This window comes from Cryptomeria japonica, chromosome 4, assembly GCF_030272615.1.
Source record: "Cryptomeria japonica chromosome 4, Sugi_1.0, whole genome shotgun sequence".
In the NCBI taxonomy this organism is placed as follows: domain Eukaryota; kingdom Viridiplantae; phylum Streptophyta; class Pinopsida; order Cupressales; family Cupressaceae; genus Cryptomeria; species Cryptomeria japonica.
In genome coordinates this window covers 222,380,386-222,452,474 of record NC_081408.1, presented here as the reverse complement: position 1 = coordinate 222,452,474, position 72,089 = coordinate 222,380,386, and the positions used below count along the sequence as shown (strand labels likewise).

Sequence of the window (72,089 nt, the reverse complement as noted above, 5' to 3'; positions counted from 1 at the left end):
TTGTGGTTTCCACAACCGTGGAAAACCACGGACTGTGACTACCACAGCTGTGGAGAAGCACAAATTGTGGCCTCCACAACCATGGAGAACCACGGTCTGTGGTTGCCACAACCGTGGTGCCACAGGCTATGGTCACCACAGTGGGTCGTGGGTTGAGCCATGGCTCCCCGTGCCCAATTCAAAATGCAAATTTAAAAGATAAAAAAAAAACAATCCCCACAGATTTTTGGGTAGTCACAAACTTAGAATTTTCTCAGAAAGTTCTAAGAGAATACATTTCCAAAATATATAATGATTTAAATACATATATAAAAAAAAATTACTATAAACTCCAAACACAAATACACTTAGAAAATCTCTGAGAAAAACAACAACAAAGAGGATGCCAAAATCTTTTGGAAATTACTAGTATGCCAAAATACCCAAATTGGCAAAAATTTGCCAGTAAAATTCCAAGCATTTTCCACTCCCATTAAACGAAACACAAACGAATTTCTCGGTTTAAAACCCATACCCAATTTCAATTAAGAAATCAATTTGAGCAAACTAGAAGTTGATTTGGAAATGGAAATGAAATCAAGGAGGGATAAGCTCAAAAACTCATTGCTACTCTTCTTTATTTCACAAATCTAAGAGATTTATCAACAAACAAACACAAATTTCTTCCAAAACAAATCAGTAATTTTCTTTAAAACAAAGGAAATTAACCAGAATCCTACCTCTATATGCAACCCTGGAAGTGATTTGATGAAGAGCCCCAACCTGCAAGCTCAAGAATTTCTTCCAACCAAGAATGCCCAACCATTTTCCATTCCAAAAACAACTCTCCCAAATTATTTTTGAAAACCTAGGTTAAAAGGAAATTTTTTTGACCAAAAATCTATTTTTAGGTTGAAATTATTTTCAACCAAATAAAAATCATTTTCCAACAATTTAATATGCAAAAAATGTGTTTCTTCCCAAAATTGATTTTCTCAAATAAATTAAAACTAACATTTCTATTTCCAAAATGCCAAAGAGGGTAAAATATTAATTTTCCAATTTCTAATTAACCTTTTTTTTCAAAATGCATATACTTAATTAATTCATCATTTAAAAGTAACCATTTAACCAAACTTGCTACAAATATGAATTAAGCAATATGATTTATTGATTAATCACACAAAGGAGTCCTATTTAATTTAGTCTCTTTAATTTATGAATGCATGAAAACACATTTAATCTAATTAAATGCTTAAAATTTAACAATTAATTTTACCAAACGCACAATGCATAACTTAAGAACAGTGCTTTAGACTAACCCATTGGGTTGGACAGTGCTTGTCTTGAATTTGGTAGTATGACATGTGATTGTATTATGATTATGATCTAGCTTAGTGTTGTGGACTTGAAAGACTTGTATGGTAGATGTTGAGTGCCTATGATGTAGTGAATTGAATGTATATTATCCTCTCTCCTCTTTCTCTCTAGAAATTAAATGTTTGTTATATGTGTATTTATCACTTGTGTAAGTTTTATCATTGCGAGAGAACAGTTGTGAATTCTTGTACCCTTGTGGGAGCCTAATGATTCTATTGTGCATTTAGATAATAAGAGGGTTATGGGTTTAAAAGATCATGATGGATATTGGGAGGAAATTATATGTTTCATTGCCATTTACAAATTAATCATAGGTCAATACCAAGTTATGTGATGACACTTGTCCCGTATGTTCACTAGTGTGCAGTTTGTGGTGTCTTTTCTAAGAGCACTGTTGTGGAGTCATATCTGGTTGTTTATGCCTTTGAGAGTACCTGATATTCATGTTAGACCTTGGGATACTTATGATGGGTTGTGAGGACTTAGTTTCATTGGTGCTCCAGTTGTTCTTTTGTAGTGTGCTCCATATCATGTTTCAGATGGATCCTCTTCTTCTCCTTGGATCATTTATGTATCTTTTGGACCGATGTGGTCATATGTATCATTTGTTTATGTACGCCTTTTGGCCGGATGTTATTGATGTGAACCTTATGTATTCTTCACCCTATTATTTATTAGAGGGGTCTTGCAGTTGAGAAAACCCGAAGATGTAGCCCATTAAGGGTGAACTCCGATATCAATTTGGTGTTATGTGGTGTTTGTGTCCATCTGGTTCCTTTTTATTTGGATGTATGAATGACATTGTGGTTAAAATGTATAATGTAGATTAGATGATATCAATCTTAAATGCATGTATGAAGTTACAAATTAATCATAGGTCAATACTCGAGATCAAGGACATAACCAGTTACAAATTAACCACATGACAATATCGAACACTCGCAATCAAGGACTTGCCATTTTTGAAATCAAATGCGAATACAGAAAATTAAACACGCATTAACATTAATATATAATGACAGTCATTTTTCCATATCGCTAAAAAATACAAATCGATCAACGTTTTCTAATTGATCAAAATTTCAAAATACAATATTTGAACAAAATCACCATTACATAATAATTTCAATACCAAAATGGCATATATATGATCTTGCCTATTTTCCAATACATAAAAAAAAAAAGAACATTAATAAATGTACTTTCTCATCTAATATCTGTATTTCATTAAGAGAAAAAGCCATTAAATCTCTAACTATATCTATCCATCTTCAAATTTTCCCAAATAATATATTATCAAATTCCAAATAAAATATTAATTAACTTTTTTAAAATTAACAAATAATATAATATTTCATTTTCCAATTCTCAAATACTATATTATTTCCTTTCTAAAATTTCCAAATAACATATATATTTCATTTCAAAAAAATTCCAAATAACATATATATTATTTTTTTTCAAAAAATTTCCAAATAACATATATATTATTTCTTTTCAAAAAAATTCCAAATAACATATATATTATTTCTTTCTGCGAGCATATATTTAAAAAAAATATACAACTTTATATAAATTTAAATATATTTTAAATTTTTTGTGTCGTTTAGATATGTAGGGTCGAAGCACTGGGATATGTGGATATTGTGACTCACCCAATTTTGACAGATGCGGGTGATGTATATGTTTGTAATATTCCAGAAAATTAATAAAGGGCGCTATCCCCATACTTGATAGTCCTTAATATATATATATATATATATATATATATATATATATATATATATATATATATATATATATATATATATATATATATATATATAAAATTAAATATTAAAAAAACAAACTTTAACTTAACCTTTTTTTTTCCTATTAAAGAAAAAGGGGCAGGTGGACCCCACATCCGAGGTTACGACAATCGTGGAAAACCACGAACTGTGGCTACCACAAGTGTGGAGAACCACAGTGGGCCATGGGTTGAACCATGGCTCCCCACGCCCAATTCAAAATTCAATTTTTTGATTATAAATTTAAAAAAAAAAGAAAAACAATCTCCAAAGATTTTTGGGTAGTCACAAACTCAGAATTTTCTCAAAAAGTTATGAGAGAATACATTTTCCAAAATATATAATGATTTAAATACATATATAAAAAGAAATTACTATAAACTCCAAACACAAATACACTCAAAAAATCTCTGAGAAAAACAACAACAAAGAGGATGCCAAAATCTTTTGGAAATTACCAGTATGCCAAAATACCCAAATTGGCAAAATTTTGCAAGTAAAATTCCAAGCATTTTCCACTCCCATTAAACCAAACACAAACGAATTTCTCAGTTTAAAATCCATACCCAATTTCAATTAAGAAATCAATTTGAGCAAACTAGAAGTTGATTTGGAAATGGAAATGAAATCAAGGAGGGATAAACTCAAAAACTCATTGCTACTCTTCTTTATTTCACAAATCTAAGAGATTTTTCAACAAACAAACACAAATTTCTTCTAGAACAAATAAGTAATTTTCTTTAAAACAAAGGAAATTAACCAGAATCCTACCTCCATATGCAATCCTAGAAGTGATTTGATGAAGAGCCCCAACCTGCAAGCTCAAGAATTTCTTCCAACCAAGAATGCCCAACCATTTTCCATTCCAAAAACAACTCTCCCAAATTATTTTTGAAAACCTAGGTTAAAAGGAAATTTTTTTGACCAAAAATCTATTTTTAGGTTGAAATTATTTTCAACCAAATAAAAATCATTTCCCAACAAATTAATATGCAAAAATTGCTTTTCTTCCCAAAATTGATTTTCTCAAATAAATTAAAACTAACATTTCTGTTTCCAAAATGCCAAAGAGGGTAAAATATTAATTTTCCAATTTCTAATTAACCTTTTTTTTCAAAATGCATATACTTAATTAATTCATCATTTAAAAATAACCATTTAACCAAACTTGCTACAAATATGAATTAAGCAATATGATTTATTGATTAATCACACAAAGGAGTCCTATTTAATTTAGTCTCTTTAATTTATGAATGTGTGAAAACACATTTAATCTAATTAAATGCTTAAGATTTAATAATTAATTTTACCAAACGCACAACGCATAACTCAAGAACACCAAACAAATTCACGACCCACATACTCAATAAATGGGAAAAACTGATGAACGATTAATGACACCCACTTGAGCACGACTAGGGTAAAACGTAGGGTCTTACGACTACCTAATCCACTTTCATCAGACCAATAAGGCACGCTCCGACCTGTGAAGCCATGTAGAGACGATACCCTGTACCTACACGGTACTTGTACCTGCAATCTCCTGCAACAACAAACCACACACACACATAGACACACAGATATATATATATATATATATTCAATGAAAGTGTTAGTCCGGTTGACTTTTTAAGTGGCTTTCTTGGATGGTTGATTTACCATGTTGTGATGTTATAGTCAGGTATTATGCTTAATTTGTGTACCAGTAAATATTGATTTCACATCGATTCTTATGTATGATTAGTTGTTCTTTTGATTCAATGAAAGTGTTAGCCCAGGATTAATAACACGAATCAAAAGAACAACTAATCATACATAAGAATCGATGCGAAATCAGTATTTACTGGTACACATGTCACAACCCTCCTTTATCACTTTTTTTTGATTTAAAATACAAAACTTTATTTATACTCTTTGGATGAATTATTGAATGAATATTGTAAGGGAATAAAATTAATGAACCACACACACATGGAAAATGCATATATATTTTAATTAGTTATTTTCCTCACCCAAATTAAGGCACATGTTGTAGGAGGAATAAGAAGCTTCTAGAGGCTTCTCCACCTCCTTGCATGTAACTCCTCCCACTAAGCCCAATTAATTTGCATGGAGGCCAAATTGGGAGAGAATCTCTTTTTTTCAATTAATAATTAGGTAGTGGGAATTTGAAATTTGCTTTATAAAATAGGTACAAGTTTCAAAAGAAAAGTTAGCTATTCCATAAGAAATTCTGCAATTTCTCCTTTGTAGTCCATTTTTCATTGCAGCCAAGGTTTTGTTGGGAGGTTTTCTCTTCAATTTGGAGGATCAAGGAAGACTCTACACCATTTTGCAAGCATCCAGGTTCCTTCAAGCTTAGTTTTGTGCATCTTATTCTTGTTGTAGATTAGATTAGATTAAATTATTTTATGAAAAATGAAATTCATTTGTGAAATTAGTTTTCAGACTTTTACAAGAATTAGATTAAAATGTTTGATAAAAAAAAAATAGATTCATTGTTTAGATTCTTGATTTTTGGAGTAGATTAAAATGTTGATAAAAAGTAAAATAAATTGTTGATTCATTGTTTCAGATTTGATAAAATTTAGTTTTAGATTTTGGAGTAGATTAAAATGTTTGATAAAATAAATTGTTGATTCATTGTTTCAAATTTTTGATAAAATTTAGTTTCAGATTTTGGAATAGAATAAAATGTTTGAAAAGAAAAAGTAGAACAAATTGTTGATTATTAATTTCAGATTCTTGATAAAAAGGAAGTAGATTAAATTTGCTTGATAAGAATTAGATTCACTGTTTTTAAAAATTTAGATCCAGATTTAAATTGTTCCTCTTATTAAATTTTAGATTGATTCTTGCTAATTGTTATCTAAATCTCATTTTCATTGTGATTATCTCCTCTGTATCTGATTATATAAATCTTCTGAAGAACATAAAAGAAATTATTTGAGAAACAAGGATAAACTTCACTACAATTTTTCTCTCTGTAATCATTTAATGTGTATTCTTATTATTATTTTCTTTTTGAAAACTCTCTGTGGATTGAACAAAGAGCCCATTGAAAATGCCTGTTGAATAAATCCTCCTGAACTCTGAGAATAAATCCTGGAAACAAACAAATTTCCTGAGAAGACTGAGAATAACTCCCTTCCTGTAATGGCTAGATAAATCTCTCTCTCTCTGTGAATAAGATAAATATATAATAAAAGTCTGGATTCTGTAAAGAGACAAAATCAAGAATAACTCAATTATTTACCTGATCTTACCTTCTTAAATAAATTATCCTTTGTAAAGAAATTTGAAACCATTTATATATATATATATATATATATATATATATGTATACATATATATATATGTATACATATATATATATATATGTATACATATATATATATATGTATACATATATATATATATGTATACATATATATATATATGTATACATATATATATATATGTATACATATATATATATATGTATACATATATATATAAATTCCAATGTTAATTCACAAACATTAATGTCATAACGTCAATTATCGCATTCACTACCGCGTTCAGCACAGACCCCGAGAATAACCATATGAACGCAGAATGGCGTTACCGTAAACCGGCAGGGTTAGTGGTACCCCCCACTACCCTGCGGTCACTGCAAGTGGCCGCAGGGGAGTGGAGGGGACCACGTGGCCCCGTCAACCCCTACGGGCCTGCACATGCAGGACCGCAGGGAGTGACGGGACCCGTGGTCCCCACCCCCGGTTCTATATATAAACAGTTAAAACAAGGTTCGGCCATGGGGAAATTTCAATGGAAGGTTTAAATGTTGGTTTAAAATTTAAGTTATTTTGTGTATCATTTTAAATTAAAGTTAAATTAACTTTTTGTTATGTACATTTGTTTAGTTAAATTTAATTTCCTTAAAATTAACAAGAGTTGAATTCAATGTATTATTTCAATTTCCTTAGAGAAATGAATGGATTATTTGACCCATGATTTTGGAGATAAGTAAAAACATTCTTACATTTTGTATGTAAATGACGTTACTTTTGCATGGCATTATGATTATTTCGTATCCCTTATTTTCATGCAATTACTCACAATTATCATTACCATGCCAATATATGTAGAATAATGATATTCTTTTTTTTTAAATAGTATTTAAGGTTTAAATTAGGTACATCCATTTCTTAATTATATTCAAGCATGATGTTAGTTTAGAAAACTAAACAAATGGAGTTGGAAAACCAAAACTAGCAGCGTTCGGTATATACGGTGCCTCTGGGTCATGCTTACGGGTAATGCCGTCGTGTTGAACTACTGCACTTAACGCCTAATAAAGCTGCATTAACGATGTCTGTGGCATCGTCCCTATAAATCGTCGGGGAGTAATAAGGGACATTTGGAAGTTAAAAATCCAAGGGGCGAGTAATCCCTCTTGGATCGATAATTTAATAAGATAACTTGTAATTGAATTCCACATCCGTTGAGATAAACCATAGTAAACCCCTCTTAGGGATGGTCAAGTTAAGAGCTCTCGTGAAATTTACTTTATTTATTTATTTATTTATTCACCTCAAAGGGATATTGGTGATTGAAATTGGGTGACGCTCATGATAATAATTAGGTTCTAGTTATTTTGTTTAGGCCACAAGCAATAGGCCATCTTGAGCCTTCGCTTAAGTGCTACCTTCGTGGGTAGCAACCGCAGAGAAACTGTCTGGGACACTGACCCTAGAAAGGGTTGCGTACCCACAAAATCAGTTTACATCAAACCATAGATTAGAAAATAGAACTACATACTTTACGCCTTGATCCCGTGCCGAAGCGGGTATGTAGGCAGTCTTGGGACGGAGTTGTCCCTCGTACTCAGGCGTTCGTGGGTGGGGTCTAGGCTTGGTTGAGTAAGAATCCTAATTGAAAGATAAGATAATCAAACTTAATTCAATGCATACTCGGAAGGAATCCCGTATGGATTCGCTTGACTTCCCGAGGCTTTAAGCCAAATTCTGAGAAGGAATTCAAGCTTGTATTATTTTCTTATTACTCCTAAGGACGGCGACCTCGGTGCATTCTTGTTAGAAGAATGTAGTACTTAGTGAGTGGCTCAGGACCCGAATGGTCCCGATGAGTCTAAGTCTCTGGCCAGAGCATCTCCTATCCCGTTTGGATGGATGCCTACCCCGTATGGGTAGATGCCTATCCCGTATTGGATAGATGGAATTTACGTCCCGTATGGACAATTGCCTAACCCGTATGGTTAGAAGCTCATCCCGAATGGATGAATGCCCAATCCTATTTGGATGGATGCCCAGAGTATGCAATTGAATAAAACATAGTAAAATATAATGAAAAAAAAAAATATACTCAATTTTTGTTGGATCAATTTTGGTGAGTTATTACAACACACATTAAGCATAATACCTGACTATAACATCACAACATGGTAAATCAACCATCCAAGAAAGCCACTTAAAAATTCAACCATGGTCAAACCGGGTTTTAAAAATCTGATTAGGGCAGGGGTACTACAAGATCTAGCCTTAGAGTTGTTGATAGGAACGCAGCTAAATCCTTAGGGTTTAGGGATCTCTTAATTTGGGAACCAACACTTACCATCAAATGGATCATTTGGTGATCAAGTCTCCATTAGGTTTTAGTTAACAAGATATATATATTCAAATTTTGTTATTATAATAAAATTTTAAAAACAGTTATTAAAAATCTTAAAAATAATTTATTTTTACAATGTCTAGATTACCATCTTTTATGAATTGAATTGCAATCTTCAACCTAATATAAATCTTAAATAATAGATACCAAAAGTAAATACTATGTACCAATCATAACTTTGGAGGAGGAAAAACAAAATAAAGACAAAGAAAGCAACAAAATAGTCTAGGATAAATCCCCAACAACCAAAGAGAGGAACAAGATTAACTAAACATAAAAAAATGTGTTTGTATTTTATTATTTAGAAATATTACATTTTTAAATTATTTCATTTTATTTTCTTTTAATTTTATTAATTATTATAATACTATATTGTTGATTAATTATATTATTATTTTAATTACTAAAATATTTTTATTTTGAATATTATATTATTCTAATCACTATATTATTAATATTTTAAATTGTATTTGAAACCAAAATGTCATTAGAAAAAGAAATCGCAGACCTAAATGAAAAAGTGTTTAGACTAGGAATGGATCAGGATAGCTTCCTCAAAGAAAAGGAGCTTCTCGGGAAATATGAGGATACGTTAACAAAAGAAGAAATATTTTGGAAACAGAAATCTAGAGAGAATTGGCTTCAAAATGGGGATAGGAATACTAAGTTCTTCCACAACAGTACAAAAATTAGGAGGAACACTAATAGTATTTACAAGATCATGAGTAATAATGGTATACTACTGGAAGATCAAAAGGACATAACTACAGAAGCGGTGAACCATTTTAAAACCCTGTTCAGTTCGGAATCTTCCCTTAAAGATGCCAATTTAACTTTGCTTAGGAATATTCCTAAGATCATAACTGAAAACCAAAACAAAGCGCTTAGCAACAAATTTACAGAATCAGAAGTAAAATTAGCATTGGGGCAGCTTAACCCTGATAAAGCACCCGGCCCCGATGGTTTTCCTGCTTGCTTTTTTCGAAAATGCTGGCACATTATTGGTAAGGAGGTTGTGGAAGCATTGGAAGCTGTTAGAAACTCTGGGAGTATTTTAAGGGAGATCAACAACACTTTCATTACCTTGATTCCAAAGAAGGAGGAATCAAGAAATTTTGAAGACTTTCGACCTATCTCCTTATGTAACACAATTTACAAAATTTTTACTAAAATTTTAGCAAATAGATTGAAAGGCATCCTTCCGTGCATAATTTCTGAGGAACAGACCGGTTTCGTACCAGATAGATCTATCTTTGATGGTATTATTATTGCTCAAGAAGTCATGCACTCGTTACAACAGAATCGATCAGCTGCTATGATGATCAAATTAGACATTAAGAAGGCATATGATAAAGTCGATTGGAGATTTCTGTGTAAATGTTTAGAATCCTTTGGTTTTTCTAAACAATGGATCAATTTAATCTTCGAATGCATCTCATCTCCCAGGATATCATTACTTATAAATGGCTCCCCAGCGGGCTTCTTCCAGATATCTAGAGGGATTAGACAAGGAGATCCTTTATCCCCTTTCTTATTTATCATAATGGCAGAGGGCCTTGGGAGAATCATTTCATGTGCTCGAATGAATCAGATTATCAAAGGAATTAAAATTACTAATGGAATGGAGGCCATAACCCACCAGCAGTTTGCTGATGACACAATGCTGATGGGATGTGCGAATAGGTCTGAAGCCATGGCTTTCAAAAGGATTCTTGACATTTATGCATTAGCTTCTGGTCAGGAAGTGAACAAGAATAAATCGGAAATCTTCTTCTTTAACACTTCGCAAAACATAGAGACAGATATTTGTAATATCTTCGGGTTTGATAAAGGGAAACTTCCTTGTAAATATTTAGGGATTCCGATGGATAAGGGAAACAATATAAATTCATTATGGAAAGGAATCCTTGAAAAGATGGATCTCAGGCTGGATTCTTGGAAGAACAAATGCCTATCTTCGGTTGGGAGGATTACATTACTAAAAGCTGTTATGGCGGCTATTCTGATATATCAAATGTCCTTCCAGCAATTACCTAAAGGTGCTCGACTAGAAATGGTAAAAAAGATGAGGAAGTTCTTTTGGAATATGAATTCAGACAAAAAGAAATTTGCTTTAATTTCTTGGGATAAAATTAGCCAGCCTATCAGTATAGGGGGAGTTGGCATCAAAGATTTGGGGGTACAAAACATGGCTCTGGGGGCGAAGTTAGTCTAGAAAATGTACTCGGAACCAGATCTTAAATGGGTAAGGATCCTCAAAGCTAAATATCTCACTAATTCCAACCCTGATAGTATACTGAGGACGGAAATACTACCAAAGGGATCCAAAGTCTGGAATTTTATGCTGGAATGTAGAGAGGTGATCAGAGATTATCTAACTTGGGATATTGCGGAAGGATCTGAGGCATTGTTCTGGGAAGACTCGTGGGGGGGTTATTCAGCCCTAGACAAAATAGGAATAAGCGAAGAAGGTATAGAACATTGCAAATCAATCAGGGGCAGGTTTGTTAAGGATTATATCAAGCTTATCTCCAATGACCCCGCTTTGGGTTGGGAGTGGAAACCCCTTGATGAGATGAACTTGACAAATGCAGACAAGGAGATCCTCTGGAATAATTTGAGGCATAGGCATTTTTCATTACATAGTGGGAAAGACAGGATAATATGGGCAGGTAGTTCTTCGGGCATTTATAAAGCCAAAGAAGGTTACTCACTTTTAAAACTCAGACGAGCTGCAACCAATCCTAATATTCCGATTAGCCTATGCTGGAATAACGTGGGTCTACCCAAAGCTGGTATCTTCTCATGGGTAGCTTCCCAAAAAAGGATTCTTACCTCAGATTGGTTCTCAAAATTAGGATTCATGGGACCATCGAGATGCCCTCTATGCGAATCTGAGGAAGAAAATGTGGATCACCTGCTTCTCAATTGTAGTTTCAGTCAGAGATGTTGGGATTGGCTTTGCTCAAGCCTTGGTTGGCCGACTCCGAGACCTAGGGACATTTCAGAATGGCTGATTAGTTGGCAACCTCCCCACACAAAGGATATATATCACTTAGTGTGGAAAATAGCGCCGGCAATCCTCATATGGGAAATATGGAAGGAGAGAAATAGGCGGATCTTTAAAGAATCAAAATTGAGGGTAGAATCCCTTCTAAATAAGATCGAGGTAACAATTGTGGAAAAAGTCAATAATAGACTAAGACATACACAGGAAAAGTCTATTAATTTAACCAGATGGGATGAGGTACTTCGATCTAAGTGGATGGGTTTGATAATCCCCCCGTTTATTGGGAGTGGAGGTAAACAGGCTGAGATAGATAGGAAGCTAACAAAATGGGCTCCCCCCCGAAAGGGCTGGGCTAAGCTAAACTTCGATGGTGCTTCCCGTGGGAATCCTGGTATAGCAGGTATAGGGTGTGCTATTCACCAAGATAACGGAGTACTAATAGCTAGCATTAATAAGCCTATAGGTGTGGCTTCGAATAACATGGCTGAGTTTTCAGCGTTGCGGGAGGGATTGATTATAGCTAAATCACTCAAGATTAAATATCTTGAAATAGAGGGGGATTCGTCGTTAACTATAAATGCAGTCAGGACTAGGGAAGTGTCAAACTGGAAATTGAAAGCGGAATTAAAAAGAATTCTGGATTTGATCAAATACTTTGAGGAAACTTCGGTTAAACATATTTATAGGGAAGGCAATTCTATAGCAGACAAGTTAGCCAATTTAGGGGCAGATGGTAATTCGTATGTCTTTAGGAAGGGTATACCCATGGATTAATTTTAGGTGATGGCCATGTCACCCCTTCATATCACTCCTCTCCTAGTCCTCTCCAAGTTCCTCAGCTCTAGGAAGTGTGGCCACAGTCTCCTTATATCAGCATTTTGGTATACTAAGATTCAGATATATATATATATATATATATATTTATAGACAATCCCATATTCATCGGATTGATTCATGTTATATGATGTATTCATATATATATAAATATATACATATATATAAATATATACATATATATATATTCATATATATAGATATGTGTATATATATACAATCATATATATATATACATATATACATATTCTCATATATATATATGTGTGTGTGTGTGTGTGGGTGTAAATAGAAACATACACAATTACACACACGCATATATACATATATATATACAGAATCTATATATATATGAGTATGTATATATATAAATAAATATATATTTATATATATCCATATTTGAACCTTCATTTATGCTTGCATACTTTCTCCTAAACGATCCCTAGACAACCAATTCTGTGTGTGGGTGACAGGGGTGTTTCAGTCGTGTAGAGAGGAGATTGGTAGAAGTCTGGTTTTTCTGTTCTGGCTCTTGCAGGTTATCCCTCCAATGCATGTAGTCTGAGTTAAGATTGTCCTGGGCAGCGAGGGTATAGACTTCAATAAGGAATAAATCATATCTTATAATGGCATTTAGGGACTGCCAGGCTATGTGTCTTCGAGCTAAGGTTACTGGTTTTTTTGATATTTGGTATTCAAGATTCTATGTATCGGTTAGAGTTGGTAATAATTCTAACATAGGATATAAGCCTTGTGTTAAAATTGGGACAGATATTTCTGGTTTCTGTCTCGATGGTTGTATGACAGTAGAGGATTTTACAGAATAGCATAGCATTTGACTTAACTTGGATTTTGAGATACCCTTTCTCTATCGTGTGGGGTTCATTCGGTTTCTTTCAAACGACTGAGGAGTGGGTGGCATGTTTTTTTGTTGAGGTTTTGAGGAGGGTAGTAGGGGTAAGCCCAGACTTAGTCATGGATTCAGATATTTAGAAGGTTCTATTTATGATAAGTCTCTGGACAGTCCCTCTGCTCTTTTGTTGTTTCACTCCTTTCTCCAGGCATATTTATTTCTGTGTGCATCTGTATATACTCATGATCCTGGCAGACTCAATGAAAGATTATTTCGCATATTGGCATATAAATACACATACATATGCATATGAAAATATTTATGTTTTGGAGAATCTGATGTCTGCAGAGTTAAAAGTAATTAAGAATCTGATAGAAATTGATCCTTTCCATTAGTGTAGGCAGAATTGTAGCCTGGATAATCTCTTAAATTGAAACCCAAAAGGTTAAGATGGTTTCAAGCTAAGGGATATCCAGGCTATAATCCTCTTACATAAATAGAAAAGATGTAATTATTCATTGAATGATTGTTGCAAATTATTATGTTTACTATGCTTCTAACAGTCTGGCAAAGTTAGTTGCAATAAGGTTTTGCAGATTCGGGAAACAGGACAAAAGTTAAAGCTCGAAGCATTAGTGGATTCGCCAAATTTGGGAAGATGGATCCAACCGGAAAAGTGCTGCAAGATTTTATGTACAGAAAGAATCTAAAATGTCTTAATAAGTCAGCCTCCATCCTCAGATGAGGATTTGTAAAAATTACAGTTGTTTATAATATCTGATCCCATAAGGGATCTGGGCTAGACCGGAGGTTTTCTTATCTCCATTCTTTCCTACCGGTGCCCACACTGAATGGAGATGTAATATTTTTATAAAAGAAATAAATTTTGGCTTCGGCCTTTTATCGATCAAAAAAAAATATTTTAAATTGTATTGTTTTATTATTCTATTATTGTTTTAATCTTGTTATATTATTAAAATTTAATATTACTAAATTAAACAAGCATAATGTTAACCTAACCAAGATTTATTTATAAATTATTCAAAAAAAGATTTTTCTATGTCAAAAATAAAACAAATTAAATTTGTGCAATTTATTTAATAATTTTTTTCAATGATGCTGGGAATTCAAAATTTTTGCATAATTTTAAAGACCTGGGCTCAAAATTTTTTATATTGCATTCAAAATTGCCTTTTTGAGCAAGCTTGAGTAGCTCATTTTGCGAGCTTGTATTTTTGCACCAGAGCATTGTCAAGAGAAATCCCTTTGGGGGATAGTTATACATCTTATAGAAATACCATTTGTCCATTTCCACCTTCCTCATATCAGTTACGATGTGTTTGTGAAGTCTCCTTTAGAGGTCCTGAGGTCAGGTCTGCATTTTACACATGTTTGCACTTTTCTAAGTAGCCATGTTTGAGGCATCATAACTTTGTGCCAGATGATTCTCAAGCTAAACAAAGAGTTTCCCATGTTTATTTACTATTTCTTGAAGCTCATGCCCATTGCCTTAGTCCCATCAATCCATCTGCTAAGTTTTCAAAGCTAAATCCATTTGCAAAAAGTTCCAGTTTTGCTGCTGAATAGTGTCAAACAGCAGTTGGAAGACCACTTTGAAATTTTAAATTTTGAGCCCATTTGACCTGCACTTCAAATCAGTTGTACACTATGATTCCCTGTAAAATTTTCTACCATACCCCAAGTTTGTAGCCCCTAGTTCCACATTTGATCAGTTTTTGAAGCCCATTCCAAACATACTTTTTCAGGGTTTCAGCATCAACAATGTCCAGATTATCAAAGAAGCCAACTTTGAGAGTGAATAATTTCACATGTGACCTAATCAGGACAAACCCTCTTATACACGTGTTTAGGGTATGTTCACCTACTAGTGTGCCAAGTGGTGGTTCCCGAAGTGATGATTTTATATTTTTTCAAATCAGGGTTTTGAAGGCTACTCAAGTTGTTTAAACAGATCCAAATTCACAAAAGCTTGAGTAGGCAACTTTGACAGTTAATATCTTTTTCCTCGAATGTCATATTGATGATCTGTCAGATGCCTCGAATTCTACATATTGTAGTCTTTTAGCGTGCCAGCCCCAAGGATTTGATGAGGTGTTTTGCTCAATTTTTAAAGCTCATTTCAGAAGCTGCTCAAGTATTTTGGGAAAAAGTCAAAGTTGCAAAAAATGATCAAATTGAAGATTTCAAACTCAATTTCTTAGATCCCAGGCATTTTAGGTCAGCGTATCAATGCATGTCGAGTAGTTCAATTATTTGAAAATGATTTTTTTTTTAGTCGAGCCCACTTTGGGGGCCCGACTAAGGCTGGCGCGTAATGTGAATATTAGGGCTTAAAGGATTAAATATATATATTTTTTTAATCATGTTGATTAAAATATTATTTTATTTTTATTAAAGGGGATGATGTGGTTTTATTTAAATCATTCTTTTGATTTAAATAAAATTTATTGGACAAAGAAAGATTAAAAATATAAAATCATTTGCAAGGGGATTTCTTTTGTTAAATCCTTGTCCTACGTGATTCTCAAGATACACATGTATGCACGCGGGCTGAGGAGAAGCATTGGCAGAGAGGAAAAGTTCTTATCCCGCGCTATGTAGGAAGGCACAAGCACAACCTGCGGGGGAAGGTTTGAGTGTGAGTAAAGGGGGATTTTCGTATCCCATGGGATAAGTGGCAAGGCTAAGTGAAGGATCGTTATCCCGCGAGTTGACGGAGGTTGCGCAAATACTGTGCGTGCCAAGTAAAGAACAAAGAAGGCACGACAGGTGGATGACTTGTTATCCCATGTAGGATAAAGGGATCACAAAAAATGACAAAGGATAAGCTTGGTTCAATAGAAAAAAGAAAAGACATACTGCACGGGCATAGTAAGAAGTTAGGGAAAACAATCAACATCGGTAAAAAATCGTTCTAATGATAATGGCTGCAAGAATGCAACTATGGAGCATTCAGTTGCTTACAACATGAAATGCAAGCAAGTGGAGTACAATGTTGAAGATGCACAATGGGCCCGGTGACTGTGAGTGGTGGTAAAATATGGGTATACACATTTGTATATTGTTGTGGCATACAATAGATGCTTTGAGGCAGTATTGTCTTCTAAGGAAGCGACAAATATGGTTGTAAAGGATTGATGTAGTGTGTCATTAGTGCGATGGAAAATTAAATCTGTGTTTACTGTGTGTTCGAGGCTCCAATGATTCATGTTGGGAAGTGAGATTCAATGCAAAGGACCTCTGTAAAATCTAACACAATACACCCTAGCAAAGATGAATGCAACAAATCATGGGGTATGTTGGAGGGGGCTAGTATTTCACCAATGTGATTTGATGGATGCTTAAATACATAGGTATATTGGGCTTGCTAAGAAGCTCGGTCTCCAATATCTGCCATGGAACAAGGATAGATTAAAGACTTTGGAAACCTTTAGCGAAGGCACAAACAGAGGCTACGTATTATTTGGAAAATCAATTTGAAGCCTTGATATCACACGCAGTTGCTTGGCATTCGATCTATGAGCATATTTACTTAGCATATGATGGGAGCACTCAACATAATGTTTTTATTAGAAAGATAAATAACCCTTGCCCTTGGGACTTTCTTTTTTCACTTAGGAGGTGAAATACAAGTGAAGATGTTTTCAAATCTTCAGAATTTACTATGAGTGGGAAAGGAATGTAGATTTCTCAGCCGAAGGCGATTATTTTTTTTTTCACTCAGGAGGTAAATCATTTGCAAATTGTTAAAAATGTTTTTCTTTAAGGGTGAATACATTCTTCAAGGGAAAAAATGAGGAGGATTTCACTCAAGAAGTTAAAAACTTTCAACAAAGGAGGTGATTTTCATTTTAGAATATAAAATGGAACAATGTGCCATGAAAAGGAGAGATTTTTAATCAGATGAATGATTTTCACAAAAGATGTATGACATAGCTTTTCAACCAAGGGGTATTTTTTATTTCTAAAATCCGAGAGTTACAAGTTATGCAAAATATAAAACAGAGGTGTCATTATCAACAAGATGACTTTTTTGCTATTTTTGAGCAGTTTGAAAATGCAGTTGAAAATTAATTTTCTGATTTTCACAAAATGAGAATTTTTCTCAGTTTTCAAGCAAAGAATGCATTTTTTAGTTTTTTAGATCAAAGAGAAAAGGTAGGCCTTTTTCAGTCAGCTTTGGGATAGGGGATAAATATGGTAATTTTTGGACAAAGTGCTATGAATTGACAATTGTAGCATAAGAGGAAATTTTCAGATTTTCAACTTTTTCCAACAATGGCTAAATATGGCAAATTTTGATCAAGGTGCAAATTTTGAACTGAGCAAGCAACCCGAGGAATATTTTTTCAGATTTTAAGTGGGCTTTAGCAGGATCAAGGAGGAGAGAACAACCAATGAGAGTGAAATGCATATTTCAAAGTTAAAGACAAGTCATTGATTCCAAAGTGCCTTTAGGGTTTCATTAGGGTTTTCTTCTCTTGAATGTATATGTTCTCTTTTCTTCTTAGTTCTGAATAATTTTGAATGTAATTTTCATCCTGGAAGCAAGGCTTCCATGAAATGGAGTGCAAAATTTTCATTACAGTTAGTGTCATTTTTCAGTTTGTAGTTGCTTTATGGTTTGAGTTGTTGTAACCAGACAAGCATTTTTAATGAATATTGGTCTTCCTTATTGTTGTCTCCAATATGAAACAACATCTTTTATGAAGTAAGTAATAAAAAATTACATACTTTGTCCTAGCAAGTCTGGTGTTTTGTTTTATTTTGGCTTCTCTTCAAGGAAGAGACTAAGACGCTTGAGTAGAATGACAAAATATGTCTTTTGTATATAGGATCTTTAGGTATGATTGCAGGAAGAACCAAGATAATAGGTGTTAATGTTGTTCATTAATGTTGAGATTTCTATGGTTACAGTTCAAGTTACTAAGTTGTAAGGTTGCATACTAAGAAAATACTTTGTTGCCCATACAAGGCACTGGTCATGGTGGTTGTTTTCAGTTTTTCAGAACAATTCCTTTCATAGCCAAAATCTCTTTTACTTTCCATATTTATTTCTACATTAGGAGTAGGATTAGTGTAGAAACCCCTTCCTCATTGAAGTGGATGGATGCTTAAAAACTAAGGTTAATGCCAAAACCAAGAGTTCACCCATCTTCCGTACTATATTTTCATTGAGATGATCTATTGTAAATGCAATGTCTTGAATCTTTTGAAGCTTTTAGTTGTTTGACATTGCATAGGTTCACCCCACCTTGGTCTCGTAGAGACAAAAGTGCAGGAGATCTCAATCATTTGTGACTGAATCTTGTTTAGTTGGTCAAATCCTTCCTCAAGTTTGTCAATGAGTTAGTGGCAATTCCTCTAGGACTCGGGGATTGTTGGTTTGGGAACCAACAGATTGACAACTCCGCTGGGGAAAAGCTTCTTAAAAGCTTACTGAGCCACCCAAGAGTTTCTGGTTGTAAGGGTTTTCAGTTTGGAAATTTTTTGTAGCAGCTTGTTTAAAAGAAGATTCAAATGACTCTGCTGATGGAGAAGACCCAGAATGATAAAATCTTTTGAATATCTCTTTGTTGTTCAAACTTTATTCCTCTGCAAGGAGGTGGTGACTCTGTCTTAAGAGAACCTGATAATGAAGCAAGAAGAGCTCCAGTTGAGAAGGAGTTCTTAGTCAAAAGCAAGAGGTCGGTTGCTGCTAAATTTTCCAAGTATTCTTCTTTTGAGAAGTTTTCTGAAAACCATAGAAGTTTTAAGTTATGAAATGTTCCCTTATTCAATGTTCAAGCATTAGTTAGAAGGGAAAGATTTGTATTTTCAACCTGCATGCTTCTCAGTTGTATTTCCAGTTATTACTGTGTATCAAAGAAGTGTGTTATGTAACAACGTGTTATGCTGTCAATAGGTTCATTCAAAAGGTCTTAAGTCTAATTTACAGTCTTTATGTATCATTTTTACTTAAGACCTTGTTGTAAAGGAGTCAAGAAATGTGTAACTATGATGTTTTTATGAGAATCTTGTAAAGGCAAGCAAAATGTATGGTCACTTTATTGTCCTAGACATAATGAGTGATCGACAACTTGAAGAGGGTCAACCTAGAAGTGTGTTCATCCCTGAGAGGTAGAGACCTTTGAGTTTCGACAACATTGAAGGGTAGCCACATCCCTTCCCTATTGAGTTCAATGATCAAGTGCCTTTGTTTCATGCACATGGATTTGAATCAACACTACGCCATGTTCAGGCATTCAGTGAGTTTGTTGAAAACTTTCAGTTTTGCAAGGAAGATATACTCGTGAAGTTCTTTGTGAGATCATTGAAGGATGATGCAAAGGATTGGTATGAAAATTTACCAATGCAAAGTGTGTCCTCATGGGATTGCTTTAGGAGGTTGTTTTTGGAAAGATTCAGAGATGATGTTCAAGTTTATGAGCAGTCTTCTAGTCCTTAGAATATTCTAGCATGTGAGGATGCAATATATGTGCATGGGAAACATGTGTCAAGTGTCAAATGCACATTTCAAAGTATGTATGTCCCTGTTGTTCTAGCTTATACTTAATTATATCAGCCCCAAATAGCGCAATAAAAAAGCTTTTGTGTTGAAAGCCCAATGGTGTATGTCACCGCTCAGCTGGACATGAAGAAACAAGTGGGCGAGCAACCTTATGCATTGCTATCCAGATTCTTGGAAGCACTTTGAAGTGTCCCAATGAGATTTATGCTTCAAGAATCCAAATGGGTAGACTTATTTTTGCAAGTCTACGAACCTAGTGTTGTTCACTGGCCAAGGAGTTCAAAACCAACTAGTATGGATCAAATGATTGCATGGATTGACATGTTTGAAGATTTTAAATCTAAGATGCAGTTTGATGGTAAAAGCTTGCATGTTGATAATGATAAGGTTGAGCAAGAGTGTGATGACAATGTACAAGTTAATAACCATGCTCCATGTATTGTTGATGATTAGTCACATGATCAACATAATAAAGACAACATGTGTGAACAACAGATGGTTGAAGAGCATGAACCTGAAAATGGATGCCATAACAACCTAAATGCAGTTGAAGATGAACATCTACAAGGTCAACATTCTTTTCTAGATGGTGACTAGAATTTTGAGAAGGTTGTCGGAGATTCAATCTCCCTTATTGAGCCAAACACATGTTTATGTGAATCAATTGCATTTTTAGGTTGCATAAATGACAATGAAGTTGATAACAACAACATGGGACATGTTAGTAAGAAAAATGACACATGTTCTATTAGCAGTGAAGACATCTCAGACTTGCTAGCAACGGAGTACCTGAGATATGCACGTGGAAAGAGTGAAGAATCTATGCACCCTGTTGATTTGGTTTTTGACAGTGAGGTTGTCTTTTATGACACAAAGTATAATGTACCTGCTGTTCAAATCCTTCCTATGCTTGAACCGGTTGATGTACAAGAACATGAAGATTTTGAATGTATGGGATTCTTTGAGTATGACTGTGACATGTGTGCTAATAATGAGGATATGCATGCTGATAAAAAAAATAGATTTTTGTTTTGATGGCATGTATGTGGATGCTAGTGATGACACTCTTTGTGAATGTGGTAGTGCATATGAAGGGAAGGTAGCTTTTGATGGCTATGAGCGAAGTTGTGATGGGTTGGGAGAGTGTGATGATGAATTCAATTTAACAAATAGATGCAATCCCCCAGCCTAGTGTGTTGAACCTCACGACGATGAGCTCTCATATGAATGGGAAGACAAAATGCATGCATATGAGGGATCATGGAGAAGTGAATGCGCTGATCTAGCACGCATGCAAGTTGCTGATGTAAATGACATCAAGTGGGACTCAGAGTTAGAAGTTGAAGTTTCTTATCAGCTTCATGATTTGCAGTTACATGAAAGGATCTCGAGTGATCCTTTTTCTTCTCTTGATAATGGTTTGCTTGATGTAAATGGTTTGAAGCTGAGTTCTTTTGAGAATAACTCTTTTGATGAGAAAAAAAGTAAGGTGAATGAGACCTATGTTCTCATCTATGCGCTAGACAATGAGCCTTTTTTCTTTTCAACTAAGTGATATTTTGTGTGACAATGGTTTGAGCCCTGATGTATGTTTTGTTTAGCATGATAGTGTGTTTTTCAATGAGCATAACACATTTTTGTCACACCATGATCAACATTTTGAGTCATTGCATGGGTTTTAGATGTTTAATGACAGTGAGTGCAATGATAATTTTTAGTTTGGTGGTTGGATAAGTGATGCCAACATGTTTGAGTAGTGGCATGCTCGCCATATCAACAGATTGGCTTCAATGCAGTCTGAGGAAAACAATGTTTATGATAGGGGTAAGCATTGGTTGATCTTATCAGGTGGCCTTGGGCCATCATGTGTGGTTTGATGCTCAAGCCACAGAGGTCTGGGGCAGAGAAGACCTTTTTTGACTATGTGCCCAATGGAGTAGGCACCCGGTCTTATCCCCAGAGATCTGAGATCTTGCCATGCCCGCAAGGGGCATGCATCCTGAGCTAGAGCCACTATTGGGAGTTCAAAAGTTTTGCATAATTTTGAAGACCCTGGCTCAAAATTTTGTATATTACATTCAAAATCGCCTTTCTAAGCAAGCTTGAGTAGCTCATTTTGTGCGCTTGTATTTTTGCACCAGAGCATTGTCAAGAGAAATCCCTTTGGGGGATGGTTACACACCTTATAGAGACGCCATTTGTCCATTTGCAACTTCCTTATATCAGTTATGATGCATTTGTGAAGTCTCCTTTGGAGGTCTTGAGGTCAGGTCTGCATTTTACACATGTTTGCACTTTTCTGAGTAGTCTTGTTTGAGGCATCATAACTTTGTGCCAGATGATTGTCAAGATAAATAGAGAGTTTCCCGTGTTTCTCTGCTATTTTTGAAGCCCCATGCCAATTGGCTTAATCCCATCAATCCATCTGCCAAGTTTTCAAAGCCAATTCCATTTGCAAAAAGTTCAGTTTTGCAGTTGAACAGTGTCAAACAATAGTTGGAAGGTCACTTTGAAATTTAATATTTTGAGCCCAATTGACTTGTAATTCAAATCAGTTGTACCCCATGATTCTCAGTAAAATTTTCTACCATATCCCAAGTTTGTAGCCCCCCAACTTGTTGTTTGATCGGTTTTTGAAGCCCATTCCAAACATACTTTTTCAGGGTTTTAGCATTAACAATGTTCAGATTTTCAGAGAAACCAACTTTGAGGATGGATAATTTTACATGTGACCTAATTAGGTCAAACCCTGTTGCACACATGTTCAGGGTATGTTCATCTACCAATGTGCCAAGTGGTGGCTCCCAAAGTGATGATTCAATATTTTTTCAAATCAAGGTTTTGAAGGCTACTCGGGTTGTTTAAACATATCCATTTTCACAAAATCCTAAGTAGGCAACTTTGACAGTTAACATATTTTGCCTCGGATGTCGTATTGATGATCCGTCAAATGCCCCAGATTTTACATATTGCACTCTTTCAACGTGCTAGCTCCCAAGGTTTGATCAAGTGTTTTGCTCAGTTTTTAAAGCTCGTTTCAGGAGCCCAAGTGTTTTGGGTAAAAGTCAAAGTTGCAAAAAAATGATCAAATTGAAGATTTGGAACTCAATTTCTCATATCCCAGGCATTTTAGGTCACTGTATCGGAGCATGTTGAGTAGTTCAGTTGTTTGAAAATGATTTTTTTTTTAGCCGGGCCCAATTTGGGGGCCCGACTAAGGCTGACATGCAATGTGAATATTAGGGCTTAAAGGATTATATATATATATATATATATATATATATATATATATATATCATGTTGATTAAAATAATATTATATTTTTATTCAAGGGGACGATGTGGTTTTATTTAAATCATTCTTTTGATTTAAATAAAATTTAATGGATAAAGAAAGATTAAAAATATTAAATCATTTTGTAAATGATTTAATGGCAAGGGGATTTCTTTTGTTAAATCCTTGTCCCGCGTGATTCTCAGGATGCACACGCATGTACGCGGGCTAAGGAGAAGCATTGCGGAGGGGGAAAAGTGCTTATCCCGCACTGTGTAGGAAGGCACGAGTACAACTTGCGGGGGAAGGTTTGAGCATGAGTAAAGGGGGATTTTCTTATTCCATGGGATAAGTGGCAAGGCTAAGCGAATGATCATTATCTTGCGAGTTGGCGGAGGTTGCGAAAATACTATGTGGGCCAAGTAAAGAACAAAGAAGGCACGACATGTGGATGACTTGTTATCCCACGTAGGATAAAGGGATCACATAAAATGACATGGGATAAGCTTGGTTCGATAGAAAAAAGAAAAGGCATATTGCGCGAGCATAGTAAGAAGTTAGGGCAAACAATCAAAGTCGGTAAATACGCGTTCTAATGGTAATGGCTGCAAGAACACAACTATGGAGCATTCAGTTGCTTATGAATTGAAATGCGAGCAGGTGGAGTATAGGGCCGAAGATGCACAAATGGGCCCGATAACTGTGAGTGGTGGTAAAATATGGGTATACACATTTGTATATCATTGTGGCATACAATAGATGCTTTGAGGTGGTATCGTCTTCTAGGGAAGTGACAAATAGGGTTCTAAAGGATTGATGCAGTGTGTCATTAGTGTGATGGAAAATTAAATCCGTGTTTACTGTGTGTTCAAGGCTGCAATGATTCATGCTGGGAAGCGAGATTCAATGCAAAGGACCTTTGTAAAATCCAACACAATACACCCTAGCAGAGATGAATGCAACAAATCATAGGGTATGTTAGAGGGGGCTCGTATTTCACCACGTGATCCAATGGATGCTTAAATGCATAGGTATATTGGGCTCGTTAAGAAGCTCGGTCTCTGGTATTTGTTGTAACACAAGGATAGATTAAAGACTTTGGAAACCTTCAGCGAAGGCATAGACAAAGGCTACGTATTGTTTGAAAAATCAATTTGAAGCCTTGATATCACACGTAGCTACTTGGATTTTGAGCTATGAGCATATTTAATTAGAATATGAGGGGATTACTAAGCAGAATATTTTTATCAGAAAGATAAATAACCCTTGCCCTTGAGACTTTCTTTTTTCACTCAGTAGGTCAAATACAAGTGAAGATGTTTTTCAAATCTTTAGAATTTATTGAGTGGGAAAGGAATGTATATTTCTCAACCGAAGGTGATTTTTTTTTTTTTTCACTCAGGAGGTAAATCATTTGCAAATTGTTAAAACTATTTTTATTTAAGGGTGAATACATTCTTCAAGGGAAAAAATAAAGAGGATTTCACTCAGGCTGTTAAAAGCTTTCAATAAAGGAGATGATTTTCATTTTAGAATCTAAAATGGAACAATGTGCCATGAAAAGGAGAGATTTTTAATCAGATAAATGATTTTCACAAAAGAAGTATGACATGGCTTTTCAACCAAGGGGTATTTTTTATTTCTAAAATTTGAGAGTTAGAAGTTGTGCAAAATATAAAACAGAGGTGTCATTATCAACAAGATGGCTTTTTTGCTATTTTTGAGCAGGGTGAAAATTAATTTTCTGATTTTCACAAAATGAGAAATTTTCTCAGTTTTCAAGAAAAGAATGCATTTTTTTCAGTTTTTAAATCAAATAGAAAAGGTAGGCCTTTTTTAGTCAACAGTGGGACAGGGGCTAAACATGGTAATTTTTGGACAAAGTTATATGAATTGACAAGTGCAGCATGAGAAAATTTTCAGATTTTCAACTTTTTCCAGCAGTGGCTAAATATGGCAAATTTTGATCAAGGTGTAGATTTTGAGCTGAGAAAGCAACCCAAGGAAGATTTTTTCAGATTTTAAGTGGGCTTTAGTAGGATCAAGAGGAGAGGACAACCAATGAGAGTGAAATGTAGATTTCAAAGTTGAAGACAAGTCATTTTTTCAAAGTGCCTTTAGGGTTTTCTTCTCTTGAATGTATATGTTCTCTCTTCTTCTTAGTTTTGGAGAGTTCTGAATGTAATTTTAATCTTGGAAGCAAGAGTGCAAAATTTTCATGACAGTTAGTGTCATTTTTCAGTTTGTAGTTGCTTTATGGTTTGAGTAGTTGTAACCAGACAAGCATTTTTAATGAATATTGGTCTTCCTTATTGTTGTCTCAAATATGTAACAACATCTTTTATGAAGTAAGTAATCAAGAACTACTTACTTTGTCCCAACAAGTTTGGTTGTTCTATTTTTGCTTCTTTTCAAGGAAGAAACTAAGATGCTTGAGTAGAATGATGAAATATGTCTTTTGCATATAGGATCTTTAAGTATGATTGCAAGAAGAACAAAGATAATGGGTGTCAATGTCATGCATTAATGCCGAGATTTCTGTGGTTACAGTTCAAGTTACTAAGCTGTAAGGTTGCATATTGATAAAAAACTCTGCTGCCCATACAAGGCACTGGTCATGGTGGTTATTTTTAGTTTTCAGAATCATTCATTTCATAACCAAAATCTCTTTTACTTTCCACATTTCTTACTGCATTAGGAGTAGGACTAGTGTAGAAAACCTTTCCTCAATGAAGTGCATGGATTCTTAGAAACTAAGGTTAAAGCCAAAACCAAGAGTTCACCCATCCTCCTTAGTATATTTTCATTGAGATGATCTGTTGTAAATGCAATGCCCTGAATCTTTTGAAGTTGTTAGTTGGTTGACATTGCATAGGTTCACCCACCTTGGTCTCAGAGAGCCAAAAGTGCAAGAGATCTCAGTCATTTGTGACTGAATTTTGTTCAGTTGGCCAAATCCTTCCCCGAGTTTGTCAATGAGTTAGTGACAATTCATCCAGGACTCGGGGACTGTTGGTTTGGAAACCAATAAATGGTAATAGTTTAAAAGAATAATTTATTTTATGTTACTTTATTTTTATATAATTTTTTTTATACATATTGAAAATATAGAGATAAATTCTGAGGTCAGCTTTTTTTTCTTTAATTTATCTAAAAAATGAATGCCTATGTCATAAAATACATATTATCTTCTATTATATTTTCTATAATACATTTGAGTAAGGTAGATGAGAATTTATATGCTTCTATTTTACTATTTATAATCTAAAGAAAGTGTTTACAATTATAGATATATATATATATACTTTCGTTTTAATAAATTTATACAAAAGAAAAATAATGACAGTGTTTGTAATAAGATTTATTTAAAATATCTTTATACAATTTTATTAGATTACTTAACCTTATTGACCCGCGAACGCATCCACGTGTTGCTTTTAAATCTCCCACGGTGCCCCCCTTCCTTCGGTGCTTAAGAAAAACGCAAACTCAAAACCCTATTTCTCTAGGCAACGCGTAGCTGGTAATTTTTGTTCAAAGCCTGAACAACTGATCTGTGGTTTTTCTTCCTTTTCTCAACACCAGAGGCGGAGGCAAAGGCAGAGAGGCTGCAACACCGATTCCTTTCGCATCATTTCTCTTTCTAAAATTGTTATTTAAAGTCGCGTGTCATTTTCAGAATCTTGAGGTAAATCAGCTTCCATGGTTTCACTGAAGTTCATTTTTTGAATTTTTATGTGGCTGAATCATTTTTTATTAAGATGCTTAATAATTTGCTTCTACAAAACTTCGTGAATCAACATGTACCACCCCTCTGTTATTTAGGGTTTGATTTTGTTCGGGTTTGAATTTACAGGGTTTGAAATCATATGGCTTGAAATTCTATGATTTGTATTTTTTATGGATTTTGATTATGGGGTCTAAACATTTTAGGATTTTCTTATGCGGCATTTTTCTTCTATTTTTTTCTGAATGTGATGGCAAATGAACTCTGAAACCTAGGATTTTGGATGGCAATATTGTAGGATTGTCAGAATAACGGACTTTAGTTCCTGCAATGACTAAATTACCCATATAGCTCACGCCTGCCCTAAATGCTGCTTCAGCAATCTAGCTAGGATTCGAAATAGTATTTAGGAAACCATGCCCCTTAGTGTTGTCCCACTTAATTTGGCGAATAATGTTGCAGAGGCCCTTTTGTTTGGAATACTATCTGCTCTGGCCCTGCAATGCATAAGATTGTAAACTAATAATAAAAAATGGATTTGGTAGTTTATTATGGTTTTTAATTTTATGTTATCTTTGGGTCATTTAATTTGAATCAATCCATATCTGTCATGTCCCAGAGTTAATAATCCTAATCAGGAACCAATCCATGAAATTGTCTTACAAAGTAAGACATCACAATTTCATGGGATCAAACCCTATGGTCAAATTGTCCAGCTCCTATCGGGATAGTCATCTCCTAACTCATATCGGGTTTATTTAGCATTCAAGAATGCAGTGATTTTGTTAACAAGTTATTAATTCCCAAGGATTAAGTGAATGGATCCAATTAAGATAAAACATGGATTATGTAGGGGCAACGATTTATTATAGAAAGGTGCCTTTTCACAAATGACATAACCAAAGGGAAAAGACACGATCCTCCAGCACGAAGGAAGCATATAAGAAACCACTCTAACATCCAAGGGAGATCATCGATTGGCTTAGAGAATATGACACATCTTAACAAATCATCTGTGCGGTTCTAAAATAGAATTTAATGATAAATAATATTACAATTAAAATATAAAACTATATATGTATAACCAAATAAGTGAATAGAATGAACTAAATAAAATCTTAATAATAATAATAAACAAGATTTAATATATAATTTATATTTATTAAATATTAATATTAATTTCATATTTATCAAATAATAACATAAATTTTACAATATTATATTATTGATAAAACAGTAAAAAAAAGTTCTCAACTCGCCGGTTCCTTGAGTTTGATTGCTGCTGCTAGCATATCAAATGGTAAATTTTGTGGCATGTCAGAATGGTCTCCCTTGCAACAATATTAAATCCTTCTAAACTTTTCTAAAGTGAAATACGCAGCATTTGGTATTAAACAAAGTGTGCAGACCATAACAGGATGTTTGACTGCAACTCATATCAGCAAAGAAGGAGGAGTGGTTATAAGACAGGTCATCAAATAAAGCTCAATCCATTAAGGTAATAATTAACATCTATGTGCAGCAATCTAATTCAATGATAATGACAAAGAATGACAAGGTTATGATAAGCATCGAGTATCATTGAAGAGGTAATATTGATCGTAAACAATGATCGATAAATGGCAGTGATAATATTAAAGATGTTAAGTAAATAAATTAATAATATTAAATAGAAGACGTGGCTGTTAGAGGAACCCATTCCATTGAAAAGACGTAACTCTTAAACACTTAAAAGATGCAACCCTTTGATCTTGCAAGATATATCATGTGGATCGATCCCATTCTCAAAGGACATCATGGGATATCTTATTTTCTTATTTCATCCTTTGAGGATACAGCCGTGTTTCTCTTAGACGTATATTTCCGGCCATATGTATCAGTAGTCATACATCACGACTGAGCAGTTCAGATCAGATCAGAATGGTTATAAAATTACAGGCAGCAACATCTTTGTTCTAAGTGATCATGTCAGGTATAAAAGAAATCTTTGCAGAAGTAGCAGGAGGTACAAATGTGTGGTGTGTATATGTGCTGGAAGACAATCATTATATACACGTAATGGTAAGAGGGTTTTCCATAAAAATATTATATTAGAGAAAGTGACAGCAAGAGATTTGGATCAAGTATCATCTATTCATGACTGGCTATCATGATAAGTTCTCCATCCTGAACTATTCTTAGAATCATAAATCAAATATTATAATAAAATGTTTCCAGCTTGATTAAATCTTATTCATAAATATATTACATTTCTCACTGTAAGCTGGAATTGTTGTTTCAGGACTGAATTACTGTAAAATCCCAAACTGGGGGCATTACATCATCTCAGAAAGCTCTCTAACTAGTGCTGTGTGGTATGGTCATTCTGTATAAACTCCTAAATGCTGTAACAATATTTCTTATGCATGTTTCTGCACATCACTGTCTGCATAACTACTCCAGCATCTTTATGATTATTATGCCAAGAGGCATCTATAATGACATACAAATATCCAGAAATCTTGCATAATATTAACATGGATTGTGGAAATACAATGAATTTGATACAAATATCCATAAACAAAAAATTGATTTTGAATAAATTTGACATGTAGATGACAGGTAAATGCATGCATCTTTCAGTTTCTCTATAAGTATTATTTTATTACTCTGAATAAAATAGAATCATTGCCAATTGTCTTTAAGTATATGAAACTGTTACATCTTTAATGAGAGTGAAAGAGTGCAGTATTATTCAGATCCATGTCCTTCTTGACAACTAATAAACATACAAGACAATTATGTGATATCTCTCAGCATTATTTTACGTATATTTTTTTAGAATATATGTATACTAGTTTACATACTGTGGCATGACTATTTAAATCATAGCAAATATAAATCAGACCATCATATTCTGTAGTTGCTTCATGTAATATATATATCTTTTGTGTGTTTTCCATGCTGAGATAGAAGGAAGAGGGTCTGCAAGAGGTGTTGAATTTTAGACTTTCAGATTTAAACTATACTCTGAAAACTGAAGTTAATTACTAAATCAATATATTTGCTGTTTAGTTTAATTACTTTCAGACTTAGACATAAACATAAATTGAGCAAAATGAACACGACACACAAATACCCGAGGAAAACCTCCTAGGAGGAAAAACCCAACCAACAGATCCTCAGATTTGACTATGAATTATATCCAATTGTAACAGTACATTACTTAGCTGGTAGCTTTGATGTGGCACACCAATCTGTCTAAGCCTTTCACACAGCAATACACCTCTTGAATATGTTTTGCATATAACAGCAAGATGACCTTCAGATGAACAGATCTGGAAATTGTCTTTGGCTTCACATATGTCTTGCAATTCGCATTTTCTATTGAAGTTCACCCTTGTATTAACAATCGCTTCAATGCACACTTCCTTCACTTCACATTTAGAATTCTTTCTTTTTGATTTTCGCACTTGCAGAATGATTATCGCATGTGATGTCATTGTGTGTTAATGAGGTCAAGTAGTTGTTTATTTATATGAGGCAAGGGGACCTATTTGAGGTCGGCTTGGTGCTGATCCTTTTTATTTATTTTATTACTTTATAGGGTCGGCCCTATCAGAGGGAACACTTTTCCCTTTAGAGTGGCGTGTGTCTTTTAGTTATAGGGTCGGCCCTATTAGAGGGAACACGTTTCCCTTTAGTGTGGCGTGTGAGAGGGGAGAGAAAGGGCCCAGCCCTTGGCGGATTCCAATGTTGCCTTAAGGCAATTGGAATCCGCATTCTACCTAGTAACAATCAACACTCCCTCTTAACTAGGGAGAAAGATAATCTTACAACCAGGTTACAAGATAAGGGCCCAGCCCTAAGTTATACATACAATGTTTAAATTGTAATCCTAACTTAGCTGTCAACTTCAAATACTCCTTAGAGAGGATCACAACAAGTAGCCACAAATAGTAGCCCATAGTATCCACCTTGTACTGCCTGTGGAGGGTGAATCCAAAACTTTAACATGCACACTTGCAAGTCATGAATACATACACAAGTATTCATGCACATCATGGAGTCTTTCCATGCTATCCATCATGCATATCCACCATTCATTGCCTTTACTTCACTCTTCTCCCGAGAAGAATGTAACATCACAATCTTCCATCTTGCACCCAAGCATAGAGTGGAGTTACATAACCATTGTCCTCCATCTTGCACACAAGCATAGAATGAAAACATAGTCCTCCATCTTGCACACAATCATAAAATGGAATCTAATAAACATAATCCTCCATCTTGCACACAAACAAAGAATGGAATAAACATAATCTCCATCTTGCACACAAGCAAAGAATGAAATAAACATAATCCCCATCTTGCACACAAGCAAAGAATGGAATAAACATAATCTCCATCTTGCACACAAGCAAAGAATGGATCCACCTTACATTGCCCGTAGAGGGTGGAGAGGATCTTTGTTGCCATCTTACATTGCACGTAGAGAATGGTTACATTTGATTTTCTCCTTGAGAAGAGTACAATACCACCTTGCATTGCTTGCAGAAGGTGGTTGATACAACACAATGTATCACTGAGGTTGAGACTCCCTCTCAACCAAGGCGGTGTTTTCCATTGCTCCAAGTCTATCTTTTGAAGTACTCAAGCTTTAAGAGACTTGGTGAGAACATCTGCAACATAGGGTTGTCCTACCATAAAACACTGAATTGTCAGGTATCTCGATACAGCCCTGATAATAAATCAAAACAACATAACAGGAATTTGGAGAAACCACACTGCTTCTTTTGATGCAACACTTGCAACAATGTATTTAGCTTCAGCAATACTCAATGCAACTGAGGACTGTTCCTGTAGGTCCAAGAGATCGCAGCGGGTGAATGCTTGAAGTGTTTTCCTTGTCCGTAACACTTCTTGACCAATCTCAACCTAAGTAGTCTTCTAATGTGATGGTAGCTTCAGCCCTTAATCAATTGTGTCTTGCAAATATATCAAAATATGTTTGGTTGCAACAATATGCTTAGCTTTGATTAGCAAAGGCACTCACCAATCAACCTGCCTCTATTCAGATGAATCTGCAAAATCATAGTTGGCTGCAGACATACTCAACTTCTTTAAGTTAGTTTCCATATAGGTTTACAATCCATAATTCTAACATAACAATAGAAAATTTGACTTAGAATAATTTCATTAGATCCTTGCCACACTTCTAACCTATAAGTAATACATTTTAGATTTAGATCTTCCATCTCAATTCTGAGCTAATTCTTTTTTATATCAAATTATGAGACTATCTTTATCAGTCAGAGTTAGATCATCCACATAAGAAATCAGAATTAGCATTTCAAATACTTTAAAAAACAGGTTAGAATCTTTACAAAACCCTAGGCTTATCAAGTAATTGTCAATTCTTTCATACCAAGAGTTTTATTGAAGATCATAGGGCTCCCTCTTAATCCTCAATATCAGACTGATAGCCAAGCATCATAGTATCATAAGTATTCATAAACAAGGATGATAAATGCCAACTTCACCTTTTATGAATTGGACCCATGGCGCAATTATGATTATGACATATCTTCAAACTTCTTCTAATTGAGTGTGAAGATCCTTATGCCTTATTTCAAAGCTCCCTTTGAAGCCACATCAATCCAAGCTTATGGATTTCTAATGTCAGTATGGCCTTGACCCTCGCCATACATCATCTACTATGTGAGGTTTTATATAAAAATGACCTTGGGTGAGGATCACAACATTCATGATAAGTTAGATGCATCCCTTTAACAATATAACCAATGATACATAGAATGTTGAGACAATACTTATGTGACACAAATTAAAAGAGCCAACCTATAACATACAACCTGAATTTTGTACATCACCATACAGGTTATAACAAAAATTTTAATTTTCATGGAGGATGTACAAAGAAACTCATAAGGGTTAAGTCATGTTCATTTTCTGCCTCACCAGGGTTTCCACAGATTTGAGAGTACATGCATTCAACCATTAGTATGACCTAATAGAGTCTACAATTAGCTCACAAAAGTACGATAATTATCAACTAGAACAATTCTAAGTCAGCAATTGAGGATATAGTGTATATCATTAATTTCCATAATACTTCACACTTCATGATAATAAATACTCAACTGAAAAGTCAGTTTTATGTAACTATTATAGAATCATTCAATTGATAGTCAAAACTCAATCAGATCATAGATAAGGAAGTACTAATACCTTTTAATAATGAAGTACCACATGATGGTGACATAGAATGTTTACAAGGAGAGTGAAGTATACTTACCAATGAAGATACTAACCAAGCAATGATAGTGAGACCCTGATAGAGAACTATACTTCCATGAATCAATAGCAATTAGTAAGCTGCAGTATATATAATTAAAATAATTCTGATAAAGGATATAAAGGTGTTTCAGATCAAACCTCTAGTTATCCAACAACAAATGCATCAAAGGAATTAATCTTCAGATCAAGTATAAAACAGCAGTCTAATATTATTTTTAGATTTGCCCTTTTCAGCACTCCATACTCCAAAAATTGCTGGTGGTATATATATATATAACTGTGTGTGTGTGTGTGATGTCCCCTAATGGGACCCTCTTATATTAAGATCCGTGCATAGTGATTACAATATGGGGACACTATTGTCAACTAAGCTTGGTCTAGACCCTGCACAACAGATTAGTCAACATTTCCATTATGCCTTGATAGACTATATATTCAACATTCTTATATATTGCATAGTTAAATGAAGGATTAAAAAAAAAACATTTCTCTCCCTACACCAGTTCCCATTATGGAGCTCAAGGAGAATCACCCAAGGTGCCTCGAGACTATCCCTTTCCAACAAGCCCAAGAGCACCAAGGACCCATCAACTTGGCCTCTTGGCCCACACTTAGGGTTGGCGTACCTGCTGGAGCCTAGTACTCTTGCTTCCTTGTATTCTCCCTCCATATTTGGATGGTGAGATTGAAAGGCATTACAGACTCCATCACATAATTTACTTAATCGTCATATGAACAGTTAGTGATAGAAAAGCATTATTAAACTGTCATACCTATTACAGTCTATATTAATATTACTATTAAATTCTGCATAAGAACATTATCAGGCTTCATATATTAAGCATACATATTCAACTCATCCTCATGCATACCACAAAGAACAAAGATGTTACTGCCTGTAACTTAATAACAGTTGTGATCTGATCCAATCCATGGTGATGTCACTGGATGCTTTTGATTCCTTTCCTTTATATCTCTAAATGTGAGGGAGAGGTCACACCTCTTCATCATGTATGCCCTTTCCACAATTAGCACCCTTTGAGAGAGTGCAACTCTTCATTATATCTGCCCTTTGAAAGGGACACAACCTTTCATGATCAGATCTGCAATTCTTATTTAAATCAGATCTTAAACACTACATAAATATGCAGCCCAAACGAAATAATAAGCCTTTAACAACAACCTTAATTAACCAATAACCCTCTTATAATATTCGGTTTAACAAGGACTAAATAAAGATTCTTTAACAAGTAGTAAATATAAGGATCTCTCAATAAGACGACTTTGATGACAATGAAAACATTAAATGTTAAATGAACGAATCTTTTATTTTAAATTATTTGAGAGAATACACTTGAATGTGTCAGATTCACTATCAACCTAACGAAGACTTCCACACGAATTGTAAATATTACCATGCAGGGTTCTCCATTGGTCGAAGGTGAATCATATCCTAATTGTTGCCCTCATTTGCATTAGGTTCGCTGATCAATGAAACCTGTTTCTACCCTAAGGAAGATGTTCACAGTTTGAAGGCCTAATTCATTGATCAACATGCCATAACCTAATTCTTTCTTTTGGTTTCAGTGTTGCTTCAGATCTGATTTCTATTTGGACCTGTCACCAAAGGAGGAAGGAACAAGAGACTGAAATTACATGATTAAATCTGATCACTGGTTAGTGCGAACCTGGCTCTGATACCATGTTGAATTTTAGACTTTCAGATTTAAACTCTACTCAGAAAACTGAAGTTAACTACTAAATCAATATATTTGCTGTTTAGTTTAATTACTTTAAGACTTAGACATAAACATAAATTGAGCAAAATGAACACGACACACAAATACCATGGGAAAACCTCCTAGGAGGAAAAATCCAGCCAACAGATCCTCTTATTTGACTATGAATTATATCCAATTGTAACAGTACATTACTTAGCTGGTAGCTTTGATGTGGCACACCAATTTGTCTAAGCCTTTCACACAACAATACACCTTTTGAATCTGTTTTGCATATAACAGCAAGATGACCTTCAGATGAACAGATCTGGAAATTGTCTTTGGCTTCACATATGTCTTGCAATTCGCATCTTCTATTGAAGTTCACCCTTGTATTAACAATCGCCTCAATGCACACTTCCTTCACTTCGCATTTAGAATTCTTTCTGATTTTCGCACTTGCAGAATGATTATCGCATGTGATGTCATTGTGTGTTAATGAGGTCAAGTAGTTGTTTATTTATATGAGGCAAGAGGACCTATTTGAGGTCGGCTTGGTGCTGATCCTTTTTATTTATTTTATTACTTTATAGGGTCGGCCCTATTAGAGGGAACACGTTTCCCTTTTGAGTGGCATGTGTCTTTTAGTTATAGGGTCGGCCCTATTAGAGGGAACACGTTTCCCTTTAGTGTGGCGTGAGAGGGGAGAGAAAGGGCGCAGCCCTTGGTGGATTCCAATGTTGCCTTAAGGCAATTGGAATCTGCATTCTACCTAGTTACAATCAACAAGAGGGGTACGGTGATGAGGCATTCCTCTATAGTATGCCACCTCTATGAGGAGACCAGATGGTCCCATGAGGCCAAGGGGTTACAATTGGTTCTGCCCTTGGGCCTAGATGAGATGGTTTGCAAGGCATCCTGTTGCAACCTCTCTCTCCAATCATGATGCATAAGTACAGGGGGACCAATCATAAAGAGAAGGAGAAGGTTGGCAAGATGAGGGGATAATGGAAATGGGATACCTCACTGGGTAGGCCACCTCATTTGGATGGCATGGGCTACATGAGGCCAAGAGGGGATGGTATATCCGCTCTTGGGCCTGGGGTAGAGGGTCCGAGACAACCCATAGAGGTCACTTTCCCCTATTCTCTCCTATGGTTGAGCCTCAAGGTATTTAGAATATATAATAGATGAATCATGCACATATATAAATTAATTCTTAATAATATTACTGTGAATTTACTAATCTGTTAATCTGATTACTGTTCTGATTTCTGAGATTATTATCGTAAGAAGTTTCTTATCTGCTGCGGGGTGAAAGGTATTCCTTTAATCCACTTGGAAATTAGGAAATTAGGGCGAACTTAGGGAATACCCATTTAGGGGACATTACAATATCCTTGCGTTTCAATTGAATGAGTGCTGTAGAAAACATTTGTTATGATTGTATTTGGCATCACGGAGGCCTCAATGATCCTGTAGTCCCTGGGTTCCAATCTTCGAAAGTTTCTTATTGTGTGATTGCCAATAAGAGAGGATTATTTCAAAGTTCACATATCTCACCTTTCTATGAAGTTAGCTTTTTTGTGTCTTATTAGCTTTGTATGTTCACAGCATTTGGTGGTATTGGTTATTTTGATTGACATTTCAAAATTAGCTCTGATTACTTTGTTGATTTTTATCAGAATTTTTTATACTACATAATAAAGACTTACATTCACAAGCATTCACAAGCATTTCATGTGTCTTCACCAACCTCCTAAGCAAGTCCCCATCTAGAGGCTTGCAAAAACAAGCATCTGCAACAGCAACTGATATGCCTTGTTGGTGTGGGACCTCTTCAGCTGCAAGGGAGTTTTGAACTATCGAACCAAATCCAAGAATTGCAACCAGAGTCCCATCTCCTAGGATCCTGGCTTTGCCTACCTGTATAATGAACATTAAAACATGTCAATCTCTGAGCAGAAAAATGATTCCAAAAACTTCAATTGCTAATTACAGAGGCTTTGGGTAATGACCTTTACAGGGGTTCCTTTGTAATTGGGAGGTGGAGGAACATCAATTCCATTGCCTTTGGGACATCTGAAAAAACTTGGCTGATCAACAATTGCGACAGCAGTTGCAACCATGTGAAAGAGCTCAATCTCATCTGAAGAAGCCATCACAACCATGTTAGGCAAACAAGCCATATATGTGATATCAAAAGCACCACAGTATGTTGGACTATCTGCTCTCACAAGACCTGCTCTGTCCATGGCAAATCTCACTGGAAGATTTTTCAGATCAATATCATGAACCACCTGTGGACATCTTCCCAACAGTGAGCTTTGGTCTTCACGATTTACTTCTAGAAATTCTCATACACATGATATGGTTAGTGGATAGTCCAAATGATTGCCCTAGACACATTCTATATCTCAATTTATTTCCATTTCTATGGAAATACATTACCTGGTTATAATTTTTTGTAAGAATATTGAAAAGACATCACAAAATGGTTTCAATCTTTATGTGGGAAGCCCTGCTGCAAAGGTTACTGCATGCCGTTCTGCAATGCCAACATGAAAGCATCGTTCTGGGAACCTATTCTGGAAGAAATTGAGGCCTGTGCCTCCACCCATTGCAGCATGGATAGATATAACTTTGTTATTCTTCTATGCTTCTGCATTCAATCCTTCAGCAAAGGATTGAGTGTAGCTGAGTGTTGGATGATTAGGCTTGACTTGGTTGCCTGTATCTGGATCGAATTTCACCACTCCTGCAAACTGAGCATTAATTTATAATGGTTGGGAAGATGCTAACCAGATAATAATCATTGAAAATATCAAAACGGAGTAGACAGTTTCAGCTATTCCAAGGAATTTACGTGATAAACAGAGATGACTTATAGTTTGGGAAGGCCATTGAGAATGAGATAGTTGAAACTAAATTATAGGGTGTTGTATTAAAAATAAAATTATAAAAGCAATTTTGTATAAATAAATGAGATCAACTCAAGCTTGGAACACGTTAGCTTACCATGTAATCTATCAGCTTCCTTTTCTGCAGGTGAATAGTTCTTTTCCTTTTCTGTGACAGCTTGAATGAACAGAGGCCTTGGAGCAGGCATTGCCTTAATATTCTGAAGAATGCCTATGAAATCTTGGATGTTGTGCCCATCTAGAGGACCTATGTAGTAAGAGTCCAAGTTCTTCAAAGAGTGTAGAACGGTTAGTGCGGATCATTCCTCTGCCATACTCATCCACTTTTGCTGCAATATCATGTGTTGTTTCTCCAATTTGCTGTGTAATATCCTGCATATAAGGTACCTTCTAGAATTTTTAAAGATTTGTCATTAGAAATACAAAGAAAACAATGAATAAACATAGTGAAGAACTATGAGCTGTAGGGGGATCAGGCCTGAACCTTGGCTGCTTCTCTGAATTGGCGGAACATTTTTCAATCCTGAATTTTAGAAATAGTTTTGCTAAGATCACCCACTAGGGGTGCAGGCACATTTATAGTAGCAGTAGGCAAGGAAACCTGCTTATTGTCATTTAAAATGATAATCAGGTTTGAATCAAGAATTCCTGGGTTGTTCATAGCTTCATAAGCTTGTCCAGCTGTCATTCCACCATCTCCAATAACAGCTATAACATTTTTAGGATGGCCAAGAAGATCTCTACCAGCTGCCATACCTGGGTAACCATTCAACAAATGTAATAATCTATCAGAATGAACCAAAGTAGTTTTATATATAAATATCTTCACTAGTCACTAATATCAACACTTAAAAAGTGAGATGCACATGATAACTTATAACAAAAGCAGAAACCAAGCAAAATGCGTTGAGTATCAATCAAAATGAGAAATAATAAATTTGTCTGAATAAGCTTAGGATAAACTGCGACAAATAATCAGAATGAAAACAGCAGATAGTTTCCATGTTTACCCACAAAATCAAAATTAGCTTTAATGTGATTCCAAAATATCCATTCTGTAATAAAAGGATAACATAAGCTGGAAAAAATGTGGAAATTGCTTTTTTGTTCGTGTGTGCTCAAATAGAAAATTACAGAGCTGGTTTGCTATTGACTAGGTGCAGTGGCATACCAAGGGTAGCAGAAATGCTAGTAGAGATATGTCCAGCATGAAACGCATCATGCTCACTTTCAGTGTGCATGGTGAAACCAGCTATTCTAGAGGTTTGTCAAAGGAGGACATGTTTGTTCCTCCTTGTCAATATTTTGGGAGGAAATGACTGGTGGCCTACGGTCCAGACAATTTTATTTGAGAAGTGTCAAACACTTTATGAATTGCAACCATAAGATCCACAACATCAAGGCTTGAACTCAGATGGCCTCCTGTCTGGGAAACACCAAATATAATTTGTTCTCTAAGCTTTGGTATGATAAAAATGACTAAATATATAATAGAAAAAAAGTTTGCACAGTGCACAATTAAATTATTAATCTACCATTTCAATTTCACTCTGTTTCTCAGGCAAACTCAACCAAAATCCTGTGAATTGAAAAGGCTTGTTTAGAAGAAAAATAATTTAGTCCAGACAACAGATAAATCATCAAAGTCACCAAATTCATAGAATTTAAAGTCATAAATCAGTACTGAAATCTTCAAAATTAATATAATAAAACACAATTAATTATCCCAGAAAAATTATGGAAAGGCTAGATACAGCTAGGGTCCATAATCTTGACACAAGTAAGAACAAAAAGCTCAGGAAGAAAAAGCAATCCAACTCGCAATTAACAATTTAACATTCAATTTTATTTATTAATTCTTGAGAAGGAATAACGGAGAACATAAGGATATTAAAATATTTAACTCATTCAACTGGAATTCCGCTGCTCTAAATTTACTGAAACGGTTGCCTCTTAAGTACAAGGAAAGAACATTAAAAGGGGCTCAAGAATGATCTAAAAGACCTGACAGAAAGAATTGAAACATGTGCAAATACAGCAATATCAATCTGATTTCAGTTTCCCATCACAAACAGATTAGAAAACAAGCTCTGAAAGTGATACACTACGTGAAGATTCAGATCTGAAATATATATTTAAGTGCTGTAATAGTTATTCTTACAGTTCTGAAACGCACAGACATGTCACATAAATTGTTCTGGCAAGTTCCAGGTCACTGCTGGCACATTCTTATTAGTTATTACATTTAAACAAGGAGATAAGGATCTTTCAAGGATATGGAATTTATATCTTGACAAATTTAGATGTGCTAATGGGTGAGGAGGAAGAGTGTCTTGTATCTGCAACAAAGAAGAATATTTTTATTAATTTTTTTTTTCTCTAGTTCAATGACATAAACAATGAAGTAGAATATCAGTCATTTAGTTCATAGGCTTATCTTAGTAGAAAAGATGAAAGCTAACCAACTTTAAATATTTAGAGAGTTTGAGATAGCCATCAAGGAAGTCAAAGGGTGAACTACAACTCAAAATGTAAGGATGAAGACATATTTCCAGAAGATTTGTTATCTCCTCAATTTTTTTCAGCTCTGAATATACAAGTAATCCCAGTGTTATTGCATATTTTACCTTATTCAGTATTTAATACAAGTCTGCCCTCTCATCATTGTTGGAAATGTGCCTCTAATTCACTTGACCATTGTCCATACTGATCGGGTTAACTCTTGCCGATGAAACAGTATGAAGGAAATTTGTGAGCTCTATCGGCATGACTCTTGCCGATGTATCTTCTTCCATCGGAGCTCGGAGTAGCAGGTATGATGTTATCCCGATGATCCGACGAAGTCGACTTCGGTCATCAGGATAACTTCGGGTTTTCGGGAGGATTGCATCAGCGTCGTGTCGATGACCCGATGGAGCTATCTTAAGCGGTCTGGGTTGTCATCGGCTATCAGAGGTACCGGTCTGGAGTTAGGCCGATACCCGATGAAGTCGCCTTCGGTGATCGGGTATCGGGTCGACGTGATGAAGACTACGCTGAAGCCTCGATGAGGTCTTCTCTTGTCTATCGGAGATCGGGATAACATCTCAAGGTTGGTGCCGATGTCTCGATGAAGTCCGCTCTTGGTTATCGGAGATCAGGATAACATCTCAAGGTTGGTGCCGATGTCTCGATGAAGTCCGCTCTTGGTTATCGGAGATCGGAGCAACGTTTTAGATGCTTTACTGATGACCCGATGGAGTTGCCTTCGGTGATCGGGTATCATGGGGTGATCGGGTTTGCTGTTTGAAAGCTATACCGATGGCCAATGGAGCGGAGACCGATTGCGGGAGCGAGATCGAACCGAGTCCCAAAAAGGTTGACTCTCGGACACTAAGGATGCGACTGACGGTGTATTTGAATATGAACCGACTCGACTCCTTGCTGCATGTGGGATAATTGATTTTCCATGAATGCAGACCAACGCAGGCAGACGGTTAGACTTCAAGCTGTTGGTTCAGTTGCTCAGATGAACCGTCGACCAGTTTGGTATTTGAAGCAAAATGTGAACTGAATGAAGAGTTACGAGTTACGATAGCCATTGAGTATGTTCTAACTGTTATCCGAGTGTTGGATGTTATGTTTAGAACGATTGTTTGACAGAGTGAAAAAGGAAGTTCGCAAATTGGACTTTATTGTATTGTTTTTGACATACTATTAATAAAGTCGATTATCTGTTGGTGGTGGGTTTTTCTCCCGAAAGGGTTTTCCCACGTTATCTCTGTGTGTTATATCTCTATGTTGTTTATTTGTGTATGCTCATGCTTGTGCCATATTCTGTAAATGTTAAGAATTTGTATACACTAGTCTATTCTCCCTTGCAAATTGACATTAGGAAAGTGAATTTCCGCACTTGCTTTCCTTTCAATCATCAGTAGCAAGGATTATATAAAGTGTGTTGCAATGTCCCTGATTTTGGATTCTCTAGCAGTGTAGTTGTCATTGACATTTTGGGTTTGTGTCAGCATGATCCAAGGGGTGTTTTGGTATTTCCAATGAGCTCGGATGGTTTGAAGAGTTAAACGACGCTTTCAGATGTTATTTTCAGCATCTAGTTTGGGCTCCAAGATCCTTGGAGAGAGTGTCTAATTTTAGTAAGTCATCCAATTAGGCTCGTTTATCATTTTTTATCATCAAGATCACTCTTGTGCAGTCAAATTTCGATTTCGATGTTTTTTGGCTATTTTCGCAAGTCAGGTGTGCTATTGGTTGCAATTTTAATTAAAATTGTTTAATGAGCACCTTAATGTTATAGCTCGTTGGAATCGGGATGAAAAGTTTTAAATCTTAGATGCATAAAATTTAGACCTTGTGAGTCAAATTATCATTATATTAATGAAAAGGTCAATTTTGGAGCAATAAGGGAGTTTAAATTAATAATGTGCCTTTATTATAATGTCAACTTTAAATTATAATATAAAGTTGGATTTGAAGGGAAAAAGAAATAAAAGAAACAAAATAAAGTATTCTTCTAAAAAGGGAAAAGGTTATTATAAAAGAAGAAAAAAGGGAATTGGAAGTCATTTTAGATTTTATTTGTTTTTACTTGTTTTGGAGAGCTATCTATTGGAGAACCTTCAGAAATTCGTGGATTGGACGAAAATCCAAGTCCACTTTGATAGGGAAATCTACTTTAGGGTTTTTTATTGAGCTTATTTTCAAGTTTTGGAATTAATTTGTGTTCTAGTCAGCTAGGGTTTGAAGCTATTTGCACGTTGAAGGCATATTCAGTCAAATTTGGAGGTTATTAAGGTCCATCTTTCATCGATAATCATTTTGCTAGGGTTTGGAGGAGAAATTGGCCTGATTTGTGAAGACTTTTGTGTTTGGTATTTTTCATTTCTGGGTAGTTTTTTGTATCAGACTTTTGCAAATTTATATTAGTTTGTTGTTTCTAGGGGTTGGAGGTTATTATTGGCATTTTGTTGACAAATTATCCATCTAAGGTTTCATTGCCCCATTTTTAGACCTAGCCATCTTAATTGGAGGAGACTAGGGTTTGTTATTGGTTGTCATTTTCTTCAAATTATGATCAGAATTACCTCAGACCTATACAGTGGGGTCTGGAGACATTTTCATTAGTTCTTCATGTAATGTAAGCAATCGGGTATGTAAAGAATCCAAATTTGAATTCGATGTGTTTATTATAGACATATTTTGTATGTATTATCAGTCTGATATGATTTGAATCAGACCCGATAACAAGTATATTCAGACTTGGTTTAGTGTAAATAAAATGCAAGTTGGTTGTGTGGTCTATGTTATTAGTTTATGCAAATATTATTTTTGTTTTCTATGCATTCATGTATGTGTTGACATTGAAAATCTTGTCATCAACAAGTTTGCATGCTAAGTGTATGACAAAATGCCAAACAGCCAAAACTGAAAAAATTTAGGTTAGAATTAGTAAGGGTTTTTAAATGTGTTTATAGGCTGCCAAATAATTTAATTTTCTTGAACAAGGTTTGGTTTTGTTAACAATTCTGAGTATTTCTAATTGGCAGCTTGAAGCTCAGCTCTTTTTGTGTGAGAGCTTCTTCTAAGAAAGTTCCATATTTTTGAATAGGCCAAACACTCAAACTTTTGAAACATTCTTGGCAGTTATTGCATCTAATTTTCCTATTCTTGAATAGGCCAAACACTCAAATGAAGGAATATAGAAATGGATGTTAGGAATTGCATGCAAAAAACACCAATTATATGCAAATAAATATTAAAGAGAATATTTAACGCGGTTCACCCAATCTCGGGCTACATCCACCAAACAAAGATTCCAATATTATTAACTAGTAAAACCAAATTGATTACAACCAACAATCCTCTTGCAACTCAATACCGTTGCAAAATGCTACAAAATTCACTACAAAAAACTCTAACCCTTTGCCTTTTATTAAGACTTATATCGGTTACAAAATTAGGATTAAAACATGTCAGCCAATAGAAAAATAACACTTTACGCCTTTATAAAATAATAAAAGTCGTTTGAGTGCTAGGGTTGTTGCCCCTTGATCCCAACTTGGGGAACGTTGCCCCCAACCCCATCAAAAAAATTTGGGGGGTAACTACGTCGATTAGGCTCCATATAACAACAATGGAACCTGCAGTGGGCTATGTTGAGATATTTCTTGTAATGCCTGCCACAATATCCTAGAGAAAATAAACATATCTAACATACAAATAGAGAATTTTTTTTTTAAACATCTACTAACACATCACATTAAATTATCATTGCTTCAAGATCATAGAATAACTACATTAATGACTAAAAACATCATGAGCAAAGCCCTGATCTTAGCAACATAAAACACAAGCAGAAATAACCTCTTAACAATCATCTCAATTCATTCACATAATCATTCCTCCATTCCTCCATTCATTCCCTAGGGTACTTTAATGTCATCACTTACTAGAAATAACACATCATGTCAATATCATAAAACCTTTAGCATTGTTGTGTCAATTTATATAACTATCTCTCTTACCATGAGAACCATGAAATTTCTTACACTTATCTTACACCCATCAATTCTCTAAGTTCATTAAAACACCAATTCCTAGTGTTAGGACTATTTCCCCATTTCTTCTCGAACCATGTATTTCAATATGAATCCAAATAGCACAATCAACATATAAGCAATTCTAAGTATCAACCATTTCATTTCTTATCCCATATAGATCTCTATCTCTTTTCTATCTATTGAGCATTCCTACAACATGTATCTTACAATGAATACAACATCTTATTACACGATCATAATCACAACTACTACATGATTATGTTCTATTACATAATAATACATAGTACAAGTACATAATCTCTTTTACATTTGCAATGTCATCATGAATCAATATAATATCTCAATACATAAAAATCAGCTCCGCATAAAGAAGAATCATAGAGTTCATTCAACCTGCAACTACTAACTATCAACATCACAATAATACATCCATATCGTGAAATCATTAACACCCATTTCATTTAAATCCCTGTCATTTACTTTCTTTCTAACAATAGTCTCATTCATCTCCAATGCATACCTATCAATACCATTCTTTTCCATATTTCAAAGACAACTAATATTAAGGGTTAACATCTTTCAATCAAATCATACTTGATCATTAACATATCCACTACCATCCACAAGATATTCACGAGATATTCCAATCGTATCACTCAATGATTTAATTCCTTTCTAATCTGGATTTACATACACATTTATTATTCATTTACATCGATCCTATCCAATACATTTCACTTTGAAATCATCCTACAAGTCCTAATACGCATACTCACAAGATATTAATTACACAGTTTCCAATACTTTTACATCTTCCTCAAGATACAAAACACATGATATTAATTCCAATTACATAAATTATGCTCCAAAGATCCATCCACATGTTGAGATAATATAAATTCATACACACACACACACAAACATCTAATGAATAACATCCCAATGGAAGAAGGCATCAAACCACCTGACCATGTGGAACCAATTAGGAACCACACCTCGTGCTAGGAGATGACATAAGGTTCCAACTCACACTCAAGACCTAAGCTGACACCTAACAACCAAAGGGTACAACAAGACAACAACCATAACAATAAATTACATCACATGACTAAATCAAAACAACTAAACTTCCAAAGGTATAATCAATAAATCGAGGCATATGGATAATGGACACATGTAGGGAAAGATTGTCATCACATGCTATCCTCACAAAAGAAAGGGCCAAGCTTCACCTTGATAGGCATGTGGAACCATTTCAACCTTGGAGCCATTCAAGGGAGATTAGCTTACCGCTCCAACGGTCTTTCCAAGCTCATCTTGAGTATCCCTCAAGGGCTATGAGGTGGGGCCACAAAACTAATTATTATCTTGATTAGTGAATGCATATGCCTAGATACCTAAACCCACTAATCAATTATAAAGATTATCACTTGTAATTACAAGAAAACTCTTCATGTGGTTCCAACAAGTGTAGACCCCTTCCTAGAGGCTTAATGCCCAAGACCCTAGTCCACACATGTAAGAGCCCACTTTCCCAACCATGGACCATAACCATAAGGTAACCCATAACAAAGAACAACACATAAACAACATGAAGCTCATCATGGAATGCATCCAAAAGTCATTACAAAACTAATACAACTGAATCACAAAGATAGCCATCAACATAGAACCAAGTGCCACTTTTCATGGATCAAGCCATAAGCTCATAAAAAATGCAACAATAAGAGAGCCTCAAGAATGTCAAATACTCATCAATAGGGGCAATACATGAATCCACTAACATAGAATGATCCTCCATAGCGAGGCACAACATAACCTCTCATTAGAGCTGCAAGTAACCTTCCTCAACAATAAGGATACACTCAACTTTCTCAATAGAAAGGATACACTCAACTTGCTGGAGCAACAAATTGAAACCTCAACGATCAAGCACAAAACTACTTGCTGGAGCCCAAGTGGATTCACACACATCACAAATGAATATGACACAATGCCCAAAAATAATCAAACATGACAAATCAAGCCTCTGGAATGAAGACCAAGCCAAAAGAACCAACTGAGAACCTCAAAACTAACTCAGAAACTAACAAACATTACTTTGGCCCTTTTGTCAGTACTTTGGCGCTATTGTAGCCTAGAGTAGCACTTTTGCACTTAGTTTTAGTGTTTTTGTATCAAGGATCCAACTTTAAGAAAACAAGATATAGAGGTATCCAAACTTGCTCAAATTTGGGCACGAGCCTTATAATGGTCTAAAATTGACACATAAGTCATTAAAAACCATCGTGAAAGCAGAATAGGGTTTACACAAAGCCAAAAAGAGACATTTGCACATGAAGAGTCACAGACACAACAACATCTAATCAAATCACACCAAATGAACACCAGACAATAAGAGGTCCTAAAATAAGATTCCTAAGACAATATAAGCCTCCACAAATCCAAAACCGATGCACAAAAACACTCGCAGGGAGGTCATAACAATACAAATCACAAATCATGAATACTCATTCCCAACATTGCACAAAATCAAATACCCAATTCAAAAATACAATCTTTTCAAATTTTTTTTCTTTCAATCAAGCCAGTAATAAACAACTGATTCATTCCCAAAATTCCCTCCAAGATAATCTTTCAGCAGACAATCTTTTCCTGGAAACGAAAACTGAGAATAGGGCAATCAAATCCGACCTGGAAAAAGAAGCAATGGAGATGAAATTTGAAGAAGAAAGCTCCAAATCCAACAAGCTCCCAAACCCAATTCGAATCCACAGAAAGTTCAAAATATACAAAAATCAAACTCAAAAGTATATTAAAAGCCGACCAACCAAAATAAACCAAAAACCATATATCATACCTACCCACACATAGTTTGAGGGGAAATAATAAATTCGACCAATTAAATAAGAGGGTAGGCGGTTTTATTATAAATCAAATTAATCAAAGAGGGGTAAAAAGACAATTAATTAAATAATAGCTTGCATCTCCAAGATAAAATATTATTCATGAATAATAATATTATTTATTCATCCAATAAATAATAATAATGGGATATCCAAAAAGTCATCATTAAAACAAATTAAATAGAATAGATATAAAATCCAATAATTAACACTCAATAAAACTCAATTAAATTATAAATAAATAAAAGCTAATTGACAAATAACAATAATAATTATCAATAAATAATAATTAAGCTCTTGTTAAACAATAAATCAAAATATTAAATAAAATAAATTAATTAAACATTAATCAAATAAAAAATAAGTATTAAATGATTAAACAATCACACATTGCTACATATGATTAAACATAGACTCACATTACCTTACACCAACAAAGAGGACGATCAACAATTCAAGACTCTAACACCAACTTTCGTTGTGACACAACTAATAAGGTATACAATTTAAGGCTAGAGTGTGTGAGTGAAACTATGCCATTTTCAACAACTAGCCATTGGGATAATGATACACTCAGACTCGTGAGACCAAGTGGAGTCGATGTCTGGTACCCTGTAATTCTGCAACCATCAATAACACATCATATGCAACTATATATATATATATGCTCGCAATGAGTGTTATGACATTGTCCTTATGACGAAGACACTAGAAAACAATCACAATCATCATAGCATCAACTCAATCACTATTATAATCATGGAGTAGGGTTAGCATAATCAAGATGCCATCATAACCTCATAAGCATCATAATCCATACATGAATATTGAGTGCATAAGTCTAATCAACATATGAATCCAGAACATAACTTCATCTATATTAATCATAATGATTCCACCATTGTCAAAGAGACTATCTGTAATGTCCCCTACTTGATCTATTTCAATATACTAAAATTGATTAATATTCTTCAATTAGTTATTAACGAGTTCTTATTTATTTTGCTTATTAGATGATTAATTTCATTGCTCATAGTTCTTAATATAGATATCAAACCCTGCTACTACTTCAATTTTAAGGGAGAAGGGTCTATGTATGTTACCAAAGCGCTTAGAGATCAAATACAAGAGGTTCCCTCAAAGTTTACAGATCCAAACCCTTACCTATCTTGGGTCTATACCCTTAAGGCTTATGGGTCGTTGATCCCCACCCTATCTTGGAACTCAACCTATTGCTTGGATTTAGACTGCCCCTCTTTGGAACATCTCATTCCCATCTTTTTAAATATTGATAGTAATAACATGATTTAGACTATAAGTAACGTATTATGAATATATATGAAATTAAGTATGATCGTCATACATATTGCAGTCCATATTAATATTACTATTAATTTTGCATTTGAACATTATCAGGTTTCATATATCAAGCATACATACTCAGTTCATCCCCATGCATACCACCAAGGACAAAGATGTTACTGCCTGTAACTTCAATCCATGGTGACGTGATTGGATGCTTTGATTACTTTCCTTTATATCTCTCAATGTGTGGGAGAGGTCACACCTCTTCATCATGCTTGCCCTTTGGCAAGAGACATGTTAAATTTGTGCCCTAGTTCAGTAATCAGATTTGTAAGATTTAATTATTTGTTGTCATTTAGTAAACCATAATCAAGTAAATTCAAGAATGAACCAAGAAAGCAAGCGACAAACACAATACCCTAGGAAAACCTCAAAGGAGGAAAAACCCAACATTAAAGACCCACAGGTCAGATTATGTATTCACTCTTAATTGCACAAATACAATACTTAGCTTGCTTCCCCAGATCTGATCCCCTTTTGTATATCAAATCTGCCTTTCTAAATACTTCAAGTTTGCACCAAACTACCTTATATCCTCTTGGACAAGTTCACACAATCCTCTTTAGTAATTTCACACCTTTAGTTGCAGAGCTAGTTTGCTGATTGCATGAGAGATGAAGTGATTATTGTGTTTGCAATTTACCTTTATTTATATGAGTCTTTAACCCATATATCCTAGGTCGGCCTTAATCCTTTTGGCGCCAATTTACTTTACTGAGGCGTGGTGCTTTTAGTGTGGCATGGAGGATGGGACCGGACTTGTCTTGGGGGCACGCTACCCCTTTAAGATAGGACCCAGTCCTATATGGGTTTGGATGTTGCCTTAAGGCAATCCAAACCCATCTTACCTAGTTATAAATAACACTCTCTCTTAACTAGGGAAGAAGAGAATACATAATCTGAACCTTTAGAGTTCCATCTAGCACACAAGCGTAGAATGGATCTAGCACACAAGCATAGAATTACATCTTCCACCTAACACACAAGCATAGGATGGTTCTAGCACACAAGCATATAAAGTGTAATACACAAGTGGGTCTTTACATAATTACAATTTTCCATCTAGCACACAAGCATAGATTGGATATTTTTCATTCTTGCACACAAGCAAAGAATGATCAAAGCGCAACAGATAGAGTCGCTGAGATTGGAGCTCCCTCTCAATCAGGGTTTCATTTTCCACAATACCAAGTCTGTCTCTGAAGTATTCAAACTTCACTCTGGATAAGGGTTTGGTAAGGATATCCGCAACCTGTTCATCTGTGCTAATATACTTTAGTTGAATGGCCCCTCTTTGCACCATATCTCGAATGAAGTGATAGTGCGTTTCCACATGTTTGGACCGGTCATGGAACACAAGATTTACTAACATCTTTATGCAGCTTTGATTATCACAATGAATGGTCGTAGGACCACTAGCTTGACCAAATAATCCAACAAGGAGTTTGCGAAGCCACACTGCTTCTTTGGATGCAACAGATGCTGCAATGTACTTAGCTTCTGCAGTGCTTAATGCTATCGAAGATTGCTTTCTACATGCCCAAGAGATCACTGTAGAGCTCAAATTGAAGCAGATACCCGAAGTACTTTTCCTGTCCTTGACACTTCCTGCCCAATTTGAATCTGAATAGCCTTCCAAGAAGATTGAGGTATTAAGTGAATACTTCAGTCCATAACCAATAGTGCCACGCAGGTATCTTAGAATGTGCTTGGTAGCCACCAGGTGAACAAGTTTAGGCAAGCTCATGAACTGACTGAGGGCATTCACAACATAACAAATATTTGGCCTACTGTTGACTAGATACATCAAGGATCCAATCAATTGCTTGTACTCAGATGGATCTGCAAAATCAGAGTTAGCTGCAGAAACACTTAACTTCTTTAAGTTAGATTCCATAGGAGTATGCATGGGTTTACAATCCATCATTCTAAATCTTTTTAGAATATCAATAGTATATTTTCCTTGACTCAGAAAAATTTCATTGGATTTTTGCCATACTTCTAACCCTAGGAAGTAATGCATTAGTCCTAAATCCTTCATTTCAAATTCTGAGGCTAATCCTTTCTTACATCTTATGAATAATTTATTTTCATCAATGAGAAATAAATCATCCACATACAAAACCAAAATAAGCATATCATCATTATAAATCTTTAAGTAAATGTTAGCATCAACATCATTCTTACGAAATCCTAAGCTTAGTAAGTACTTATCAATTCTTTCATACCAAGCACGAGGAGCCTGTTTGAGCCCATATAAGGCTCTCTTCAACCTGCAAACATGAGAATCTCTTTTATGGATTACATAACCTTCTGGTTGCTCAATATAGACTTCCTCCTCAATGACACCATTGAGGAAGGTTGTCTTAACGTCCATTTGATGTAGCTCCCAACCTTTGGCTGCAACAATAGCTATTATAGATCTAATAGAAGTATATCTCGCAACATGAGCAAAAGTTTCTTCATAATCTATTCCTTCCTTTTGAGAAAAACCACGAGCTACAAACCTAGCTTTGTATTTTTCAATACTACCATCAACATTATGCTTAATTTTAAACAACCATTTAGAAAAAACAACAGACTAACCTTTGGGTCTGGGTACAATGTCCCAAACATCATTCTTGATGATAGACCCATACTCTTCATCCATAGCTGATTTCCAAGCATGATGGGACATAGTTTCTTTGACATTGTAAGGTTCAGACTCAATGATATTACACATCACAGAAATGTAGTTGGCGTGATTTTGGAATCTCTTGCTATCTCTAAAGGTTCCTCTGGGAGCAACAAATCCTTCAGCATCTTGAATCGTGTTTCTAACCCAAAGTGGTCTCTTCTTGCAGACCACAATATCCTGAGGTATATCGGTAGAGTCCATGGGTTCTGCTAGGTCATTCTGAACTTCCTAATTCGGAAGGTCAACGAACTCCTTCTGTATCTCAGGGTTAGCATCAACTATTGAATCTTGATTTTCAATCACCATATCATTATTGTCAAATAATGAACCTTTAGATCTTTTGAAAACAATATCTTCTTCAAAGGTTACATCTCTGGGTAAGTGCACAAAGATGGTGGTAAAAAAGGGGGGTATAAGTGTACACTTTTTTTCTGAAATCAGGTGAACTTGAACTTGGAGGCAAAATTTGAAAGTCATCCACTCAAGATATGAAGATAATCAAAAAACAAATATTGTAGTACTCTGAATCTAGTTTCCAAACTACTAAACTTTTTCAAAATTAGATAAGATTAAGGGGGTCAAATCCTTCGCGCACGAAAAACAAACCCTGATTTTTTCATAAAAACATAACATAGTGTCTGACGTGCGCATCAAAGAAGTCATATTTAGATTTAGTATTTTAACAAATCCTTTGGCAGAAAGATAGTTAAGAGTGAGCACTAGAAGATGTGTATTTTTTTGTAATTTTTTGTTGAGTATTTTTTTTTATGATTTTTCCGATCGAGCAAATCCTAAAAATTAGGTACTTGTTCGTGCGCGAAACATAAGTTGCACTAAAAAAATCGAAAATGCAATTTTTTTTTTCAAATTGTAAAGAATCAAGTTCACTACAATAATATGTAATTTTTTTTAAATTTGGATAATTATATCAAAAGCTATTAAAAAAATGGTGCACATATGTCTATGAGAACTATTGAGACACTAGTAAAATAAATTCAATAATAATATGTTATTGTTGTTCAAATTTTAAAAAAATTATATGGTTAGAAAGCTCAGAAGATGGGTGAAAATATGGTGGAAATTTTAGAAACACCCACTTGATGATATGTAAACCTGATGATGACAAAGTCGAGAAACCAAGTTGATAAAATAAAACACGCCAAAAATGAGGGAAATGGAGGGAAATCAAACTTCCAAACCGTAGCTTTGTCATCCAGGCCTATTTCCAAGCCTAAACAGACAAAAGCGCGTACGGAGTACCTATGGTATAAAAAGTGCGTACGAGGCACTTATGGTGTAAGAAGTGCGTATGTTCTATCTTAACTATAAAAAGCGCGTACACGCTATTTTTACTATAAAAAGTGCGTACGCGCTATTTGTACTATTAAAAGCGCGTACACGTTATTTTTACTATAAAAAGCGCGTACACTCTATTTGTACTATAAATAGCGCGTTTTACTATAAAGAGCGCGTACAGGCTAAGTTTGTTTAAATTTTGGGAGTGTATAATATGCTATTATATATATATAATATGTGTATATACATATATTATATAATTTATATATAATATAAAAAAAAATATATATAATATTTATATATATATATATATATGTATATAATAATATATAATATATTAAATGTATATACACATATGTGTGTATGTATGTGTATTGTCTCCCTCTCTCCCCCTCTCAAGTGCATATAAGGTGCCTCTCTCTCTCTCTCTCTCTCTCTCTCTCCATCAACATTTGAAGAAAATGAACGTATTGGTTTCTTTGGATCGTGTGGATGTATTGGTTGGATAATATTTATGGGTCGTAAGGGGTCATAGGATGCCATATGACCCCTAAGGACACCATACAACCCATAACAACACCATATGGTGTCCTAAAGGGTCATTTGGTGTTTTATGACCCCTTAGGACACTATTTGGCATCATTATAGGTCCTATGGTGTGCTAAGGGATCATATAGTGTCCTATGACCCCTTAGGATACCATATGACCCCTTAGATGTTGTTAGGGGTCGTATTGTGTTCTAAGGTTATATGGTGTCCTATGACCCATTAGGACACCAAATGGTATCGTTATGTGTTTTATGTTGTCGTATGACCCCTAGGAAACCTTATGACCACTTATGACACCATATGGTGTCCTAAGGGGTCATATGGTGTCCTAAGGGGTCATATGGTCTCCTACGACCCCTTAGGACACTATTTGACCCCTTAGGACTCCATATGGTGTCATTATGGGTCGTATGGTATCCTAAAAGGTCATATAGTGTTTTATGACCCCTTAGGACATCATTTGGTGTCATTATGGGTTGTATGGTGTGCTAAGGGGTCATATGGTGTCTTATGACCCCTTAGGACTCCATATGACCTCTTACGTGTCGTTATGGGTCATATGGTGTCCTAACGGGTCATATGATGTTCTATGATCCCTTAGGACACCATATGATCCCTTAGGACTCCATATGGTGTCATTATGGGTCGTATGGTGTCCTAAAGGGTCATATGCTATTCTATGACCTCCTAGGACACCATATGATCCCTTAGGTGTCATTAGAGGTCATATTGTTTCCTAAGAGGTCATATGGTGTCCTATGACCCCTTAGGACACCATATGACCCCTTAAGACACCATACGACCCATAACGACATCATATGGTGTCCTAAGGGGTCATAGGATGCCATATGACCCCTCAAGATACCATACGACCCATAACACTACCATATGGTGCCCAAAAGGGTCATATGGTGTTCTATGACCCCTTAGGACACTATTTGGCATCATTATAGGTCCTATGGTATTCTAAGGGATCATATAGTGTCTTATGACCCCTTAGATGTTGTTAGGGTTCGTATTGTGTTATAAGGGTCATATGGTGTCCAATGACCCATTGGACACCATATGGTATCATTATGTGTCTTATGGTGTCGTATGACCCCTAGGACACCTTATGACCACTTAGGACACCATATGGTATCATTAGGGGTCATATGGTGTCTTAAGGGGTCACATGGTCTCCTACAACCCCTTAGGACACTATTTGACCCCTTAGGACTCCATATGGTGTCGTTATCGGTCGTATGGTGTCCTAAGAGGTCATATAGTGTTTTATGACCCCTTAGGATACCATTTGGTGTCATTATGGGTCGTATGGTGTGCTAAGGGGTCATATGGTGTCTTATGACCCCTTAGGACTCCATATGACCTCTTATGTGTCGTTATGGGTCATATGACCCCTTAGGACACATGCATGGATCTCTATGATACCATATGACCCCTGAGAATACCTTTTGACCCTAGAGAGGGAGAGAAGGGGAGGAGAGGGAGGCAATGGGAGAGAGATACACCTAAGAGAGGAGGAGAGAGAGAGAGAGAGAGAGAGAGAGAGAGAGAGAGAGAGAGAGAGAGAGAGAGAGATAATAGGTGGATACAGGGATTGGGAGAGAAAGAGAGACCTAAGAGGTGAAGGGAGGAAAGGTGAGAGAGAGAGAAAGAGAGGGTGAGAGATAGAGAGAGTCTGAGTGAGAGGGACGAAGGGGTGGAAGGATATTACAAGAGACTAGAGATAGAGAGGTGCGAAGAGAGGGAGAGAGGGAGAGAGTGAGAGAGTGAGAAAGAGAGGTAATGAGAAAGGGAGAGAGGGAGGGAGAGGGGAGAGGGAGAGAATGAGACCCCTGAGAGAAGGAGAGAGTGAGATAGAGAGAACGAGGATGTGTGTGTGTGTGTGTGTGAGAGAGAGAGAGAGAGAGAGAGAGAGAGAGAGAGAGAGAGAGAGAGAGAGGTGGGGAGGTAGGGAGAGAGTGGGAAAGAGATACACTTGATAGAGGAGGAGAGTGAGATAGAGAGATAGAGGCAGATAGGGACAGAGACTAGAGAGAGAGAGAGAGAGAGAGAGAGAGAGAGAGAGAGAGAGATGTGATAGAGAGGAGGAGAGAGACTTGAGAGAAAGAGAAATGGAGTGAGAGGGGGATAGAGAAAGAGAGTTAGAGGGAAAGAAATACTTGACAAAGGAAGAGAAAGGGAGGGGGAGGGAGAGGGAGATAATGAGAGAGAGAGACACTTAAGAGAGGGGGAGAGAGTGAGAGATAGAGATATTTGAGAGAGGGAGAGAAAGAGGGATATATGAAAGAGAGAAAGAGGGTGAGGCTGATGAGAAAGAGACAGAGAGATACCCGAGAGAGGGAAGAAAGTAGAGAGGGAGATGCCTAAGAGACAAAAAGGTAGGGGTTAAGGAAGAGAGAGGGGGAATGTAGGGAAGAGATGAGAGACACAATGCTGATATGAGTATGCTGATTACTAAAATTTGACTGTCTGAAATTTATAAGAATACTCCAAAAACTAGAATCTGCATTATAACTCTTAGAGATCTGGAACCACTCTCAAACATCCTGACAATATATACATAAAATATAACTTAAAATATAAGAAAGATAAAAGACAAAGAGAAATGTCACTTATACTTAAATGTTATATTTTATGTATATATCCTACTGAAAAACCTAATGGAATGTAAGTGAATTGCATTTTATTGACAGACAGAACCGCGTACGCGGTTAGTATGCTTTAAACCGCGCACGCGGTTTAGCTTTGGTTAGGCTCGGCAAAACGAGCCTAAACGCGTACGGGGTTTTTTAAATTTGAAATGCCCCGTGCCCATTTTGGTGTTTTTCATGTTTTTTTTATAATGTGTCCACTTTTCTGACCACCATCTTTATGCACTTACCCCTCTACTTACCTCAACATACCTTTGACTTGAAATGTAGATCCTGAAGGCTTTGGAAGATTCACTGTATCCCACTAAGATGCCTTTCTTTCCAGAGGGATCCAACTTGGTTCGTTTTTCTTTAGGCACATGAACATACATCAGGCTCCTGAATATCCTTAGGTGGCTGATGTCAGGTTTAATTTCTGTAAAGGCTTCTTTAGGAGTTACATCCTTTAGAGCACAATGAGGACATCTATTTTGAATGTAAACTGCTATTTTGGATGCTTCTGCCCATAGAAAAGGTTGTAGGTCTTGATCATGAATCATGTCTCTTGCAGCTTCAACAATGGCCCTGTTCTTTCTTTCAGCAACTCCAGTTTGCTGAGGATTGTAGGGAACACATAACTCCCTCTTAATTCCTGCCTTAACACAAAAATCATAGAAACTACCTGAGGTGTACTCACCTCCATTGTCAGACCTTAAACATTTAATTCGATTTTCTGTAGTGTTTTCAACTAAGGCTTTGAATTCTTTAAATTTGTTTAGGACTTCTTCATACTCTTTAGATTTAAAAAAGTAAATCCATGTTTTCTTAGAGAAATCATCTATGAAGATAACATAATAAAGGAAGCCGCTAGGAGATGCTACAGACATAGGACCACATAAATCTGAATGAATAAGCTCTAACTTTTCTTTAGCCCTACTATCATTTTTATGAAAAGGGTTCTTTACATTCTTATCCATCACACAACCTTTACAAGCATCATCATGAGATAAACTAAGTTTAGGCATACCTTTAATCATTTTACCAAGAGTGGGAAGAACTTGAAAGTGTAGATGTCCAAGTCTTCTATGCCATAACTCGCATGATTCAGGGGCCTCATGGACGAGAGCTTGAATTGGATTAGCTGCAAGCTTATATAAAATATCACATCTATTTCCAATAACACAAGTAGTTTTGAAATTAGATTTCTTAGACCAAGCAAGTACTTTTCCTTCAGAAAATGCTATTTGCAAACCCCTATCTTCTAAGGCAGAAATGGAAATAAGATTTCTTTTAATACCAGGTACAAAAAAGGATATCACAGAGTTGTAAGGAAATACCAGAATCTAGTTTTAAAGAGGTAGTACCAGAACCTTTTACCGAGTATCGAACATCATCACCAATTACCATATGAAGGTTGGTGTCCCTTTCAATCAGATCTGAAAGATGCTCATGAAAACCTGAGATGTTTCTGGAGGCACCACTGTCAATTATCCAAGTATTATTGTCCGTAGGAACATTGCTGGATAGAGCAGAGATAAGAAGATAATCCTCACTTTGTTCGGCAACTTCATTTAAATTGACTTCCCTTTCCTTGGGATCATTCTGACAATCTCTGGCATAGTGACCATACTTATCACACCTGAAGCAACGAATGTGAGAGGGATCTCTTGACTTCTTCCTTGGATCATAGGAGGAGGATCTAAAATCTTTGCTTCTCTTTTCTTTCTTTCAATGTCCACCTTTCCTAGATTTAGCTAAGAGAACATGATTATCATCTTTGTGAGAGTTCTTGAGTTTTCCTCTTACCTCAATTCGAGATTCCTCTTCAATGCAATCAGATTGAAGACACTCAAAGTTGGGATGATCGACTCTTCCACCAATGCTACAAATGAATGGTTCCCATTCATCAGGTAGACCATTTAATGCAATCATAACAAGATCTTTATTCGAAATTTGGCAATGAAGAGTACTTAGCTTGTCCTTTAGTTCATTGATCTTCATGAAGTAGGCTATGATTGAGTCTTCTTCTTTCATTTTCATGTGAAGAAGCTGCTGCCTTAGAGCAAGAGCCCTGTTGAGGTTGTTGACTTCATACATCCCTTCCAAGTGTTTGATCATTTCCCTGGCAGACGCAAATTTTGATATGACAGTGACAAGATGATTCTTGACGGATTCAATTATGATCTTCCTTGCCTTGAGGGAGTCTTTCTTGAACTGCTTCAGCTCTTCAACATCTTCTGGAGGGGACATCCTTTCTTCTTCTATGAATTTCAGCAGATCATTCTCTTCAAGGATCAATAGAATACAAACTTTCCAAGCAGCAAAATCAAGGGCTCCATCAAGTCTATCTTCAGCCCTCAAACCTGATATTTTAATCTGAAAACAAACAACAACTATATGCAACAAATGATTTACTAAAATATGAAGTTAGTGACACCTTAGCTTTGATACCATGTTAAATTTGTGCCCTAGTTCAGTAATCAGATTTGTAAGATTTAATTATTTGTTGTTATTTAGTAAACCATAATCAAGTAAATTCAAGAATGAACCAAGAAAGCAAGAGACAAACACCAATACCTTGGGAAAACCTCCAAGGAGGAAAAACCCAGCATTAAAGACCCACAGGTCAGATTATGCATTCAATCTTAATTGCACAAATACAATACTTAGCTTGCTTCCCTAGATCTGATCCCCTTTTGTATATCAGATCTGCCTTTCTAAATACTTCAAGTCTGCACCAAACTGCCTTATATCCTCTTGGACAAGTTCGCACAATCCTTTTTAGTAATTTCGCACCTTTAGTTGTAGAGCTAGTTCGTTGATTGCATAAGAGATCAAGTGATTATTGTGTTTGCAATTTACCTTTATTTATATGAGTCTTTAACCCATATATCCTAGGTCGGCCTTAATCCTTTTGGTGCCAATTTTCTTTATTGAGGCATGGTGCTTTTAGTGTGACGTGGAAGATGGGGCCGGACTTGTCTTGGGGGCATGCTACCCCTTTAAGATAGGACCCAGTCCTATATGGGTTCGGATGTTGCCTTAAGGCAATCCGAACCCATCTTACCTAGTTATAAACAACAAGACACACCCTTTCACCATTAGCACCTTTTGAAAGAGTGCAACTCTTCATTATTTTTTGTCCTTTGAAATGGACACAACCTTTCATAATCAGATCTACACTTCTCATTTTTCAAATTTTCCCCCCTCAAATGAGTTTTTGTTCTCCCTTTTATATCTCATGTTTGAGGGAGTCACAACTTATCATTTCATGCATTTTGACCTTTCATTAACTTTAATCAAATTTTAATTATATTTTTTTATATTTTAATTTTTTATATTTATTCTTTTGTATCTTAATTTTACTATTATTTATTATTAAATTATATAATAAATTATATTTCAAAATATGGACATTACACTATCAAAGCACAAATATGAAAGTGTATATCACAACCTCTTGTAAAAGATGAACATAAAAGATGAATAAGAATAGGAGAAAGATGAATCAGGGAGAGGCACTACACTTCTCCTTCTTCGTCTCCTTCATTTAACCTTGTTCACTATCTCAATGCTTAACCGGTTAAGAATATAGATCTTTTATCATTTCTGTTGAAATGAACCAATTATCTCGAAGTTCTCCATAAAGATGACAAAACTTAATTGTTGCAACATGTCCACAACTCAACATTCTTGAAAGAGAACTCCGGAAAATGTGCCAAGCATAAATTGATGAATTCTATCAGCCAAATTTCCATCCATGCATAATGCAAAGTTGTCACTTCTTGAAACATTACTTCGGAGAATGTGCCTAGCATAAATTGCCGATTAATGGGTAGTTACTAGTTATGTAGATTTTAGTAAATTTAAAATGATAAATTATATTACACTTTATTAAAACGAAAATAAATAGAATTTGATATATAATGTTCAATCATCAGTGTACACACGTTCTATAAAAATATGATAACCATTCAACTTCATCTTTATAGATATTCTAATATCTGCAAACTACTCTAAACGAAGGGTTTATTTATATGGATTTGACAAATGCGTCATGTTGCGCGGCACTCCAAAACTTTCTGCTCTTTCTGGTTTGAAAACGATTTTATAATCAAATGCTCTGATGGACTCTGGTTTGTTCTAAATTTAGCAAGGAGATTCGTCAGGAATGTAAACGTGTGAAATTTGATATTTCGAGGGGCGTTTTACTAGGTAGGTGATTTATTTAAAATTTTAAATGGTTTATCGAGGTGCTCTGCAGGAGTCTGCAGTGGAAAATTGTGGGCCTGTTTTGTTATAAATTTGGTTTTATAATAGGAAGCCGGAGATTTGTAACTCAGGAGTAGAAATCTGCGAAATCTGACATTCTGTTTTTAGTCTGTTCTTTGCAGCTATGCCAATCAAATTGGAGCTGCGTGTGATTATCTTGTTAGTCGTGACACTGGGTAAGCAGTACATTGTAAAACAGTCTTGTGCTGTTCTAAGCATTAATTATCCTCTATAAATTCCTTTCATTTTGGCACTCGTAAGATTATTCATGTTTTTGTTTTGACTAAAGCTGTGCTTTGTTCACTTGGTCTTTTCCTGCAGGAGCATATGCGACTTCCTTTACGATCCTGAACAGCTGTGGGTACCCCGTTCGGCCAGTCTTCCTGCCGAACGCAGGCATAGGGCCGATGGCAACCAGGGATTTTGAGCTGCCACCGGGTGCAGTCCGTGTGGTGGAGACCCCTGTCGGGTGGTCCGGTAGCGTGTTGGGTCGAACGGGCTGCAACTCCGGGGCCAACGGAAAGGATAATTGCAGCATCGCCGACTATGGAGGGCAGCCGCGCCCATGCAATGCCGCGGACTTCATCCCACTCCCCATGCTTGCGGAGTTCACCCCAGCGGACCTAGTCAATGGCTACCATCTACCTATGGTGGTGGTGGCCACCCGCGGCACGGGTGCTTACATGGCAGAGGGCCGCATAGTATACATTAACCTTAGCAACGCCAACGATAAGGTCTTGGCTTGCGGGGGAGAATGCGAGGCGTTTGGCAGCACTCAGTATTGCTGTATTGAGGCCTACGCCAATCACAACATGTCAAAACCCTCGGCCAACTCGCAGCTTTTCAAGAACAGCACGTTAACCTGCGCGGATGCTTATTTGGCCGTAACGTTCTGCCCCCTCGTCGGAATGGACAGGTCAGCATTTCATTAGTTTATCAACCTCTCTTTGGAATGACCTAAATGAAAACGCAGTGCTGACGTGGGATGTTCTATTTCCGATGCGTGCAGTCAAATGAGCTCCACCAGTTCGCCCTTGGCCACAAGCCCGACGGCGAACGGAGCGCCGGATAGTACTGGAAACGGAGATCCTAGACCAATTATAGGCGGCAGCAAACTGTCCACCAGCTCGACGGCGAGCGCCGGGTCGAGTAATGCAAACCAAATTTGTTTAGTCCCTTTTAGTATGATATTTTCAGTGTCAATATTATTAGTTTGGCGTAGTGTTTGGTTTTGGATCTAGACTCGAGAATTCATCAAATGTACATTACGGCATGTTGAGGCCATCACCAAACGACTCAGAATTAGATGTCCCACTTTAAAATCTTGGGAAATGAGAGTGAGATTACATGATTGATCATATTGACCTGTAGTTCAGACTTGAGTATCCCGCTCAAAAAATGAACTCATGGAAAACTTTTCAAGTGTAGAAAATTGGTTGGTTAATGATTGATAGTGTTTGTGAACAGTTTTAGAATTCAAATTAAGGTGAGGAATTTGGAGTCGAAACGTTTTTTTAATCTTAAACCCAATTTTTACGACTCTTATAGGGAAGAGCACCGGTAGCCGTCATAGCTAACTTCGCGAACCCACAGATCTTAAACAATACATTGGATTTTTTTTAATTTTTTTTTCAGTTGTCTTCGTATGCGACTTAACTGCTTATAGCAATTGATTTGGCTTCTAGGTAGTAACGATGCACGTTGTGGAATCAGTTATGCGCACAAAGGTCAAAAAGTACACATTTCAAAGTGTCGCCTGATACCTAACTAAATATGTTCTAGTAACCGTCAACTCAAAATCACTAGTACTTGTTGACAAATGTCCCAATAGTGGTGCACAAATGGACCAATTATGAACAAAAAATTACAAAAAGTGATCGGCTATTGATACAAAACGAATTTATTAATGGTGTTTTCACTATAATGGCTATTGGGGGGTCAACATGACAATAAGGTGACGGTTATTGGAACTATGTTATCTATTGGTGCTCTTCCCCTATGTGTTTTATGCCTGAGGTAGTAAAATTGTTAAAATTAAAATATTATTATTAAATTGCTAGCATTATCTTTGAAAGCAATTAAATAATTTAACATTATTTTAAACCAGAAGTCGTGAACCCATATATTTTTATGTGCAACGTAGTTATTTAATTTAGATATATTGTTTTTCATTAAGTTAGATATATTTGAATCTATGATATCAATTTAAAACATTTTATACTTCTATTTTGATAGAAAAAAGTGATCTACATTCTAAATTTATTTTTATTCAATTTTTTTTTTTTTAAACCATTGATATGAATCCATTACACACCTTAACACATTTTACATAAAAGACTACATCACCCACTAGTTTTCCATATAAATTTTTATTAAAAAATATTTGATGGTTGCAAAATATTAACAAGCTCGATTAATTTTAAGGTCAAAGAATAATTTTTTAAATGTACTTGTTTTGATTTTTTTAAAAATAATTGTCATGTGGATTACAATGGCACTTGTGATGTCGCAAATATGCATAAGCATCAAAGCACAATAGCTAGGGAACCACAAACCTAACAATGCAATGAAAATAAAGTCTTATCACACTCGAAAGAAGAATTGAAGACAAGATGAAAATTAGAAATGCAAGCCAACAAAAGCATCTCCTTCAATTGGCCTCTATTGTTTTTCTTTCTCCTTCAAATTATGTGGATGTCATTTACAAAGCAAGTGAATTGAAAACAATATGATGAAATGATACCAAAATGATTTTCACAGCATAAGGATACTCGAAGCGTGGTGGTCGAAAAAAGATCAATGAGAGCTCAATTTAAAAAAAATGGGATTGATTAGATGGTTAAGATTGATATGAGACTGAAAATAATCAATGGATGAGATTAAATGAGAGGACTTGTTAAGTAAGGATAAAAAGAAAATTGCATTTCCAATGTCGAGGAAGAAATAGAAATGAAAAGAGAAGTGAAATCATTTTCAACAAAATATGCCAAAATAAAAGTGGAGGTGGAGAATTAGCAAGTTGAAAAGATAAGGGAGATAAAAATAAGAAAGTGGAAGAGAAAAGTGGGGTCATAAATAAATAAATAAAATTCATTTATTTCACCCACATGACAATTAAATAAATTAAAAATTTATTTAATTATAATAATTTAGAGAAAGGGATTAAATAATAATTATTTAATCATGGAAATAATTAACTTTGAATAAAGGGATTAAAGAGGAATAGTTAGGTTTAGTTGATTGAGATTAAGATTAATTGATTAGAAATAGATATTGATGAACATTAATTAAATAATGAAGACTATTTAATTAATAGTTTAGAAGAACATTAAACTATTTAATTATAGGAAATTAGTAGAAAAATATTAACACTAATTAAATAATTAAAATTATTTAACCAGTTTGGACAAAATAAGTTAGTGAAAAGTGTCATCGAAGACTTAAGACAATTTTCAATGTCTGCAACATCCACCCAGTTTTTTTTTCCATGCAATTTTAATGACTAGACAATGGATAATTTAAAAATAAATTAAAACTAAAATCTAAATTAAAAAGTAACTTTCTATCATTATTATTTATTAAATACAAAAAAATTATATCTTTGAATTTGAATTTTAAAGAAATAAATCTAAATGAAAAAATAATTTTTTATATTATTTATTAAATGTAAAAAAAATTATATTTTTAAATCTATATTTAAAAGAAACTTCTATTTTTTTTTTATGCAAATCATTTCATATTCTAAAATAAGACTAAATTCTAATAAATATTAACCAGATTTGATAATTTTCTACATCATGAAATGCTAGTTTAAATTATAAAATATTATAAAATATGTGACCTTTTACGTTGTTTGTATAAATGTATGTAAACCCTTATAGTAAAACAATAATATTATAGTTGTGTTTGGTATAGAAACATTTGCTCTATTGCTATCTACATGGTATCAACTATCTAACAGTAGAATTTTATTGGTAGAAATACAAATTTGGAGATTCATGTTTTATTCAAGGATAAATTATCCACTTATTTTGTTGAAAAAAATTAAGGAATATAATATTTGTAGACCAGAGAAGCACTAATATTAAACTGTAAAAACATGTCAACAAATCGTTATACTTGACCAGAGAAATTCCAGGTAAAACTGTGGATAACATTAAATTTGAGGGGAAAACTCTCTCTGGTGCGGCTAAAATTGGATGTGGATTCAGAAGTATAGATAGGAAATTTAATTGCCGTGAAGATCTGTTGTCCAATCTACAAGCACAAAAGAATGACTGCATATGCGATGCTCATGTATGATCTGTGCCAAACAGAGAAGGGAGAGTAGATGTGATGAGAGAGAGAAGGGTGTCGTTATTGGTAGGAATCTACTGTAATATGAAGTGCCATAGTAACTTAATGGAGCCATAGGAAAATAAAGGCGACCCCATGAAACGCCAAGGTATTGCAAAGTCACCAGTGACAAGGGAAATCCGACCCAAATGGGAAAAACGCCAAAAAATCTGTCCAGCCGCCAATGCTTCGAAGAAAAATGCCAAAAAACAAAGCAGGCACCAACAGTCCTTAAAGAAAGATCGGGCAAAAACCCAAGGTCGCTACTGGATCGAAGTGTTTCCGCCAAACACAAAAGATCCACAAAAATACCAAACATTGTGATCCTAAAAGCGCAAAATCCCTTCAGTTACATTGTGATCCTAAAGGACGCGACAATCTTCAGTTACATTGTGTCGACCGTGTAAAACGCGGGAGGCATGCGTCCCTGCGACTGTAGAAGACGCCTGAAATCTATGCTTTGAATGCGATTATCCACGCCGGTTAATAGAAATATATTTTGGAGAATGCCATTTTCAAGGACTGGTCTTTCTGTTGGAGAGGGACCGAAGAAGTTGTCATTTGGTGAATTCCGTTATCAACTCATGTTTCCTTTTTTTGATAATTCATTATTTAATTGTTGTGATGTTTATTTAAGCATTTCAATTTCAATTTCAAGACCTTCAATTTAATCGTTTTATAAATTAACATCTCACCTGCAACAGTCATAGATCCTAACATCAAATCAGCGATTGACAAATGACTTACTTCATTGATGTCTATAATGACACTTTTCTCCATGACTTAATTAATTATTTTCAGCGGGATTAATAGATTAATTGTTAATGTTAAGTTCATTTATTAAAAGTAATTATCTTTAAATTAGATGTAAATAACTAATGTAATTATAACATGTAATAATTTGATAATAATTACAAAGTAAATTAATGACACAATAAATGGAATAACATAACCACTTAATTCAACCATATTAGCAGCAAATCATATATAAAGCATTCTCAATATCTTATAGCATCAAGGTTCTCCAATACTTAACTTAATCGCGAGCACTTGGAATAGTCATTCTCACTCCAAGAAGATTCTAGTGGCCTTGGGACCTTTACAGCTATAGCACTCCATGGAGGAAACAAGTTCTTACACAAAACCTAACATATTATCTAGAATCCAAAAGAATAGTCATAGGTCTAGGATCTTTTACGACAAGTAAGCACTCCAGGAGGACAAATTCTTACACAAAACCTCACATCCCTTCATAACACGAAATAAACATAGCCCTGGCCAGGACACTCTCGAGTGTACACCGTACCCGAGTTGGACACACGCTATGTGCCCCTTCTCCAATGCCCATGCCAACCAATGACCTTAACCATCATTCCTTTGTGCTCTCTGAGTTCCTATATCTCCTCCCATGACCATAACCCACCAAGCCACCTTCTTCTTCTTCCTTGAGTGATCTCCATGCCCCCTTCCAAGTCTCACATAAGTGATTATATAACCTTTCAAGGGGTAGTTTCCAAACCATCACACCCTTTCGAAAATGTCACCTTTAATTATCTTTTAATAAATATAATTATTCCTTTTAAGAGAGTTCTCATAAACATTCTTTATTAATCTTTCCTAAAATCAAAGGATTATAATATCCTTTACTTTTATCTCCCTTTTAATTCAAAGGGGATATTTTATAACTTTATTATCTATGTTGGGGAAAAGTCCCATTACATTTCTCCCCCTGTAATTTAGCTGATGTCCTCAGTAGCAAGAGATGCATCTACATCGCAACTCAAAAACACATAATTAATAATTGAAGAAACTTATATTGAACACATTTGTTCATAATGTTTATATTTTACTTTTACTTCATATTTATCTTTTCCTTTCTTTAAATTCATAGATATGCCTTTATTAAAAAGTAATTTCAAGTGAATCATTTTGCCAATCAAAATTGTGACAAGAAAACATATATTTCTTATAAAATATATCACAAATTTGTAAAAATTAGTGATGCTTTCTCTCATATATTTTAATTGCATCAATTTGTCTTATTATGCAATCTATTTTCTTTAGTATAGATATGACATGTAACTTCAACATTAAATTTAAAGGTATCATCCTATGTTGACATAACATTTACCTAGTCACTCATCAATATATATTCAACATATATTCCAAGATGACAAGCATGCATTTCAGACTACATGAGTATCCTCTTTGACTATAAAATAAAGAAAACGTACAAGGTTATTGGGTTGATAAAGTCCATCAATAAAGTACAATAGATGAAGATAGTACAAAAAAATGTTATTAGCATCTTAAATGAAAACAATAATGCATTGTGACCACCCACAAAGAACTTCATAGAAAATAGTTCTAACCTTTCTTTTGTTTAAGTAAATTTGGAATTTAAAATCTTAATTTTAATCCAATGATATTGATCTAAACATAAAAAAAATTAAGGTCGTCTTTCCCCCTACAGAGTTCAACATGTCCCCATGTTTCCTCCATATCTTATTCTCTAGTTATGAAATTGATCCTGGGACCTATGGAATATGGGCTCACAATGTAGCTTATGCTAAACAAATACAAATCTTATTTTGGAATAACATAACAAAACCCACTCAAAATGGACACAAAACCAATTGAGAATATATTATGGATATACAAATTTCATACTAAAAGTACTAATACGCTAGCTCTTATTCGAAGGGCAACTTCCATAAGAAGTTACCTCCCAAATAAAAGTATGAGTAATATGTCATTAAGGAAATTATCTCTTATATTAGATCTTGTGTTGGAACTTTGTGAATCATTCAAAATTAAGCTTGTATGGAACTAAAGATATTTGAACTAAACAAACAAGGGTCGTATATTTATTTATTTATTTTGTAGCCAAACTAGTAGATAGGATGTTTATATGTGAAGCAAATAAAAGAAATTTTAAACCATTTGTTCTGGTGTGGCAAATCTTCAACTAAAAGAAGCCTCCTAATTTTTTGACTAATACCACAACAATCCTAACTCAACATGTTGCCCTATTAAGGATTAAATTTGTTAGTTTGTTTCTTGGGTTGAATTTAAGTGCAAATCTCATTCTCATATGCAACTCTTTGTTGTTGAGAAATAATAATTTCTGTTTGATTACTTTATTCTCTAAGAGAGAAAGACATACTTCAAGACTTCTTAAAATCTATTAATAATTTTTCTCCTGCAATTTCCAAAATCAAACTATTCAAGTCATCCAAAAGACTAAATAGGCTATAAACACAAGACAAAGTTGTTTCATCTCATATTTATGAATCATGTATAGACTATAAAAAATTATAAGAAATATTTTTACCAAATATATATAATATTTTCTATTTTATGTTGATTATCTTCTATATTTAATAATAAACTCTATATTAATACTCTAACTCACCATAATTAGCTTATAAATCTTAATCCATGAGATAGGATCACTCTTAGATAACGTGTATGTTTTAGAAACAATAAACACAATGCCAAATCAATTTTTTTTGAACATTGGTATTGTATTTTTCACAATAAGCTATACATATCTGACTATTTTGTTAACTAATGTGGTTTGTTCAATAAGATCCTCTTTTTTACCACGAGGATAAGAAATAAAAATTCTACAATTTACCTTTAGAGTTTTGTGCCAAAAGCTATTAGTTTTTCAAATGATTGCATTTAATTGTAATGGCTTTTTTTAATATATATATTTATTTAAGTATCAAATAACTGGCAATTAATCAGCTAATGCATATATAATGGGGCGTGCAGTTTGAAAGTATTTCAAAGGTTAGTTGTAAGTGGAGATATGGTGAATTTACCACCTTCTCCCAATGTGATCTTGCACAAAACCAGTTTATGCAGGATAATTTGAATATTCCCTCAAATGCATATCCAATAAATAGGGAATATCTTCAAATGTTTCTCACCCTTATTCTTGTTTGATCCTCACCCTTCACCTAAAAATTTTCAACATTTTAGAGACACAACTCTTGACCTAAAAGGTCTCAACCTTTAGCATTATGTTCTCATATTCTATATACAATTGCACCAATTCTTTGATACCAACCACCATTGATGGTTCATTGTCCATGGTGGTTTTAAACTGTGAACGATTGCACTTAAAGTTCTTAAACTATATATAAGAAAGAAGATAAAGAAATTCCATATTTCTATTTTAAAACAATTGATTATTTGTTATAATTGAAAAAATAATAAGTTTATATTCTATTATGTATATATAGATTTTTTTATTAATAAGCTATGAATATGGCACTTTTAGTTCACTCTAGATATAAATAGGGAGTTCTTTAGATAAGATTTTAAATATAGATATAAATTTATATATAGTCTAGTATTTCCAATACATGGACAAAGGTTATTAGTTAAGTCTTATAGAATCAAGTATTGTGACTTAAAATTTAAGATACATGTATGATGCAAGACACACAAGGAAATTTATTTTATGTTTTAAACACCAGTTAATATGAGAAAATTAAATTTCAAACATGGGGGGGCTTGTTCAAGAATATAATGATGGACATATATAAGGATCATCTTAAAGACTACTTAATATGAAATTTCAAATATAACAACAATTTCATAGCTAGGAAGGCATGATCATTAGGCTCTAATACCAAATATAATGACACTTTTCTCCATGACTTAATTAATTATTTTCAGCGGGATTAATAGATTAAATTTTAATGTTAAGTTCATTTATTAAAGGTAATTGTCATTAAATTCAATGTAAATAACTAATGTAATCATAACATGTAATAATTTGATAATAATTACAAAGTAAATTAATAACACAATAAATGGAATAACATAACCACTTAATTCAACCATATTAGCAGCAAATCATATATAAATCATTCTCAATATCTTATAGCATCAAGGTTCTCCAATACTTATCTTACTCGCGAGCACTTGGAATAGTCATTCTCACTCCAAGAAGATTCTAGTGGCCTTGGGACCTTTTCGGCTATAGCACTCCATGGAGGAAACTGGTTCTTACACAAAACCTCACATATTATCTAGAATCCAAAGGAATAATCACAGGTCTAGGATCTTTTACGGCAAGTAAGCACTCATGGAGGACAAATTCTTACACAGAACCTCACATGCCTTCATGACACAAAATAAACACAACCATGGCCAGGACACTCCCGAGTGTACACTGTACCCCGAGTTGGACACACGCTGTGTGCCCCTTCTCCAATGCCCATGCCAACCAATGACCTTAACCATCATTCCTTTGTGCTCTCTGAATTCCTATATTTTCTCCCATGACCATAACCCACCAAGCCACCTTCTTCTTCTTCTTTGAGTGACTCCATGCCCCCTTCCAAGTCTCACATAAGTGATTATATAACCTTTCAAAGGTAGTTTCCAAACCATCACACCCTTTTGAAAAGGTAACCTTTAATTATCTTTTAATAAATATAATTATTCCTCTTTTAAGAAAGTTCTTATAAACATTCTTTATTAATCTTTCCTAAAATCAAAAAAATATAATATCCTTTACTTTTATCTCCCTTTTATTCAAAAAAGATATTTCATAATTTTATTCTCTGGAAAAAAAATCTCCTCCCAATGTCTGTATCCCCCCCTCCCAAATGTCTGTATCCCCCTCCCACCTTCCCACCTTCCAGCTTGACCTGCCTTTGTTTGCTCTCTTCATCCGGTCATGAGCCCGGGAACACAACTGGACATCAGTGAATTCGACCAGTGGTTTACTTCCAGAAAAGTCTTGCCATTAACAACGGAACCTTCCTCCTATTTCCCGGAAGGCTTTCTTTCTCCCGATGCCCTTGCCTTGCTGCCATAAATCCAATACAGTATTCTCCTTAATTCAGCCGCCGGTTGGATGAGAGTCACTTAGTTAACGCGGGTCTGTCCGAACTACCTGCTCTCCCTCCATCCGGCCATGTTACATAGATAGTCAACACCAGATTATATACGTTATCGCCTAACTCATTATCTTGAACTCCTTCCCCACGGAGCTTATGCAGGCCACCAAACCAATCTGCTTGCATGGGGAAAAAGATTATATATGCTCAACCAGTCGATCCGATGCCGACAATCCAAGTCGGGGTGGGTGGGAGGATATAGCTGATCCGGACATTTGCTTCAAACGATTGGGTGTCTTGGTAGAATACTCACGCTTCGGCTTACTTCTACCACGCTTCGGCTTACCTAAGGCGATTCTGATTCGGCGTACTTGCGAGTAAACGACGACTTAGGATCCACCTTTCGATATTTCTCATTGCGATTAGCAGAATTGTCAAAGTCGTCAGATTTAAATAACTACAAAAACTTTAAAATATTAAACAAAGCTTTGGTGAAATTTAAGACAACCTTTAAGCTAGAGTCTCAGTAGTTGTCATAGATAATTTCGTGCATCCACAGATCTTAAACGGTACATCAGATTTTGATTTTTTTTTAGTTTTTAGTTGTCTTTGTATGCGACTTAACTGCTTATAGCTATTGATTTGGTTTCTGAGTAGTAATGATACACGTTGTGGAATCAGTTATGTTCACAAAGGTCAAAAAGTACACATTTCAAAGTGTTGCTTGATACCTAACTAAAGATGTTCCAGTAACCGTTAACTCAAAATTGCTAGTACTTGTTGACAAATGTTCCAATAGTGGTGCACAAATGTTCCAATTGTGGTACACAAATGAGACAAATGTTCCAATAGTGGTGCACAAATGTTCCAATTGTGGTACACAAATGAGACAAATGTTCCAATAGTTGTGCACAAATGGATCAATTAATTGCAAAAAATGATCGGCTATTGGTACAAAACAAATTTATTAATGGTGTTTTCACTATGATGGCTATTGGTACAAAATAAATTTATTAATGGTGTTTTCACTATAACGACTATTGGGAGGTCAACATGACAATAAGATGACGGTTATTGAAATTATGTTATCTATTGATGCTCTTCCCCTAATTTTCAAATAGCTTCAATAATTCTTTTATTCTGTATGCAAACAATTCCTGTTTATGAACGAGGACAATCAATTCTTTTGTTTTTAAGAGGGAAAAATTTGTTGACTCAAACTAACCTAGCCCAAATAGTTACCTGTGGATAAACTTAGCATCAATTCAAGAATTAAACACATTGTTCAGGGTTCGTTGGTTATTTTGTTTCGCTTCTGGCATGTTGTGTATATAAAGAGCGATTGAAGGCAGTGCCCAACACATTTATTGACATTTGCTGCAGACATTTATTACAAATTTGTAAACAATATGAGGTTTGTTTTTTTATTTTAATTTTTTCATACGCCCGGCAGACATTCTGGAAAAGTAAATGACTACCTGATAAAAAATAGAAGAAAAATTCACATACTAAATTACATATTTGGTAAGTGATTTAGTATGTGATTTAATGTTTACCAACACACTAAAAAAAATAATAGAAAAAATCGTATCCTAAAAATGAAAATAGAACTATAATGCAAAACATATAACAACAAAGTAAGTTT

The 72,089-nt window shown here is 35.1% G+C and overlaps 2 protein-coding genes across 3 annotated transcripts; one reads left to right on the top strand and one right to left on the bottom strand.

The window, feature by feature from the left end:
* Nucleotides 1-22,396: 22,396 nt before the first annotated feature.
* LOC131069745 (1-deoxy-D-xylulose-5-phosphate synthase 1, chloroplastic-like) lies at nt 22,397-37,687 on the bottom strand. Its single transcript, XM_059219037.1, has 4 exons — nt 37,604-37,687; nt 37,085-37,366; nt 36,782-36,992; nt 22,397-22,476 (listed from the first exon to the last, which is right to left on the bottom strand). Exons 1-4 carry the CDS (start codon nt 37,685-37,687, stop codon nt 22,397-22,399), a joined length of 657 nt encoding a protein of 218 aa, XP_059075020.1.
* On the top strand, nt 26,767-61,711 carry LOC131069762 (thaumatin-like protein 1). 2 transcript variants are annotated; one of them, XM_058005307.2, is made up of 4 exons: nt 26,767-27,012; nt 60,368-60,421; nt 60,567-61,161; nt 61,255-61,711. In XM_058005307.2, exons 2-4 carry the CDS (start codon nt 60,370-60,372, stop codon nt 61,484-61,486), a joined length of 879 nt encoding a protein of 292 aa, XP_057861290.2. In that variant the 5' UTR covers nt 26,767-27,012; nt 60,368-60,369; the 3' UTR covers nt 61,487-61,711. The 2 variants fall into 2 exon arrangements, with proteins under 2 accessions (XP_057861290.2, XP_057861289.2); XM_058005306.2 differs by having other exon boundaries at nt 60,354-60,421.
* The last annotated feature ends 10,378 nt before the right edge of the window (nt 61,712-72,089 follow it).

Excerpts from the sequence above, each read along its gene's own strand:
- LOC131069745 (XM_059219037.1), bottom strand. The coding sequence starts at position 37,687 with ATGGGTGGAGGCACAGGCCTCAATTTCTTCCAGAATAGGTTCCCAGAA. Across the intron at positions 37,367-37,603 it reads GCATTGCAGAACGGCATGCA|GTGGTTCATGATATTGATCT; the intron begins GTAACCTTTGCA and ends AGATGTCCACAG. Across the intron at positions 36,993-37,084 it reads ACAAAGGAACCCCTGTAAAG|GTAGGCAAAGCCAGGATCCT; the intron begins GTCATTACCCAA and ends TTCATTATACAG.
- LOC131069762 (XM_058005307.2), top strand. The coding sequence starts at position 60,370 with ATGCCAATCAAATTGGAGCTGCGTGTGATTATCTTGTTAGTCGTGACA. Across the intron at positions 60,422-60,566 it reads CTTGTTAGTCGTGACACTGG|GAGCATATGCGACTTCCTTT; the intron begins GTAAGCAGTACA and ends CTTTTCCTGCAG. Across the intron at positions 61,162-61,254 it reads CCCCTCGTCGGAATGGACAG|TCAAATGAGCTCCACCAGTT; the intron begins GTCAGCATTTCA and ends CGATGCGTGCAG.